The 64,520-nt window shown below is 41.2% G+C and overlaps 2 protein-coding genes across 2 annotated transcripts; both read left to right on the top strand.

The window, feature by feature from the left end:
* Window positions 1–3,867: 3,867 nt before the first annotated feature.
* Window positions 3,868–25,564, top strand: LOC308521419 (putative adhesion G protein-coupled receptor F2P; the record flags this gene model as incomplete). The annotated part of the gene is made up of 8 exons (XM_081094442.1): window positions 3,868–3,939; window positions 8,291–8,333; window positions 9,357–9,508; window positions 11,637–11,870; window positions 13,417–14,778; window positions 18,492–18,533; window positions 22,520–22,579; window positions 25,517–25,564. 8 exons carry the CDS (start codon window positions 3,868–3,870, stop codon window positions 25,562–25,564), a joined length of 2,013 nt encoding a protein of 670 aa, XP_080950568.1.
* A 13,307-nt stretch (window positions 25,565–38,871) lies between these two features.
* ADGRF4 (adhesion G protein-coupled receptor F4) lies at window positions 38,872–52,957 on the top strand (the record flags this gene model as incomplete). Its single annotated transcript, XM_081093530.1, has 8 exons — window positions 38,872–38,958; window positions 40,075–40,129; window positions 43,696–43,847; window positions 45,247–45,498; window positions 47,671–49,050; window positions 51,384–51,425; window positions 51,851–51,910; window positions 52,910–52,957. 8 exons carry the CDS (start codon window positions 38,872–38,874, stop codon window positions 52,955–52,957), a joined length of 2,076 nt encoding a protein of 691 aa, XP_080949656.1.
* Between the last annotated feature and the right edge of the window lie 11,563 nt (window positions 52,958–64,520).

The raw sequence follows: 64,520 nt of genomic DNA, 5'->3' as shown, positions 1-64,520 counted from the left end.
CAGGATATTGCAAGAATTTTAGTCCTAGCAGCAACCAGGGGAGATGAGGCCCACCCCGTCCATTAACAACATACAGTATTATCTTTCTCTCCATTTTGTCTTTCGCTAATGAGCTGTGCCAGTGGCCAGTCAACCATATGGCTTTCGGGTGAAGGAATTCGACAAAGAGGAGGAAGAAATACTTCCAATTAAATTGCGTCCAAAGATGAGAATTATTTGTTTTTAATCTGATACTTCTTGTCATGTCTATTCCACTAGCTTTGACTCCTAGGGTCTTCAGGTCACTAGGCAGCAAGAACCATCCAAGTCCCCTATACCCTGAGGGTGCTTCAGAAGCCCCATCACACTGTGACTTCCCAAAGGGGTAAGGAGACCGAGAAGTCATCCTTATTTAATTCCTAGCTGTTAGGGCATTGCTTGGAAATGAGGGGCTCCTGTTCTCTTTGCTGAATAAACATATAAATGAACACCTTGAGCACCTTTTTCAGATTTGGAAAGCAGACAACAGAGTGGAAGAATGTGTTCTAGGTTGGATGGTTGGAGAGAGCTGTTTGCAATCTGGCCGTTGTATGCTTTGCTGTTCCTTTTTACTTTTATAAGGGAGGAGGGGAGTGTAACTCAATTTTAAAAAAACAAAACTGAACACTTTGTATTTGGCACATTTTATTTGTCAAACTTTCAGTGCTGATGTAATTACCTCTTCTTCTTCTCCTTCTTCTTCTTCTTCTTCTTCTTCTTCTTCTTCTTCTTCTTCTTCTTCTTCTTCTTCTTCTTCTTCTTTTTTTGCTGTGAATCATCTGAGGTGACCATTTTTTCAAGTTGTATGTTTTTTAGAAATTAGCCTTTTCTAAAGTGAATATCTGTAATGAATGTTTTAGTTTGGGCTACGTGAAACCAACATATTCAAACGTTTATTTGAGAGGGAAGTTACACTCCAGCTAGCCCTGCATTTTGGAAAGGTGTGGGCTGCCTGGGGAAGACGGTCTGAACCATTAAAGGCCTATGGCTTTTCACATCAAAATGGGGATGAAGGCACTGGGGGCCTGTGGGGGGAGGGAGTGGTCACAGTATTTGATTTGTGCTACTATTTTGCCACCATAGGCTTTTGTTTCATATAAACTTTCTGCTTTCACAGAATTGGCTTTTGTTTCATATAAACTTTCTGCTTTCACAGAATTGGAAAAAGAGCGAATGTGAGAAAGGCTTAATGTGAACAAATCTGGAAGAAAAATGGTTCTATTTAAGTTCAGATTAAACTATGCCATTTTATTTAAAGAGCAATCAGTTTTATAAGCAAGGTACAAAGAGTCAGCTTTGGAAAAGGTTCTTTCTAGCTAAAAGAATTGAAAAAAAGGTTAAAATTTCTCTAACAATTAGAGTCACACTATTGCTGAACCTTGGAGAACTATAACATTCTAAGTTGTGGTCCCAGTTCTTCTATGAGAAGGTAGACCTGAATTGTAAAAAACGATGTTAGAAAATTCTGGGCCCTAGGTAGCAGCAAAACTATCAAAACAGGCCATTCTATACAGCCTAGTGAAGGTCATTACCACATCAAACACCAAGTGCTTATTTTGTCATACACAGACACATAATTCTAGTAATAATCCACAGCGATCAGACTACCACTCCCCAGAGGGAAAGTAGGGGAGGGAGGGGGCAAGGGGAAGAGATAACCAAAGGGCATGTATGCATGCATATAAGCCAAACCAATGGACATGGACAACAGGGGGATGAGAGCATGAGTGGGGGTGGGGGGGGGGAGGATGGGGGTTTAATGGAGGGGATGAGGACACATTTGTAATACTTTAACTAATAAAGAATTTTTAAAAAAAGCATTTTACTAAAAATTAAAACTTCAACTATAGTTACAATTTAAAACAAAATGACAATGAAATAAGCACATCATTTTTTTTCAATACAACATTTTAAGCAAACAGAATGGTTTTCATCTTGATTTGTCAACCTTAAAAATAATTCAATGCCTCCTCCTTAAAAAAATCTATTGAGTTTGGGCTGAGCAGTGCTAACTCTGAGTTTGTTGTCTTGAATCATTCCTTAAATCATTTTTAAACATTTGTTTTAGCTAAGAGGAAGGACATTCTGTATGATGAGAATTTTAATATAAACTTCATGCAATTCAGAAAAACATGGACTCATGCTCAGATTTTATGTGAAATGTGTCAACAAATTCATCATCAGGCTTTGTTTATTTTTGTTGTTGTTTTTTTTTGTCTTTGATGATTTTACCCAAATCAGTAACTGCTTTGGTGATGATCCTGCTAAGTCACATTTGATGATTTATTTGTATCCTGGAAAGTCCATCCATTGAATGACAGGTTGGAATAAAGGATGCAAACATGGCTGCAATTTACTTAAAATTGTATGGCCATTTTGGTTGCTACTAAATTCTTTAAAAGTGATGATCAACAAAGTAATCCTTTTGCTTAAAGAGCTATAGGCCTTCAGAAACCCGAACTGACAATGATCTGCAACAGATAATACAAAATATTTCAAATAATCATTAGATTTCTGTGGAATTTCAGCTAGGCAAGTATTTCAATGTAAGAAACATGATTTTAAAATACATTTTGCCTACATCTTTAAAATAATGGTATTGTTTGCTATAGTATTATGCATGGTTGGGATAAAGACTATTTTCTTTTGGCTAAAAATGGTCAAATAGCAAGTATGAACCATTGCTAAGCCATTGACCTTTATTGACATCCAAGTCTTCTGAATCCTTCCATCTAAAAGCAAAGAAACAGAGCCCTGGCCAGCATTGCTCAGTGGTTGAGGCCTCGGCCTGCACACTGGAGGGTCTTGGGTTTGATTCCACTCAAAGGTGCATACCTGGGTTACAGGTTTACCCCACCTCACCCTCAGCCTGGGGGGGGGGGGGGTGGTGTGAGGCAAACAATCCATGTGTCTCTCTGGCATTGATGTTTCTCTCTCCTCTGTCTCTCCACCTCTCCCTTCCACTCTCTCTAAAAATCAATGGAAAAAAAAAATCCTCACTCCTCTGGTGAAGGTTAAAAAATAATAATACTAAAAGCAAAGAAGCAGCAAATGCTTTTCAAAGAGGATCTCACTCAGGATGAAAAATATTAAAATAATTAAAGTGTAGAATTGAAATTTTTAGCTGATATGAGTCCTCTAGACCTAATGCAAATTGCCAGCTCTTCCCAACCACCTTCCCCCTTGCTCTCCTTTCCTCTTCCTTTATTGAATATGTTGTGTGCCCACCATGTGTACACCACTCTTCTAGGTGCCAAGGAGTCATTTTGACAGTAGTTTTGGCAGAAGGAATTTGTGACCTACCTATGAAACACAGCTCCGGGTTAGGTGGGAATGAGGATAATAGGCCAAGGCTGGTGCTTACTCTCCTTCAAAATATATTGCTAGGCTGAGTCCACACATAGGAATTCCAAATCACGTTCCACCGTAGCCACCCACATGTTTCTCAGCCCTGCCTAACCCAGAGAGTGAGCCATCTCTCCCGTTCCCCGAACCTAGGCTATTATTCATTACACCTCGGCAGGTAGCTTCCTTTGGAGAAATTCCCACATGAGGCATCGCATGCAAGCCGGCAGCAGAGGCTGGGAGTTATCTCAGCAATTGCTTGCACCTCCCAGTGCCAGCTGGCGCTCGCACACGCAGCCTCCTGGTGAAGTCAATGGATGGGAAGCCACGGGGAGGCCACCTCTGGGGCAGGGGCTTCTGAGTGGACAGCTCTAAGGACAGAGCCCCGTCTGACTGGCTGCCTGGATCTGCAGCGGCATGGAATTTGGAAAGCTTCAGATTGGAAACCTTTTTGCCTTTGTATTTATTTTTATAGGAACGGGAAGGGCAGCTGCGTTGAAGACAATGACTCACACGTTTTTGCTGTACGGCTTAGTGTTTCTTTTGCCTACAGAGTCCTGCAGGACATTATGCCAGGTAAGAGAATGGAGGTGGGGGATGGAACGGTGGGGAGCAGCAAATGGGAATCGAAAACGCAGCTCTAGGTTATCTGAGCTGAAGTGCAGGGAGAAGATGGTCGTACAATGGTTCAGCCAGATGAAATTGCAGTTGCAACTATATGTGTGCGGCACCCATTTTAGTCAAGAGCTGCAAATTATTATTTTTCCATCCACTTTTCCTATAAGTTCCTAAGATACAATGAGGCTCAAATGATTTAAGGGTGATAATCTCTCCTTTCTATATCCTTTGATGATGAAGTTTTCAGTTGCTTGTAACTAGGGCCACTTCCTCAGGGACACTTGAGAATGTAGGTGTGGTGAGGGTCACACTGACTGAGAGAGATAATTAATGGCATTTAGTGTGGGCAGATCCTAGGAATGGTCTGGCACAAAGAAGCATTGTCCCACCCCAAATGGCATCTCCTTTGAGAAACCTGGTAGTGACCACCATGGATGGGCTGCAAGGAGTAAAGAGCAACTCAGGTAGTCAATGGCTAATCAAAATCTTACTGGGATGGGGTTTGTAGCAATGTACGATCTTCACATTTTGTGAGGCAGTGAGCCTGATGGCTCTCTCTAGAATATTTTTCCTCATACTACAAGTCATTTTAATTTTCTTATTAGTTATTTGTTTAAAATAAAGTATGGAGAAAGGAGAGAGAGAGAGAGAGAGAGAGAGAGAGAGAGAGAGAGAGAGAACATAACAACATTTTGAGCTTCTTGAGAAGAGAATATTATTATTGGACCACAAGATCTGAAAGAGAGCTTTGAGATCAACTGGTGAAGCTCCACTCCCTTATTTTATCAATGCAGAAACTGAGGCCATGGTGTGGAATGTGACTTGCTTGAGGGTACATACCTACTAAGCCAAAGAGCCAAGCCCAGGACCCTTGTCTTCCGATTCTTAGTTTCTTGATCTTTCCATTTTAATATGTAATTTCTCTTTTTTAAAAAAGCAAAAGTGTGGACATTTATTATATGTTATTACAAACTCCACACAGGGGGAGGGGGCCCAAGAAGGGGTTGACCTTCATATGTACTTTCTTGAGAAGAGCCTCCTTAGGAAAGAATAACTAAAAATTCTTTCTAAGAGTTTCCAAATGATATTCACTTTCCTCCCTAAGTAGTTTGTCCTTGGATGGGAATTTTCTCCATGACTCCTCTTCCCCCAACCCTGAGCTGGTGTCTAGTTTCTGGGAGAGATTAGAGACTCCTTCAGAAAGACCTTTCCCAAGAGGCATCCCAACCCCCACAGTGAGGTACTATTTCCTCCCTTCATTTTCTCTTCCACGTTTCCCTACAGGACAGACTTGAAGAATAGTCAGAGTTTCAGAGGTTAGCTTTGTTTTCTTTATTATTGGGGATCACCTTATCAGGACTTATCCCGTCCTTTTATTCTTACTAAACAAGTTGCTGGATGCTACTCCTCTTCTGACCTGACTACTAACTCAGGCAGCTCCACAGGTTTAGCAGGTGGCAGGTTTTGAAGTGTGGTTTGTTTTTTTCCAATATCAGGTTGACAATGGTTGGTATCTGAAGCGAACATAGCTCCTAGTCAATGCTACCCAATAAATGAAATGACCAAAAGCAGTGCATGGCTGTGCTTTGACAAATTAACTAGGAGGAAGTGAATCGGGTCTTTCTCTTGAGAAGGCAGAGTTTCTAGAATTCCTTGCAAATAGCACAGTACAGCCTTGTGCCCACACATCTGATTACTATAATGTGACTTCACTGTAGTCTGTTCAATGGGTCAAGTATTATCCAGAGTTGTCCACTTTTATGTGCTTTTTTATGGCGTATTGGAGGTCATGACCATCTCAAGATGGGCTTATGGCATCTTGAGATGCTTGTACTTCCATATGCCCTCCTCTGCCTTCTCCAATGGGCATGGGTTGACTTGATGGGAAGAACAGTATTGTAGGAGTAGGAGAACCGAGTTCTAGTCCCAGTTCTAGGAGGATTGCCCTAGAGAGCCTTGTGCAAGTAACCTCATCTATCAAAGACTCACTTTCCTTATCTCTACAATAAGGGGGTTGGGCTGGTTGATCGATAAGATCTTTCAAAACTCCAAAAATATCATTTTAGTGTTCTTGTTTAGTGAAAGGCCTTTAGCTCCTCCATGTATATACAAAAGCTTTCTCTTGATTGTGAAATGAGAATTCATCTTACATCAGTATTTTGAAGGATTGTATTCCATGAATCAGAGATACCTTCTCACTTTGGACAGACCTGAAATGCTCAATTCAGATTCTCCATAAATTCTCATTTGGTAGAGAAAACATAAGAATCAGCTTTGTTTTTTGATATCATAGAGAGAAATAATGTGAAGAAGAAAGGGATATGAACTCCAAGTGTTAGTCACACAGCTAAGTCATTTTACTTTCAGTTCCTTCCCAAGGGTTGAGATCTAGGAATGCAGGTTGGAGTAATTGTACCAGGGCTCTTTCCAGGCCCTAGAGGGAAAACTTCTGGTCAAGAATCAGGAATATTTAGACTTATTCTCCAAACACACAGACATACATATACATATATGCCAGTATATTCAGACATACTAATATGTATGTATATTTATATGTACTGATCTAGCTACTTAGGGGGATGTGAAGCACAATTAACAACCCATGCTATGTTCTTAAGAAACTTATAATTTAATTTAGAAAATAATAAGTGTATATAAAAATGATTAGATAGTATTACAACAGGTCAGGTGAGTAGGTGCCAAGTATTGAATGAGTGGTATGCTAGTATGGATAATAAATTTTATAGGAGCAAGAGAGGAAGAGATGTACTATCTAGAACTAGATCGAGAAAGACTTCTTAGAGGAGGCAAACTTGAACTTCATGTAATAGCCATTCCCTAAGTCCATTTTCAGAGAATAATAATGATAGCTAAATCTTAAATACTACTTACAACATTGAAGGCCCAATTCTAGGTGCCTTTCTTACATGATCTCATTTATTCTTCATAAAAATCATCTGAGGCAAGGGTATGAAATTGTCATACTATAATTCCTTCCCTGCTTTATGGGTGAGGAAAGTGAGGCTCAGAGAGATGAACTTTCTCAGGACCTCACATGGAAGTGTTGGGATGTGAACCCAATGTTCTCTTCCCAGAGTCACCCATTGACCACAAAATGACACTGCTGCTCAGCGAAGAGTACAGTATCTACAGATGGATGAGAAAGGAAGGGCTTCTAATCAGGAGAGGTGGGAATGCTCATGGTAGGAGGAAGCCAGGTTTTGTGGGAACCACTCCCTAGAACATAAAATGACAAATACAAAATTTAGGGGAAAGTGAATATTTAATTAGAATGAGAAAAAGAATCATAACAAACGTCAAATTTAGAATAATTACTCAGCATTATTCAGGAATAAATTCAATAAAATAATATTTTTTATTAAGGTACCACCCATATTTTTGTTCCAAATTTTTGGCTGCATACTCGCATATCAATAATTTTATATATTTCTTTCTATAGAGAGGATAGATTATTCAGTCTAGCATTTATGATTAACTTTGTTATTCTAGTTTAGAAAAAATAGCTTTTAGTTTCTGGATTCATTATTAGTAATGCCATGTAAATAGGTAGAACTATTGTGAACTTTGGGGAAACCTCTAGCAAGTATCTTTCGTATATGACCTACAGGGTTTCAGGGCTCTTAGAACTTGCTTATTCTGTGATTAATTGTAAGTACTTCTACCTAGAATTAAAGCCGCTTATGTGTTGATGTTCTCATTGTAATGCACAAATGGCTGCAAACTATAGAAGTACTATTAAGTGCAGGCTAAATGTATCCCCACCTCACTTCTCCTTGTCCAGATTCCATAAATAGGTGCGACCGCTCCAGCGCTGTCCAAAATGGGGGAATATAAATGGGGAATTTGGAGAGGCAAAAAGTAATGGTCTGAGCAGATGCTGGTTAAACAGTGTTGCTTTTGACAATGTAATAAAAACATAGGAGCACGTGAGCCCATTGCTAGATCCTCTCTCAGTGCTTCAAAGGGACCCATAGAGGCAATGAATTCTGAAGCTTAACCTTTATTAACTTCCCAGTGAATCCACCTCTGCTCATGATGCTCCTGGGTAGAATGTAGCTCATCCTTACAGGAGCGGAACACGGGATCCTACTGAAGAGCCGTGGGAGAGATAGCTATCCAGGCGAAAGGGCAGATGGGGTCATGGGCCACATGTCATGGTCTCAGCTTTTGGTGGCGTCCTGGTGTCACAGCTGATGAAGATGTGGTCGTTGGCCTGTGACTAAAGTGAATCATTGGGTTGGCTTCTCACCAATTGATTTTGATGTGAATTTTGATTTTCCCTCCCTAGGCTGCCAGCAAAAGCAAGGGGAAAGTGTCTGCCAAGCCACACGGTATGTTGGTAGCAATTACTAATGAAATGAAAGTTTTACTGTCCATCTGTTATAATAGAGGGCCATCCTTGGCCCTGTCTTATGGCCTAGCAGATGGGACTCCCTGATGGTTTGCACTGGGATTTCCTTTTTATATTTCTCACATTAAAATGTACCATTGACCTCTACTTCCTTCTCTTGCCAGTACCCTCTGCTCCATCCTGATCTTGGAGTTATTTACTATAAATCCTTTGGATTGAGCCAACTCAGACTGGGGCAGTGGCTAGCAGAGGTCTGTGAGAACCCATTGATGATGGAACTGATTATAAAGTTCCAGAGTTGGGAGGTTCTTAGAGAACATTAGCTACAGGGACTTCCAAACTGTCTCCCCTTGGAGGGGACTGAGGAGGTGCTCAGGGTTTTCCTTTGAGGTGTGAGGGACCTAGGGACTGACCCATGGGCTCTTCCCTCTCACTGGGCCAGTCACACTTTTAACTATTTGTTTTTAAACATGTTTTTATTGATTTCAGAGAGAGGAAAGGAGGAGAGGAGAAACATCGATGAGAGAGAAACATTGATCAGCTGCCTTCTGCACACCCCCTACAGGGTACTGAGCCTGCAACCTGGGTATGTGCTCTGACAGAGAATGGAACCAGCAACCTCCTGGTGCATGGGATGATGCTCAACCAACCGAGCCACACCAGCCAGGCTACTTTCTACATTTGAGTTCAGGATAAGATTTTGTTGGAAATAATAGTAGTTTGTCACTGAAATATAGTGTGTCCCAAAGAAAGTATACACATACTTTGAATAATTATAAAGGCAGTGTGTTTATTAAAATACATTTCATTTTCAAAATTGAGGTAACAGCTATTATAGTGTGTATACATTTTAGGGAAATACCCTGTATATGATGGTCACTGATATACTTCAATCTTCCTCCACTTTACCAAGTCCACAGGATTTATGCACCTTCATGTGGTGACACCTCGAGCCCTGAGTCCATAGCTCTCCATCTGATGCTGATGCCTTTTATCTTCCCAGGTGCATGTGATGGGGTCTGTGTGGACAATTCTCATTGCAGTCAACTTTGCCCTCCAGATACTCCGGGAAATATGGGGTATTTATGTAGGCAAAATAAATGGCACAAGATCACTGATACCTGCCAGACTCTTACTGCCTTCAACATCTTTGAGGTAATATCTTTTTTCTCACATGCAAAGTGAAGCCTCAAATTAGCAGTGCATGTTGCACTCAGTAAGAAAGAATGACAGGGTGGTAAGTAGAGGTGCTTGCAGCTGAATACAGAACCATCTACCTGTTCTCTCTCTATATACACTGGAATGGCATTCCTAACTTTGGGCACCTAAAAGTCTGTTCTCGTGTCTCCCACACCTTCCATGGCACAAAGGCACCAGATCGCTCAGGCCAGAGCTAGAAGAGCTGTCTAGAATCATCACAGTTTACTTCTCCACTTTCACTCAGCTCTTTAATACCCCAAAGCCCAGCTACTCAATGTGTCCGTCACTGACAGGCAGCACAGGGCATCTCTGAGAACTTTCAGACACGGGGCAATTGGGCCCCATCCAGACCTGCTGAATCTGAACCTGGATTTTACCAAGATCTCCATGTGACTCCAGTGCTCAGTAAAGCACAAGAAGAGAGCCGGGCCTGGAGGAAAGGACTTTGTTGTCAAACAAAGGAACATATTTCCACATATACTTAAGTTGTTACATATTTTAAAAAGTCAAATTCTAGTAAATAAAATCAGGTCAAATGGCATTTCTTCTTCCTTTGTTTCCTTTTCTCCTCTTCTATCAGGAGCGTTACCTTTCTGAAGGTCAGCTCCTGATTCACTCAAGGGAGTCAATGCTTTGGCCTCTCTTGTGTTCTGGCAACATTCCCATCCCCTGTTTTGGGGCATGGCGGGGGGAGGCAGTGGATGCTATACCTGAAGTTCCCCTACCAGACTTCAAAAAGCTGCCCATCCCTGATTTGAAGGATCTAGGCAAAGTACACATGGAGACCCACATTCCATATGTCTTAATATTTAAATGCTTTCAATCAAGTCTACAAACCACTAAATAAAACAGATTCTGTCAGCCTCCCATTCTAGATTCCATCCTGCGCCTCATGGGTAGTAGAAGGCCAAGGCCACACATCCATAAGCCTGAACACAGGTGTCCCTTTGACACATCTCAGGCCTACAGGTGGCCTGGTCCATCCGTGGCAGCGCAGACTTAGGGAAGGCCCTGCAAATGGGCTTGCTGTTGTCATGTAGAATAATCAGGTGTCTGGAAGCAGGGACATGGATTCTGTGTAGGCCCATCCTCTAGGCCAGTGATGGCGAACCTATGACACGCGTGTCAGAGGTGACACACAAACTCATTTTTTTGGTTGATTTTTTTTTTGTTAAATGGCATTTAAATATATAAAATAAACATCAAAATATAAGTCTTTGTTTTACTATAGTTGCAAATATCAAAAAAATTTCTATATGTGACACGGCACCAGAGTTAAGTTAGGGTTTTTCAAAATGCTGACACACCGAGCTCAAAAGGTTCTCCATCACTGCTCTAGGCCATGGATTCCTTGTCCTTCTGAAGGGGAAGGCTGGAGAAAGGGTTCTTATAAAGCAAGGTTTGGCAATTTGGCAATTTTGTTCCGTAAAAAGCCAGATAGTAAATATTTTTGGCATTGTGGGTATTATGGTCTCTGTTGCAACTACTCAACTCCACTATGGTAGCCAGAAAGTAGCCCAGTGAATGAGCAAGCTGAATCCCAACAAAACTTCATTGACAAAAAAACAGACGGCAAACCTGTGGCTATCGTTTGCTACCCCTGCTTTAAAGTGTGGGACCCAGAGCCCGATCTGTGGGGAAATGCTGTTTATCACTATTTTTAGTCATTCTTCTCTCTTGGTGTTCCAGTTGATTCGTTCAAATCTAGTTAGAAAGTTCTATTTTTTTTTTTAAATATGTTTATGTCTTATGCTTTGCCCTTGGGAAGAATGAAAAGTAAGTTTAAATGGCACGAGAAATGTACCCATGTGCACAGTACATGTACACAGAAGGCGTGTGGAGGGGTGTGCTAAAGATAACAATTGCTGTTTGGATATAGTAGGTTCAGGAGTAGGCAGCTGTTCATACACCTTGGTGTTGGGCAGGTGGTTCCACAGCAGATGTGACCTTGACAATGTAAAATAGAAAAGCATTATGCAATATACAATTGTGTGATAAGGCTGTCCTACATTGTAGTAAAGGTACTTTTACATTGAAAACAAAAGTAACATGATAACAAACTTTTCTTTTTGCCATTTCTTAGGAGGATTTAAGTGCAGGTCCATCATTTGGAAGTAGTATACACATAAATGAATATTCTGGAAAGTCCGAGACCATTGCAGATAAGTTGATGCGGAAGTGTCCGCAGGATTTGTCCTGTGTTGTTAAGAACATTCAGCGCTCTCCCCGGATACCAGGAAACATCGCTGTCATCGTGCAGCTACTACACAACATATCGACAATGCTGTCGACAGAAGTGGGAGAAGCAAAGATGAAGGTGAGTGGCCTTGAACATTTGTGGGGGGTTTTGGGGGGAGGAGGGGAGAATGGGAAAGGGATGCAGGTTTAGTTGGAGCTTTTGAGGGTCTGAGGAGACCATGCCTTTCACTTCAGTATTTCCATTACCTGGTAAATGTTTAAAATAAATCCTCATTGAAGAAAAAAATGAATGAAAAAAGTGAACACATTCAGTCAACAAGCATTTAAAGAGAGCACTTACCAGGTGCTGGATTGGACATTGAAGCAAGCTTTTTGCATGTATATTTTGGCTACTGTGAATCTCCAAGAGCTGTTCCAGGTCCTGCAGAGAGGAAGACATTTATTTGTGAATCAGAACAGGTTGCTAAAATGGGGGAAAAAAAACAAAAAAAACAACTGGGTGTCCAAAAAACAGCCAGATAGGTCTGCTGCAGAAATGTGAAATGGAATTGGACATGCTTCCTTTGTGTCTGACCTTCAAAGTAGAAGATAAGAAAAAGGGGGTCCACCCTCTGGGCTCAGCTTCCAGTGTGTCATGTTCCTGTACAATGCCCTGCACACAGTTGGGGTTTAATAGATATTAATTACATAGTGGGTGCTCTGGGCAGGGCAGGCAAATTGCTAGTGTCACCCAGGTGTGAAGTGGAACAGATAATGGAAATGAACACGGTGAAGGCTGCCCATTCCTGTGAGGCAGGCATCACATGAGCAGGGGGAGGCAGCTCCCTGGTAGTTCCATCCTCCAACACAAACCTGAGCGGCATGTGAGTCACCTGGGGATCTCATTAAGGTGCTCATTCTGATTCACAGGGTTTGGAGTAGGGCCTGAGATTCTGTATCTTTAAGAGGTTCCCAGGGCATGCTTATGTTACTGGTTGAAGGACCACGCTTTATAAAAGTGAAAATTAAATATGGGACTGCATTTGACCCAGTGAATATATGCACCCTTATGTTCATAACAATGCAATTTACAATAGCTAAGATCCGGAAACAGCCCAGTGCGTCAAGGAAGATACTTAAGACATTATACCATTTATGTTATCTGTGCCCATCAGTAGATGAGTGGATAAAAAAGCTGTGGTACATTTCTACCACAGAATACCATGAAACAGTAAAAAGAAGGATCTCTTATCCTTTGAGACAGCATAGAGGAACCTGGAGAGCATTATGCTAAGTGAAATAAGCCAGTCAGAGAAAGACAAATACCACATGATCTCACTCATATGTGGAATCTAATAAACTGATGAACAAAATAGATCCAGAGACATAGAAGCATAGAACAGACTACGGAATCTCAGAGGAAAGGCAGGGGAGGGTGGGTGGGCAGATGGGTGGAGATCAACCAAAGAACTTGTATGCATATAGGCATAACCCATGGACACAGACAATAGTGTGGTGAAGGCCTAGGGTGGGGGTGGAGGTGGGCTAAAAGGGGTCAATGGGGGAAGGAAGGGGACATATGTAATACTTTCAACAGTAAAGTGTGTTTTTTTTTAAAGTGAAGCTTGAATGTCCTGGCAGATTCAGACAGTAGCTCAATACTAATACCCGTTCTTCATTGACAGAGTTACAGCATCATGGCCAACCACATTCTTGATAGCAAAAGCATCTCCAACTGGACCTTCATCCCTGAGAAAAACAGCAGCTGCGTGCTGCTGCACTCAGTCAATAGCTTTGCAAGAAAGCTACTCATCAGTAAATATCCCATTGACATACCGGATGTGTTTATTCATACTATGTGCACCTTCATATCTGGAGATAACAATGGAAAGAATTTAACTTTCTCCATGAGAGTTAATGACACCCGCAATAGTGTCACTGGGAGGGTGTTGATCAGCAGAGATGAAGCCCAGAAGGTGCGCTCTCCTTCTCAGGTCGTCAGCATTGCATTTCCAACCCTTGGAGCCATCTTAGAGGCCAGTCTTCTGGAAAAGGTCACCGTGAACGGACTTGTCCTGTCTGTCATTCTGCCCAAGGAACTTAAAAGGATCTCACTGGTTTTTGAAAAGATCAGGGATTCAGAGGACAGCAGGACACAGTGTGTTGGCTGGCACTCATTAGAGAGCAGATGGGACCAGCACGCCTGCCAAATGATTCAGGAAACCTCCCAGCAAGCTGTTTGCAAATGTAGGCCAAGCAAGTTGTTTACCTCCTTCTCCATTCTTATGTCACCACACAGCTTGCAGAGTCCCATCCTGACTTACATCACGTACATAGGCCTGGGCGTTTCCATTTGCAGCTTGATCCTTTGCTTGTCCATCGAGGCCTTGGTCTGGAGCCGAGTGACGAAGACAGAGATCTCCTATTTACGCCACTTGTGTATTGCCAACGTCGCGGCTACCTTGCTGATGGCTGATGTGTGGTTCATCGTGGCTTCCTTTCTTAGTGGTCCAAGGACACACCACAATGGCTGTGTGGCAGCGACGTTTTTTGTTCATTTCTTTTACCTTTCTGTGTTTTTCTGGATGCTCGCTAAGGCACTTCTTATCCTCTATGGAATCCTGATTGTTTTCCATACACTGCCCAAGTCAGTCCTGGTGGCATCTCTCTTTTCCGTGGGATATGGTTGCCCTTTGGTCATTGCTGTTGTTACAGTTGCTGCCACTGAGCCTGGCAAAGGCTACCTGCGGCCTGAGGCCTGCTGGCTCAACTGGGACATGACCAAGGCCCTCCTGGCCTTTGTGGTCCCAGCGCTGGCCATTGTGGTAGTAAACCTGATCACGGTGACACTGGTGATTGTCAAAACCCGGCGAGCTACCATTGGCAGTTCCATGTTCCAGGAGGTGAGAGCCATCGTGAGAATCAGTAAGAACATCGCCATCCTCACACCACTGCTGGGCCTGACCTGGGGATTCGGAATAGCCACAGTCATCGATGATAACTCCCTGTTCTTCCACATCCTCTTCTCCTTGCTTAATGCTTTCCAGGTAAGTCCAGACGCTTCTGACCAAGTCCAAAGTGAGAGAATTTGGAAAGATGTTTTGTGATCAGGAGAATGTGCCATCATATTTATTTATAAAAGGCAGTGGATTTGGAATAGCCTATTGGGTCAGGAAATACACTTTTGTTTCAGAAAGGCCTGGATTCAAATCTTGACTCTCTCATTTGCTAATGTGTAACATTCTCCTGGGATATTTGCTTAACTTTTCCAAGCCATATTTTCCCACTTGTTAAATGAGCACAATCTGCTCACTTTATAGTAGTTTTTGGAAAATGAAATAAAATAGTGAATGGGACAAGACCAAGTAACCTAACAGTAGACGGAGTTTTAACTAGTTTAGAAATGAAACAATACCACTTCCCCCCAAATCTAGGTATGTAACTGGGAGTATTTACATATGCACATTCATATTTTATTCCATTTGGAATGTTTAGTTACCACTGGAAACCATCTTAATGGTATTAAAGATAATTTCCCTTGTCCTTTCCTCTCTTACCTCACCTCTGTGAATTAAAAAATGTTCACAGTTTCATGTACATCCTTGCCAAACTTTCTATACTCACATATAAGCGTATTTTCACATAATATGAGTTAAAAAACAATGCATAGTATTTTGAAACTTACTCTACCACTTAAAAATACATCCTAGCATTTTTCCAGGTTATGTCTCTTTAATGGCTGGATATTATTCAACAGTTAATAATTCCCTTCTTGAATGAAATTTCTTTTTCATTTTTTTCTGTCACAGTGCACTAATGAGTCAAAGTTTATTTTATTGAATGCTAAATATGTAAATAACAACTAATTAAAAAGAAAGCTTTTATTTTTATAGACTTCTAAAATATTTATTTTCCTGAATGTTTCTTTATTTAAAAATAATAGATTTTATGTCAAATATTTTTTCATATTTCTCTTTCAAAATTTAAATATACATGATTTTATCTACAATAGACATTCTAATGTCTTAGAGAACAATGCTAACATTGTTGCTTTTGTGCATTTCTATAGGATATATTAATTCTACCCTACATTTTTTGTATAGCTCTTAGTAATTATCAATTCCCTTACCCATGTTTATGCAGCTCATCACTGATAGAACTGGGATAAAAACGTAGTGTTCCTAAATTTCTGTTCAGCATATCCAGTGGCTATTTGTCATGTACTTAATGAGTTCATGTCGTAGTCCTCACATTTTCCTTTCCTGTCTCCCTTGGGCCATCTTGACTGTGGTTTTCACTTTATAATAGCCTGTGAGCACTTGTATTTTTCCCTGTCATAACAGGATCAACACAGTTTGTAATTTAAATTCAGTTTATGCCTTGATACCTGGCAAGGAGAGTGGGGCCCATCTAAGTACCAATACCGATGGGCCAGTGAGAAGCTGAGAGCAGGATTTGGGTCAAGGCCAGACTCCAGGGCAGGCATGAGGCAGTGGTGCTCTGGAGCTGGCTTGTACTGGCTCAGGAGAGCTAACTACTATATTTTCAACAAATTTTCAAGGTGGTGTAAACACAGACATCATTAAATTCTGTAGAATTACAATTAAATAAATTAGATTTAAATGGAAGGCCAAACATCCTCAAAATGCATCCCTTCCTAATTGTTTTTCCTACGTTCTACTATGCTTGTGAGGTTATTGGAATCTGCTGTATCTGTCTGGTGGAAACACAAGAGAATGGATGTGCCCATCTCTTCCTGACTCCCTGGTCAGCAAAGTCATGTTGCTAGATTTAAATGAACCGTGGTGAGAGCCATGTGGATCAAGGTAACCTTGGGAGGAGAGAAGGAGAGCCACAGGTCCAGAGAGGTGGGAGACAGAAACTACTGAGAGGAAGAAGTGGGACAAGCAGAGTGTGAGGATGGCCCGAGATGAGGGGCTACTAAGGCTGATGGAGCAAGCAGAGGAGAAAGATCATAAATATCCCAGGAGATCCAGAGGTGTAGGAGAAAGGCTCTTTGAAAGCTTCCTGGTCCTAGGCTTGTGGGAGCACACCCATTAGTTTTTAAGTTCAACCACCCCCTTTACTAAGGAAGGATGATTATACATGGTGGGGGCAAACGCCGGTTTACAGCTGAGTACTTGAAACAAAGAATTTGTCCTTATATTCTCACTTATTAATTATTGTATTGTGTTCCATATGAGCAACTGTAAACCCACTTTTGCCCCACCCTGTATAGTCAGTTGCTGCATTGAATGCTACTTGGTCAAGGTACCATTTCTAGTTGGAATCTTCTCTTGTATTTACTGAGAGTAATTGTGGGCTGGGTAAGATTTGCAGACCCATATAACACTGGGTGGCTTATGAACAACAGAAATTTATTTCTCAAAGTTCTGGAAGCTGGGGGGTCCAAGATCAAGGCATAAGCAGATTCGGTGTCTTGTGAGAACCTACTTCCTGGTTTATTGATGGACAGCTAAGAGTGTCAGACAAAAGAGCAATCTAAGGAAGTACTCCAAGCTTGGAGCACTTGCTGGACTGGCTGAGTGGAGACGTATAGTTAGTATGTTTGGAGGAATGGATTAGCTGCGTGGCCATCCAGGCGCTGGCCCCTGTGAAGTCCTCCACCTCTCAGCTAAGCTTTTGCAAATCATGGCAGCAGTGGGTTTGGTATCGTTCCTGCTGATGACCACCTGGTTATAACATCTTTATTATTTTGTATTTCACCCATGTGCCTCGACAGGCCTCTGCCTGGGGAAGGGTTCACATTTGATTATGCAATCAGAGCAACTTAATAAGGATGCCTAAATCAAAGGTCATTATCTTATTTCTCTTCTCAGATGAGCAAAGAGCTGAGTATTCACACTTTTAGGAGAAATTTTGTCTAATCAATATTGCTGTCTATCACATTTTCAAAGTTGAGTCTCTGAGCTTCCCTTTCCTTATCTGCAAAATAGGATGAATACTTTTCCTTCTTCCCAGGTGGTTTTGTACCGCTACATATGAAAAAAATATTGAAACTCAAATGGACTATAACGATGGAGGAACAGCCTCCATCATAATTTTTATGGACGATGAGAGATATGAGAGCTAATTAATACCCTCTATATTATATTTGGATCACTTATTTATGAGCACCCATTATGTGCTTAGAAACTCAACCTGTTTGGGGTCTTGGTTTTTCTGATGATCCATGTACCTAATTTTTCTTTGCAAATTTTATAACAGTTTTTTGGTTGTGGATGGGGGAGGGAGGTTGAGGGTGTTAAATAAAGCTGAGCATGGATGCTTTTTATTTATTTATTCCTGTGGAAATTTCTTTCATTACTAATTACTCAGGGATTGTAAGGCTGCCATCCGTTGCCTAACATCTCCTGGCTATTGCGTGGACCATTGTATTTTGATGAGATGCACAGCTCCTGATAAATGCAAAACACTTTATTTTGCCCAAATTAAAAATAAATTCTTATAATACGCTTATATGAATTAGGGACCTTGGTCTGCTAGGCTTTCTTAGGTACCCCAAGTATCTAGAACATGGCTGGCATGTGGAAGACACTCTATTAATATTTGTTGAGTGGAAGAATCTAGGTATTGTGATCTTAAAATGTGTCACACATTAAATCATATGGTCTGCATTTTTGTTTTATTTTGTTTTTTAGTTAGTTTTATCAGTTTCAGAATAGGAATTGATAATGAATGCTGGTATTATCAACATTACTTTGTAAATTGCTCTTCTTCACTCTTCTCTCTTTCTCAGGGCTTCTTCATCTTGGTGTTTGGAACAATCCTGGATCCAAAGGTACCATTAATTCTTCTTGTTTTTTGTTTTTATTTTTGTTTTTCTGCATTAATAATACTTGGCCCTGAAATGCTCATTTGTAAAGCCGACCTATTCAGGGTCTTTCATCTCAATTATTTGTACAGACACTTGAACAGGACATCACTGCTCTTTATAATGCAAGTAATATCAGCCATCTTTCAAGCTCCTGTGGGGCTAAGCATATTATGTACATCAGCTCTAATCCTGAAAACAATATTAGGTATTTCTATTTGCAGTTTTATGGATGAGGAAACAGACTCAATGATTAAGTAGCTTGCTTTAGAAACTAACTCGTTGAAGCAGAAAGGAATTTATTAAATCTCACAGTATCATCTTTGGGAAGATATCTCTTTGGCTTGTACACATGGGGTCTACACACCAGGAATAGTCCCCGATTCATAGCATAGAACTGTTCCACCTGCAACCCATTCCCTAACTTTGCTGGACACAGAAGCAAAGCTCACCAAAACCAATGTCAGGCTTGGATGCTGAACTAGAGTTGATGCTACTGCTGTTTCAGGGATCACCTCCATCCTGCCTGCTGAGGGCCACTGGCACCTGCTTTTTGAGTTTTCAGGTCTGATTGGCTGAGCCCAGGTCACATGGCTGCATCTTAGCTGCAAGGGAGGCTGAGAAAGTGAGGTCATGTCTTCTACCTTGAAGAGCAATGGATTCAAGGAAGGGAATTCTCCTAGTACAAAGAATGTATATGAAGGGGTGGTGGAAACAAATAAAACCTAAACATATGAGCAAAACACCAAATATTTGCTTAGGCCTCTAACATCACCCTTTTTCCATTGTACTATACTATTTCTTGAAATGAGAAAAGCAAATAACTCTCATGTAGATGCAAACACCTTCACTGCAGGGTTTATTATTTACTGTTTAATTAATTAATTATATTATCAATGCTATTCTACTAACAAGTTAATATGCAAGGTTTGATAAAAAACAAAAGGCATTTCACAATGGTCCTTTCATTTTCTCATGAAGGTACCATAACCTGATATTCAGAGGTGACAGTTTGACTATTTGTCTATTAATCTTGATATTTGTTTGTATTAGTTGCTTATAATTGAGAAGTTTTTTTAACTCTCATGAACCTCAGATTCCTGAAAGGGAATGCAGAAATAATTATGCTTTCCCTGCTTTTTCTGCTAAATTATGATAAAGAACAAAAGCAATTTTGCAAGAGAAAACACATAGAAAGCACTGAAGTTATATAGTTATAGATCATATTATTGTTTATTTGTTTTTTTTTAATATATTTTTTGATTTTTTACAGAGAGGAAGGGAGAGGAATAGAGAGTTAGAAACATCAATGAGAGAGAAACATTGATCAACTGCCTCCTGCACACCCCCTCTAGGGGATGTGCCTGCAACCAAGGTACATGCCCTTGACTGGAATCGAACCTGGGACCTTTCAGTCCACAGGCCAACGCTCTATCCACTGAGCCAAACCGATTAAGGCTGTTATGTTTTTTAATTAATCTAAAGCCAAAACTAGTATTTGTAGCCAGAGCATCAGTAACATTATTAGTGGGCCTATATTAGGTGTTATGAAGTGTGCTAAAACCTCTAAGACATGGGCATGTCCATCAAAAGCAAAGCTTAATATCTTTAAAATTATAATGTAAAAGGTAAATACTGAAAGGTGTTATATTTAATTGACAAAAAGTTATACAGTAGTCCCCCCATATTAATGGAGAATACTTTCCAAGATCCCCAGGGGATTTGTGAAACCATGGATAATATGTATTCCTATTTATAGTCTGTTTTTCTCCTATATGCACACATTTATTTTAATTTATGATAAAGTTTAATTTATAAATTAGGCACAGTAAGAGATTAACAATAACTAATAATAAAATAGAACAATTATAACAATATACTATAACAAAAATTATTTTCTTTCTTTCTTTCTTTCTTTCTTTCTTTCTTTCTTTCTTTCTTTCTTTTTTTCTTTCTTTCTTTCTTTTTTTAAATATGGGTCTGTTTGACCCCAAAGTGCATACTTTTAATCTCCATACATTCTACTTATTGAACACAAATTATTTTATTTTTCCTTATAACTATGAAAGGGAGACAGGAAACTGATTACAGATCACAGGGTACCTGTGTTAATCTTCCAGCTCTGGAGACAGGAAGTCTGAGATCAAGGTGTTGACAGGTTTGGTTTCTCTTGAGGACTCTCTCCTTGGTTTGCAGAGAGCTGCCTTCTTGCTATGTCTCCACATGGTCTTTCCTCTGGCACACATCCCTGGTGTGACTTCTTCTTATAAGGACACTGTCCTACTGGATTTGGTCCCTACCCTTATGACCTCATTTAATCTTTTTATGTTATTTTAACTACCTTATTACAGTATACTCACCTTTTCACTTAAAGGAAACACTTTATGGCTCTCTTTGGCATATCTGAATCACCAGCATCACTGCTCTTGCCTCTTGGGGCTATTATTAAGTAAAATAATACTGCTTACTTGAACACAAGCACTGTGATACTGTGACAGTCAATCTGATGATCGACATGATTAAGTGACTAACTGGTAGATAGTGTACACAGCACAGAAACACTGGACAAAGGAGTGATTCACATCCCAGGCAGATGGAGTAGAATGGCAGGAGACTTCATTACACTACTCAAAACAGCACACAATTTAAAAGGAATAAATTGTTTATTTCTGGAATTTTTCATTTAATATTTTTGGACCTTGGTTGACTGTGGGTAACTGAAACTATGGAAAGCAAAACCACAGGTAAGAGGCCACTACTGTGTATACCAGTAGCCTTTACACTTTTGGAATCAGTAAAAACCAGGAAGCACATATCCCCAGTGCTTGCTATTAATTTACAAGGTGTGTATTATACACACTATGAAACATAGAATTGAAAAAAGATAAGAGAAAAGAAATACTAGAGCAGTGGTTCTCAACCTTCTGACCCTTTAAATAAAGTTCCTCATGTTGTGACCCAACCATAAAATTATTTTCGTTGCTACTTCATAACTGTAGTGTTGCTACTGTTATGAATCGTAATGTAAATATCTGATAATGCAGGATGGTCTTAGGCGACCCCTGTGAAAGGGTCGTTCGACTGTCAAAGGGGTCACGACCCACAGGTGGGGAACCGCTGTACTAGAGGCTCCAGTATGTCTTTACTAGTACGTACTGCAGTGGACTTTGAGTACATGGACTCCCAGCCCAGGCAATGCTTCTACATCTTTGGAGCCGTGTGTGACAAAAACACTACATTTTCAGGGCAGGGTGAAGTCAGTCTGAGCTAGAGGGCTTTGGTATACATAAACTGTGAAGACAAAACTTCTACCAGGCCTTGGACGGTGAGAAACACTTTATATAGCAAAAGGAGAGAGGGAGTAGAAATAACAAGACAGTGCCTTGTGCAGTAGGAGAGAGTTAGGGAAAAGGACAGGATGATCTGAAGTCAGGGGACTCAACTCCCGCTGGCTCTGTCTCTTAATAGTTGACTGACTGCATGCTACATGATCTTGGAGTACTCATTTCCCCAGTTGTTATTTATTATTATTTTCTTTGTTCCACAGGTCTTTGTTATGTTGTGTAGAATTCCTTCCTTTTTTCCCCTTTAAACCATGGTTAGGGCCTCTAAAAAAGGAAGTTTAAATAATTGAAAAAATGTGGGAAATGTTCAACTCTTCAAGTACTCCCCCCAAAATACTCCCAAAGTTAAGAATCCTCAAACTGGTGGGCAACTGGTGTATTTCTTAGCCATTGAGTTCATGTTCAAGGCCCTGATTATAAACCTCCTATATTAGCTCCACTTTGCTAATGTCTCCCACCTTTTCCCAGACCACTTCACCAAGTTACTAATCCCTCCATATTCCTCCAGCAGGACCTGGTAACACACTCCCCTGCTACAATATTAGCCAGGTCCCAAAACATTGACTTCTTATCATCTTTTAATTCTTAATTTTTTAATCAACTATCCAGATAAGAGAAGCCTTAAAGAATCGAGTAACTTCTGCAAAATGGATCTCCAGAATATCAGAGGTAAAGCCTTCATGTTCATTTTCTCACCTAAAGGTTTGACAAGATAACAAGGCTGGAGTTTCTGGCATATGAGGGTTGCTAAAACTATCCTTTAATGCTCTGTGGTAGGAAGTTTTCACAAGTGCCCAGTGAAGCTATTCAAATTCTTTCTGGAGTCCTGGGACCACATCCAAAGAAATAAAACTAGACTTAAATGCATCCAGAGGAGCGTGACAACGCATCAGGGCCAGGAGGGGCGAGCTGTACACCACACAGCAGGAGAGCAAGGGCTGAAACAGATAAACGAGAGAAGATTAAAGTCTCAGGTTCCCATGACAGCCCACTTGTTCTCTATGACTCTAACTGGTTGAACCACATCCAAAGTGTGAAAATTCAGGGAAACAAATTCTGATCCTCCACAAAGAAGTATCTAATAGCTTGGTTATCAAGAGGGGTCACCAGCCATAGTTATTGGACTTGAAAAGGAAGGTTAGGGGCCTGTTCAGTCATTGGATGGTATATATGCCCTTTCACTTATCATTACTTCCTATAATTTAATAACCATGTAGTATTGGTATGAAAGGTGCAACCTGGGAAAAACTGAAAAAAATTTAATGGCAGCAAAAGAGGGGCTTCAGGGTTGGCCCAGGAACAACCCCAGAAACAAGAGAAGAGGCCATCTGGAGTTTCCCACGCCAACATCTGGTGGGATCCACGTGGGCCAGCATGGGCTGGTGTTGGAGGAGAGTTTCAGGCAGAGGGGTGATGGGCCATTCTAGGGGTTGGGCACCCTGGGACCCTGGCTAACAGCATTGCCCACTCCCTATAATCCTTGCCTTTTCATTCCCTCTCCTTTGCTTTCCTTAGCCCTCTTTTTTTTTTCTTCCCTTTATTTTTCTATCCTTTTTTACCTTACTCTCACCAAAGCTTTGACCTTATTTCCAGCCCTTGGTCTTTATACCCAGGAGATTGCTGACCCCTCTACATTCCTTTCTTCTAAAAAATAAACAACAACAACAAAAAATAAAATAATGACACCTACCCCTCCAACCTCCCACCAACCTCACCATGTTTTTTTGAGAATAAAGCAGTGGTTCTAAAGCAACAGTCTTCTAAAATAATAAATAAATACATACATACATACATACATACATACCCAGGCCAGGTGGCTAATTTTGTTGGAGTGTCATCCCATGCATCTAAAGGTTGCAGGTTCAATTCCCAGTCAGGGCACATACCCGGTCAGAGCATGTGAGAAAACTGATTAATGTTTCTTGAATCAATGTTTCTCTGTTTCTCTCTCTCTCTCTTCCTCCCCTCCTTACTCTAAATGTATCCTCTGGTGAGGATTAAAATAATAATATTAACAACAACAATAATAAAGCAAAGGTACTCAACCTCAGCCAAACATCAGAATCAATCAGGATGCTTCAAATAATGTTGCCTGGGTCCCAATCCTGGAGGTTCTCGTTAACTTAGTCTGCAGTGTGGCTTGGGTTTTGGGTGATTTTCGTAGTCAAGGTTGAGAGGCACTCATCCAAGCCTTCCTGAAGTGTCTTAGCATCGTAAAGATGTTCACACCAGTACACCCCCTATAAACATTCCCTACTACCTCACTCTGGTCTGCTACCATGCTCTCAGGAGAGAGGCATGGCTCTTCCAATCCCTTCCCATTTAGCACAGCTCCTATCCTTATGTGTTTTTAGTATTGATCCATTCAGGGATTTTCTGTTCTTCAATGGTTTGGAAAAATATTATTAAATAGTATTATATATATATATTGCTTTCAGAGAGGAAGGGAGAAGGAGAGAGAATCATTGATCAGCTGCTTCCTGCACGCCCCACACCAGGGATCCAGCCTGCAACCCAGGCATGTTCCCTGACTGGGAATGGAACCATAACCCCCTGGTTCAGAGGTCAATGCTCAACCACTGAGCCACTCCAGCTGAGCAAAAATAGTTGTGTTATTTTTTTTTTCCCATAAATATATATCAGGATCATATCAGAACCTTATTATCAGTTTTTTTGTTTTATTGTCTGAGCCAGTGGTTTTCAATGCTGGTTGAACCTGAGAAATACCTAGAGAGTTTTTTTAAAATACCACTGTCCTGACCCCACCCACAGAGAATTTAACCAGAAAGTCTCAGGGGTAGGGCCTAGTCTTTTCTTTTTTTTTTTTTTTTTTTTAAGTTCTCTAGTGATTCTAAGTGCTGCCAGGGTTAAGAACCACCGGTCTACATACTAGGTAAATTTATCCTAACCTCTCACAGCCCTTCCCTCTCTCTGCCCACTAATTTTCTGTTATTGGAAGTCAGTTTCATCAGCCTTGCTCAGAGCAAGTAGGCTTGCCATCTATCTGTTTTCTCCTCTCCTGCTTTTCAGGCCTCTGACCCCTAGGTGGCAGTCCTCTACAGTCCGGGTTGAACTTCTTGTGAGACCTGCCTGGAGTGTCGGTCCAGGTTCCCAACCCAGGCTAATCAATGTGCTTGTCTGGGTTCATTTAATATTTGATGTGATGAATTAGTCTATGCTCATGTGGTAATAATTCTACCATTCAATTAATGTATTGCCTATCCTAGGCAACATATGCCTCAAACACAGGGTATTTTAGACTCAGGCCTGTAACTTAGAAGATTTCAGCAGGTCAGCTAAGAAGAAAAGATTTAGGGACTAGGAAATATGTTCGTGTTGATCTCTCCTTCTAGTCCACTCAACTGCCTTCTCTCCTTTCCCTCCTAAACTAGAGGCTCCTTCTAGAGAAGGAGCCAGGCAGGCCAAGGAGGGGGTATCTCTCCCGCCAGCCTGTCCCTGTGTTGTCAGCAGTTTGAATACAAAGAGAGGGAGAAAGTGAAATGTTAAATAAATTGCTGTAGGTTACAGTTCTCCATGTGCTTTAGATAATTGTGATCATTGAAAACAGAGCAATAATAACTGAAATTATACTTCTGTCTTCAACAGAACCTTTCTTCTGATTTCTCTTGTCGCCACACCAAAGGGCCAAGCTAACAAACCAGGCCACACTCCTAACTTGGGAGGTGAGTGCAAAGCAAGTGGGGTCCTATATACATGCTACACATAAGACATTTCTTTGGGGGGGGGGAAATTGCAATTTGATTAATTCTGATTAGAAATTATTTTTGTGTTGCTTGAAAGGATTCTCCTTATGCAATCTATTCTCATCTAGCTAATGTCAGAGGTACATTCACACTTCTGGTTCTCGCACTACCGAAATTTTGGTTGTTCCTGTGAAACCACTGGGCCTGTCAGAGAATGCTCTTGAATCAGCATGGGTATATTTAAGAGGAGAGTGGGAAGAGGTGCCAGCTCTTCACAGCTGCTCTCCCCTCACTCCCCTTTTCTAGTTCCCTAGCCCCAGGACATCTTCTGTGACATCAATAATATCCCCATGTTTCTCACTGAGGGAAATCCTTTCCCTCGTGCTAAACAATCAAGGAATTATGATATACACTGTCTATGTGAGGTCTCAAGGATAATGTAGAAGCGCATTTACATTTGAGGATAGTGTCTGAGAGATATACAGAGACACAGAGAAAAACACAGTAAGAAAGGGAACCATGGGGGGAGGAAAGAGTTGGGGAAGAGAAATAGAGATACTTACCAAGAGGCATGACGACTCACTGTTGGAAGAGAGCCATCTACATACACAGAAATGTGCAAAGGGTCTTCCAATCGCTGTGTCCACGGCCCTGTAGATCTAGAGAGAGAAGATCAAACAGGGAGACAGAGACACCCACACCGGGACACCCACATTCACAATCAGGGAGAGAGAGGCACTCAGATGTATCTAGAGAGAGCCCACCACTCCCACCCCAACACATCCGGGTTCCAGCAGTCTCTGTGGCTGAGACCTTCTTCAACAGCCCAGGGCCTTTTACAATGAAAGGGATATTTCCTGGGAAGAAAGGAAGTGATCCAGCTTAAAGAAAGACAAGGTTTTTAACTCAGCACTTGTAGGCAGTAGAACAAGCCTGTTCCCTGGATTCCAGAGGGACTTAAAGGGAAGAGCCTCTCCATCCACCAAGGAGACTCTACCCAAAGGGGGCTTATCATTCCAGAAAGAGTGAACCCACAGTACAGTTGGTGTGGGGCTTTAGGGTCTTGCTGCTTGTACATTAAAGCCGTGATTCTCTATTCTTGACAAGGTCATACATTCCACGAATGGCAGAACCCCCAGGAGAAGTGTGTTTATTCCTGTCGTCTGGCCCCTGGGGAGTATGAAGACAGCTTGTGGTGCTGATTGAGGAGGGCGTGACTACGGAAAGGATGGAAGGCCCCTCTGTCTACTTCTGTTCTGCTAATCGCTTCTCTCTCATCAACTGTCAACACATATATGCCATTCTGGGCATCTACAGGGAACAGAAAGACAAAGTGGGCCACAACAGGGCCTTAATCTTGTCGAGGCCTCTGGAAAAGCACTCTGGCTCATTTTGACAAAGGTGTCCTGGGATGTCACCTGGCTGAATTCTGTGGGTTGCTGAGGGAGGGGCCCTCACCAACAGTTGGGCTGACTCTAAGTAGGTCATTGCTGGCTCTCTGTACCAAAGGAATCCTATTGCCAGCATATTCCACTCCTCCAAATTTAAATGGTTGCATGGTCAACCTGGCTTGGGCTTCAATGCAACTTTTTTTTTTGGCTGTGAACCAAGTGAAACAGGTAGAGCTTTTGAACCAGAAAGATGCTCATTTTAAGTTAAGGAGACTGAAGCCTAGAACAATGGGTCACAGCTAATCAAGGCTTGAGCCAAAGGCAAAAACCCAAGTCTGCAGGCTTCTAGTCCTGGGCTTTCTTCAAAGGCAAGGCACTGCTGAAGGACACTGTCTACTCTGACAATATAATTAACCCTCACCAACAGCATGCTTTGTTTTGTTTTGTTTTAAACCTGGGATGAGAAAGGGGAAATATCATGTTTCAAGTAGAGAGCTGCTCATTTTCTTATCTTTGTATGTAAACAAATTCATCATTCAAAGCTCATTTTCTTATCTTTGTATGTAAACAAATTCATCATTCAAAGCAGGTCCCGCCTAATAGGAGATCAGTATTACAGATAGAAGCCCTTTTTTATTAAAAAAAAAAAAAAAAAATGAAAGAAAGAAAGAATGCTCCTTTATAAAATGAGTACACAGGTTGATGAATCAGAAGAAAAACTAGTGGATAAAGAAAAGGGGTCACTGGATCGCCCCTAATTATCTCACCAGAAGCCTGCATTAATGATGTTACATTACAAATGGAAACGCAAGACTCACTTTGTGAATGAGTGGGATCTCTCTCTCTTTCTCTCTCTTACAAAAAATTTCCTCTAAGTAGGAAAGTTTGAGAAAGTTAAATTGTAATAAAGAAGTCCATCAGAAGGTAGAAAAAAATACACCAATCTGGAGAAGGAGTCATCTTTCAAGTGGCATTGCTCATGTCGGGACGACAATTGTCCCTGTCTCCAATGAAGGCAGAAACGACATTCCCAGTATTTCTGTGGGGTCTCTTCAAGGAAAGGGTGTGGGGACGGGCACAGTGTGGGTTCTCGATGCACAGATTTCAGTGCATAGAAATGTCCTTTACCCAGAGTGGATACATGGACGTGAGGAGGGAACTCTCATGAAGCCAAATAGCTATAAGAATGTGAATCTGGAACTTTAGAAAGGACTGGGTCCAATTGTCCCATTTTACAGATTAGAACTCTAAGCATGAGAGGGTGGGGGAAAGGGAGAAAGAGAGAGAGAGGACATTCATCCGCATTGTGCATTGAGCAGTCACATCTAGCATGAAAGCACACTCTACTCCAATGTACTCACACCTTGCAATAGGATGGCAGGGAAAACATTCTACCTAGGGATTATTATTAACCAAGACAGGCCCATGGATGCTAAGAGAGAAACTCCGGAATTATTTGGAAATCCTTTGAGCAAGCTGTGCACTCTCCCCTGCAGCCTACCACCCAGTCTGCTCCATCCTGAAAGATGTCAATAAACTTGCATAGACCAGCTTGGCTGTGGATGACCCTGGGTGAAAACGCAATGTCCTGTTCACACCTCACCAAGGAAGTGACTGGTCAGGTGGCTCAAGGAAAAATTGGTGCTAACAGTGTCTAAGACAGAGGCATAGTGAGAACTCATTGGCAGGTATTTAAATTTCTTGGACTTTAATTTTCTTACCTATACATTGAGGAAACTAGAGCCTACCTCATAGGGTTGTTGTAAAGATTAGATGAACATTTGGAGGTAAAGAATAGAATAGCACTTGGAAAATAGCAGTTGGCCATTAAAATGTGAGCAGTTTTCATGAGAGTACCTGTGAATTCATGCACACACACAAGCACACGCAAGTAAGCACACAGCTATAACCATGAGTTTGACTGAAGACACTCCCATAGGAGTTAGTCCAGTGACTTCTAAATAAAAGTTAAGTATTTGATTCAGCCAATAAAGTCTGCTGAGCTTGCCATTGACTGACCCTTTCATCCAATGTTACCACGGTCATAAGATATAGTTCCTTGCCCAGGAACGAGTATACATAATGGTTCTACTCAGGGCACCCTGCATCTGAGTTCTGCTTCACTCTGTGCCTTCTCTGTGAAAGCTCTCTTGATTCGTCCGACCAGAGTGCTGGCTCTCCCCTCCTGGTTTCCTGTAATATTTATAATCTGTGCCATTCACTTCATGTTTAGTATTTATTGTGCTACACTGTTTACTTTCAGTATTTTTTGTGTGCATGTATTTTCTAGATACCCCTGTAGACCTTTGGGGACAGGATTACTGACCTTTGTGATTTACCATGTTACTCGTTTTTGTATGTCCAAATGCAGACCAAGGCACCGTGCCCATAGAATATGTTCAATAAAGTCCTTTGATTACACAACCAAAGGTTTGATGATACTGACTTTTCCAATTCCCACATGGCCTGGTACTTGACTGGCAACCTCAATGAAACTGACCTATTTCCACAAGCGTCACCTCCCTGATCTTCCTTACTATAAAAGATAGAACCACAATGCCTTTCACTTCCCCTGGCAATATTTAAATGGAGACTTGCATTGAATTTTGGAGTCAAGAAGATATGTAAGTAGAAGACACTAGAATAGAGATGTATGGGACTATTGGGTGATATGAAGGACAATACAAACTGGCTACCTGTCTGAAGTCAGGTTATGTGATGTTTTCCGACTTTTCCTTCTGGTCTGAAGTCCCCATGGCCATGGCCCCAGGGAGAAGCTCAGTAAGAACTACTTGTCCCAGTCACTAAAAAATAAAACAAAAATCTATTTGATGCTAAGGTAGGGATTATTACTGATCAATTGCCTAGGCTTTTTTCCCCAAGTTCAATATCAGTACAGGCAAAAACATGATAGCCTTTAAACATTATCAACAACAGTGGCAGAACCTTGCATTGTATCCCCCAGTTCTAATTACACCCGTGCCGTGGATGCAAACAGAGTCTGATCATCTGAGATAAAGGTGAGAAATTAAAGGACAAACAAGTGACTCATTCTAATGGCTCTGCTTCAGACAAGAGAAACCTGTAATTTCTCTTAGGCGTGCTTGACGGACCCAGGTGGAGTGAATCACAGACTTACACAAGACTTGAAACCACGGCCAGTTCTACAGTTCTCATGTTGGCCTCTCACAGCAGACAGCAGGTTTGCATGGGGGCTCCTGGATTTCCCCTTCAAAACATGGAGAAGCAGGACCGCAGCCCCTGAAGGGGGGCCGGGGGAGGGGCCGAGGCAGGTGCACGTGATGGTGGGGCCCGGAGGTGGGAAGCTCAGCGCCAACCTTCCTGCTGGGCCGCTGGATCTCCTGGATGCCGTGAGTACACCTGCCATGCCAGCACCTTTCTCCTGGAGACGGGATTGTCTTTGCTGGTATTCCAGAATGGGGAGGAGGTGTGATTCGGGATGGTATTTTCTGAAATGCTTGATTATGTAGGGATCTTTCCTAACATTATATAGAAATTGACTAGCTCAAGGTTAGAGTATTTTCTGTCTCCTTTACATTTGTTTTCCTTTAAAAAGCCATTTGTAGCTCAGTCTGGGCAGCTCAATTGGTGTTAGGGCATCATCCCGATTGGATCCCCAGTTAGGGCACATACAAGAATCAGCCAACGAAAGCATAAATAAATGGAACAATAAGAAAATCTCTCTCTCTCTCTCTCTCTCTCTCTCTCTCTCTCTCTCTTTCTCTCTCTCAAATCAGTGAATACAAAAATTAAATAAATTTAAAAAATAAAAAGTAATTTGTTAGGCTCTAATTGCTCAGTCCTAGCAGTGAAAGTGCAAAACACCTTGTCAGGCAATTAAAATGTCTGTTCTCCGATTGTCCCCTTGCTTGACGAATTGGATAATCAAACTAGCTTGCAATTCCCTTCCTTTAGGCTGAATATAAAGCTAGATTTTTAATTTTTAAATTTTTATTTTTTAATAAATCTTTAAATCTAAAAACAATAAAGTAATACTTTCTTGTTGAAAGTATTACTTATATCCTAGATTTTTTTTAAGTAAAGCATTCTCTAGTAGCTTGTTTTTCCAGTGGGGCAGATGAAGCTGTCTTTATATCAACTTACAAGGAAACATTTCCTACAGTTAAAAGTTGCTAAAAGGCAACCTCCCCATTTCGAGTGGCCACTAGTGTGACACTTGATGATTTATGTCTCTTATACTCTGAGGTCAATTGTGGGAATGCAAATACGTTGCATCACAGGGTGCGATTTTTTTAGTGTCAGCACTCCAGTGAGCTTTGTTCATGGAGCAGAGCAATTGCTCAGTATATCAATTTCTTTAAAATCATCTCAGCAGCAACATAGTTGCTGAAACGCTGAATGCCTTTGAACTCTGAAATCATGTGATTCTTCAAACTTGTCAGAATTTAAATCTGAAGTGCAATTCTCAGGAAAGATCCTGAGCTATAAAGAGATTGGCTGGAAGCCATCTAAAATCACCCAGGATGCGAAGTTTCTGGTTCTAATAGATCAATGGTTCTCAACCTGTGAGTCGCGAACCCTTTGTGGGTCGAATGACCCTTTCACAGGGGTTGCCTAAGACCATCGGAAAACACATATATAATTACATATTGTTTTTGTGATTAATCACGATGCTTTAATTATGTTCAACTTGTAACAATGAAAATACATCCTGCATATCAGATATTTACATTATGATTCATAACAGTAGCAAAATTACAGTTATGAGGTAGCAACGAAAATAATTTTATGGTTGGGGTCACCACAACATGAGGAACTGTATTAAAGGGTCGCGGCATTAGGAAGGTTGAGAACCACTGTAATAGATCACTTACATCTTCCTTTCCGCCAAGGCTCTTTATGAACCAGCTCCTCTATGGCCAGGGAGGAGTGACTGCCTGCATTCTGCTATTGAGGCCAACAAATGTGCCAGCAACTTGCTTGGCCATCTGGCTATAGAATCAGAGTTCTAATTACACTAGTGGCATGGATGGGACATACAGTTATGAAATTAGGCTGCAGGGAACCAGGCACATACATCCCCCCCCCCCACACACACACACCCCCAGATGTGGGTCACCTCTTTCTCCAGTTAACCCTTTCAGAACTGGTCCTTTCCATCCATGGGACTGGCCAAGAAGTAAGAGGTGAGCTGCTGCCTGGAAGGTTAGCAAACAATGGGGAATATGCCCTCCCTGTCACCTTGGGGTGAAGTTCCATTGGGAAAGTGTCCACTTTGTTTACAGGAATTCCCATATAACTCCCCTCCGGGTGTTGTTCTGCATGAAGAGATTTGAGAGATCAGACCTTGGGAGGTCCTGCTCCCTCCCTGACCGCAGTTACAGTTCCCAGGCTGTGCCCTTTTACATTTTTATTTTTTGAGAGTCCTGATGCCAGCTCTCACTCAGCGTGTTCAGACAGGTGGGGTGCCTCCGGCTGCGTGAGTCATCTCCTACAACTCCATCCGAAAGAAGCTCCAAGACCCACGCGGACTAAGTGTATTTTTGAATTCCAACTCATTCAGAAACTCAGCTCTAAGTACAAGGAAGATGGGGCCAATAAGAGCTGCTTGCACTGCATGCTCGTGGCAGACGTCACTCATCAGGCCTGACGTTGTTGCTTGCTGTCCCTAGGTGGGACCTCACAATACTTTTTTAATATAAGGTCTAGACAAAAGGAGATCCATAGTAGGCTGGGAGCATTTCAACTTAAAGTACCACATTCCAAAATTATTTAGAGTTGCAAATATGTGTGCCTGCCCCTCTGAGATAGAACAGTTGCCCTGTGATTTTAAAACAAACACTTTAGCCTTAGCTGGTTTGGCTCAGCGGGCAGAGCGCTGGACTGTGGACTGAAGGGTCCCGGGTTCGATTCCAGTCAAGGGCACATGCCCAAGTTGTGGGCTCAACTCCCAGTAGGGAGCGTGCAGGAGGCAGCCAATTGATGATTCTCTCTCATCATTGATGTGTCTATCTCCCTTTCCCTCTCCCTTCCTCTCTGAAATCAACAAAAATATATTTTAAAAAATAAAAATAAAACCAACACTTTAGAAGCTGCCATCACTCCCTGTGAGAGACATTCGTTCATTCTTTCGCTTGTCCACAAATGTGTCTCTCATGTACCTTATGCTCTGCAAGGTGCTGAGGACAGAAAAACTGCCCACTGTATTCACGTCTTGACAAATGGTATCATGATTTATTTTTATGTTTTATTTTTTGCCTATTCCGCTAGATGCAGCCCAATTCCTCTTAGGCTCTGGGGCTAAGGTAGTAAAGTCTTGCGCTCTGTGGACCTCTTGTCATTACGGCTTAGGGTCACAGCAGTGGTGTGGGAGGCGCCCGTTGCTGGAATTCCCTGGGAGGAAGATCCTGAGACACATTTCTTCTGGGGCTATTGTATGTAGTTATATTTTCCTTTAAGTCTCTGAGGCCAGCGAACGCTATTTTCTCTCTGTTAGATCAGGGAGCCTGGCTTCCATTCAGTAGCTTAGAATGCTGTTTATTATCAAGTAAGAGACAGAAGTGGGTGGTTGTGGATAATCATGCCTTGATAAGGACACGAGAGAGAGACGGGTAGTGGAAGCAGGAAGGAGGAATTCGGGACATTCTTTTCATAGGTCCCGAGAAGCTGTCAGCCCAGGTTGCTTGTTGCTTTTATGGCTGAAATGTCATCTTTCAGACACTTTGGGAACAGGATGTGGAGTTGCCTTTGTCACGTGACTAGCCTAGAAGCCGGAGGAAACTTCTTTGTGAAGGTCAGATACCTCATTATATAGGAAACTACCACAGGGAGTCTCAGGCAGGAGTTCTTTGGCATCTTGTTTTCTCTCCCTCATTTTTATTCTCTTTTCTGAGTCTGTCTTCCCTTCCCTGGTGATCATTCCAAACTTCTGATTGCCAAGCCACTTCGTGCCTGCCTTCCCTCACCTCTCCACTCTGAGCATCACATTTCAGAATAATTATGACTCGTTTCACAGATTAAAGATGATCTATCCGTCTGTCCACAGCCTCCTTCTTTCAGGATTGACCAAAGCCCACACTCTTACTCAGTAGTGGGCAACTGTGGGTCCAGTGTGAGTAGCTTAAGAGCTCACAGGGAACTGGCATGTGGTAGGTTCCCTGTAAATGCAAGTGGAGTCTGAGCCTGGATAGGTTAATGTGTTATACTCCAAGATAACACTGTCCTCAAATAGCAGCCTTAAATTCCCCAAAGTACTTTTGATGATCAAGTAAATTTGGCAAAACCTGAGTCAGTCTTCTTACTGGAATTGCCCTCAGAGTCTTTGCTATGTGTAGGTGTGGGTGAAGGAGTGGCAGTGACACACTGTTTCCCAAACTGATCTGACCTTGTAACCCCTCAGGCTTTTGTGAGACCAGTGCTCCAGAGAAACCCACTTCAGGACACAATATGTTGGCCAAATGCAATAGACACAAACTCTGTATCTTTTTCCTACTAAGAGTAAAGCAGGTAAACTTACTGAATTCATAGAATATTTAAGTCAGTGGGTACCAGTGTCCTCGTTAAGTTTTTCTTCCATTTTTTTAAATTTAAGTTTGGTGGGTGCTACAAATTGTTGGCAAACAACTGGTGGGTCCTGGGCAGAAACATGCATATTATAGCACTGTCCTGTCAGGATTACTATTTACTGTTTTTATTTTCCCCCATTGGGTACGAGGTTCTGGATTGATTGGTTGATTGATGGATTGTTAATATCCCAAGTTTATTTTTATGACTGTACATATGGGGGTCCATAAAAATGTGAAACCTTAAGAGCTTGATTTAAATAGCCAGTGATAGTTCGCCAAACAGTATTAAGCCCAAGGAATTTGTCGAAATAGGGATTTCACAAAGACGCAGAGTTTTTGCTAAATCAGTGATGGTGAACCTTTTGAGCTTGGCATGTCTGCATTTGAAAAACCCTAACTAAACTCTGGTGCCATGTCACATATAGACATTTTTTTGATCTTTGCAACCATGTAAAACAAAGATTAATATTTTTGATATTTATTTTATATATTTAAATGCCATTTAACAAAGAAAATCAACCAAAAAAATGAGTTCGTGTGTCACCTCTGACACGCGTGTCAGAGGTTCGCCATCACTGTGCTAAGTTGAACACACTGTAGAACCAGAGGTTAATGGATGGCATAAAGGTCATCTGAGCTAAAGTACATGGAGAACTCTGGACTCTCCATGTAGGGAAGGACATCGCAGTGACGCCAGCCACTCTTCAGCAGGAACGAACAAACAAGCAGGAGAGTTTGCCTCAGTGAGGTTCACCTCTGAACGCGTCTTCTGATGGCATGCCCATGTTTTGCTGATATTCTTCTGGACAATCCACACTCCTCTTGTCACAGTTAATTGAATATATTTAGATTCTGTGTCCTTGTTCTTTTCTTTCCCTCATTATTTCAAGAGATATGTTCTACATGCAGGCACTGTCCTAGGTATTGGAGAGGTACCTTATTTGTACCTGCAGATAGTTTTCAGTTGGGACTTAGGCAAAACTCAAAGTTCACTTGAACTGCTAATTCTTTTTTTTTTTAAATATATTTTATTGATTTTTCACAGAGAGAAAGGGAGAGAGATAGAGAGCCAGAAACATCAATGAGAGAGAAACATCGATCAGCTGCCTCCTGCACATCCCCCACTGGGGATGTGCCCGCAACCCAGGTACATGCCCTTGACCGGAATCGAACCTGGGACCTTTCAGTCCGCAAGCTGACGCTCTGTCCACTGAGCCAAACCGGTTTCGGCGAACTGCTAATTCTTTATCAGCGATAAATCTAAGAACGTGTGCTTCCTTCATTCTGTTCTATAAAATATCCACCTGTGATTTTGGATTATCCTGGCTTCTTTTTAATTTTTAAAACGTTTCCATCCTCAGAGTCTTATGCTCTGCTTGCTGTCTGCTCTGAAGAGCACTCCGGCTTTTGGCCTCGGCCATTATTCAATTCTGATGGGTGGGCTCCCATTCAACTCTATCTGGTAGGAAAAGAAATAACCCAATGGGGCCTAACTTGAAAACATCTACCCATCCGGCCCATGCTTGCCAATTAAACTGGGCAAAAATAAGAATGTTATAATGCCTCTTGGGTAACATCATAAACATTTTCCACCCCTCCCACACACATTTATAATAACTGAAGGAAATTTACCATGTACTTATCATACCAAATGGTATGTGGGTTACCTACAGTAGACTATAGCAACATGAATGAGCAAGTAGCAAGTTCATTAACTGAAACCCCCAAATAGCCAAATGTGCTCAGTTCAAAGTTTGTGTTTCTTATGGTCATGCTTATGATTTATTTTGCATATACTTGGTATATTTCTGCTAGTATACGTTGCCGCAACCTTTTGCAGCGGGAGTTCAGGATCTGAAGAAGGGGTCGATGCACAAATGAAAATACTATACAAGAAATATGAATTTAGAAGGCATGGGGGGGCCAGGTGGAGACTTCTTTCTTGGAGAGGCACACTGGAACCTGGCCTTATCTGCTTTTTATTCAGTTTTAGATACACATCTTGCCCTCAGTAAAGCACGAGAAACAGGTAGCAGACAGACTGTCTCTAAGGTCAATAAAGATCAGTAAAGATCAGTAAGGTCCAGTAAACATTTACTTTGAGGCTATTAGGTCAGGAAATTGCTTCCAGCCACTGCTATCTCAACACAGCCCTGCTAAGTCCAAGGTCCATCAGCCTTCTGCATTCTTTGGTGCACTCTTATGATAGTACTGAGAAAGCAGTGGCTTCCCGCATACGTTTTTAGTTTATGTGAATATATAAAATGTATTATTATTTCCTAATGTTCTACAAAGAGTATAATGATCTACATAAAATGCCATGACCATTGGCTCCTTTACTTGAATCCTTTCAGGATTTGCACACCTGGAGGCTCTAGCACTGCTTGAGGAAACATTTTTGGACTCCCTAATTCACACAACATCCCATCACATCTTAAGCCAAATGCCTGACTTCTTTTTTTTTAATATATTTTATTGATTTTTTACAGAGAGGAAGGGAGAGGGATAGAGAGTTAGAAACATCGATGAGAGAGAAGCATCAATCAGCTGCCTCCTGCACACCCGCTAATGGGGATGTGCCCGCAACCAAGGTACATGCCCTTGACCGGAATCAAACGTGGGACCCTTCAGTCTCCAGGCCGACGCTCTATCCAGTGAGCCAAACCGGCTAGGGCAAATGCCTGACTTCTTTCTAGCAAGATTAGCTTATGCAAAGTTCCTACGCTGAACACTTAGAGTAAAAGTGGCCCTCCTCTGCAGCCTTAGATAGAAAACACTATTGCTTATAAATGCCTGCTGTTGGCTCCCCTTCCTCCATTTAACTGCATTTCAAACCATCATCTCCAGATAGAAGAGAATTGCATTTATCTTCAGCCTCAGTCCTTTTATGTGGTCCTGAATGTAGGTATCTTTTCTCCCTGATACATGTACCCAGGCAAGGAAATTTCAACATCATTGTAAAGAATAGCAAAGAGAAAGGATCAAAGTGAACAATTTTCAACTGGATAATGAAATAAATCTATTTTTTCAGTTATATATGGATACCCATATATACATATACACATATTTGTCTGTATACACTGAGTCACAATATAAGATCTGTTTCTTATTGTGTCATATTAAAAATTTGTGCAACCTATAGGTATACAGGTGAAACACATGGATACATTTAAGCCAACCTATACTGGTTCTTCAGGTACTTCTTTATGTGATCATCAGTTAAAAATTCATCTAAATAATATTTACATTGCAAATTGCTTAGTGTGCTCATCCACCAATGAGCACTATATAAATGAGAACTTCTTTCCACCTACACTATAAGATCAAGAATTCTGCATACATATCCCAACACCCATATAGATCTATTACCACACTTTGCCGGTCATTCTGCCATGTTCACTTTCCTCTGCCCAGACTGGATCTACAAGACATTGGTATAAATCAAAATACTTTCCCCTGTTCAATGGTTAGAAACTCAAAGATGATTTTAAACTCAAAGACAATTTGGAAACTTCCCTATAAGTGACCGTGTCTCATCATCTCACTTGAAGGCTCACTAGAGTCATGAAAACCCATCTCAGTTTTGACTCCACCCAGGAAAAGTTTGACTGCAGATCAGTGATTTCATCTGCTGCCTGGCCACAGATGGCCTAGAGAGATCAAAGTAAGTTCATCTCCATTTGACCATAAAGGGACTTTTCTTTCCTGAAGGCTAGGTGTCTGCCAAACCTTGTTCACTAGGTACAATATATAGATAATCTCTCTTCCCACCATCGGTTTGACTTTTCTTTGTTCCCCACTGGACACCCTTTAAGAATAAAGAGATTAACATTCTTCTCCACCCAAACCACCTGGTTGAACTCTTGGCTCCACCATCTTTCATCTGAGTGACTTTGGCTCATAGTTGCTCAAGTCATTGTGCCTTAGTTTCTCCATTGATAACATGAAACCAGTAATACTATCTTGTACCGCATGATTACATGAGTTTATTGCAGCGAAAGTGCTTAGAACAGTGATTAGCAAATAAAAGTTCTTGAACATTTTATTATTAAAGAAAGTTGTGGATTAAATAAGAAATGCTGCTTTGGTGAACATATATTTTTCCTGGTATTTCCATCATTCTTGCTACTGTTTGTAGACAAGTCAATAGTTAACAGACAGTCTGCTTTTTCCTGAGGTAGGTTGTTTGGTATAAATATCTCAAGTACCCAATGGCGTCACTCACTGGTTGGTTTTTCTGTGAAGTATTGTGCTAGTTATCACTTTCAGCCGGCTGCACCTTCTTTCTCTATTGCAGGTGAAGATCCCAATGTGTGAAAATGAAGTCCCAGTCAACCATGATCTGCTGTTTAATGTTATTTCTGACCACAGAATGTTCTCAGTATAGAGCCAAGATCCACATAAAAGTAAGTAGAATGTTCTCACAATAGGTCCAAAAGCCCCTTGAGAAAACTGGCAGTTCGTCTAGATGGCTAGTTTTATGACAAACAACATGTCATGTTAAAGACATTTTCAAATGGCTGCCATTTTACTCTTGCCAATAGTAGTTTTCCAGAGACAGGAAGAAAGAAAATTTGAGAGGTGGCTGGGACTTGCAACAGTATAGTTGCAAGGTGTAGCAGGGTACAACAACATAGTAGAAAAATCACTTTGAAACCACAGAGAATATAGAGAGGCAGCAATTGAAAGGAGGAAGTACAGTCATGATCTTCTTAATGATGGGGATATGTTCTGAGAAATGCATCATTAGGTGATTTAGGTCATTGTGCGAACTCCATACAGTGCACTTACACAAACCTACATGGTATAGTGTATTACACACCTAGGCTACATGGTGTATCACAGTCGGACACATGGTCTGTCATTGACCAAAGCATCATTAGGTAGGACATGACTGCACTATCCTGGCCGTTAGGTAGTTGACAGATTTAGATTCAGACCTTAACTTTGTTTGATTCTTATTAGTTACACAAGTTGCTTCACTTTTCTGAGTTTTAATTTACTTATCTATAACATGAAGGGTATTATTTTTTCTTTTAGATAAACTTGATCGTTCTTTATAGCTATAAAAGATGTTGTGATTCCATTAGTACAACCAAATGCTTACTTCTAGTATCAGTTCATTTCTCTTTTTCTCAATATATGCTGAAGTACATAAGCTGCATTTCACAGTTACAGTTAAGATAGGCAGAGAACAGCTTAGTGCTGGAATTGTCCTCTGCGTGGTCTCTCTGAACACTTAGACTTTCCAAAAGATGGACGCAATCCACTAACCTGACCTTCAGAGCCCAGGTGACCAGTGACAAGGTTCTAGTCCTTCTTGGAGGGTAGTGTGTTCTCTGTCCATGCTCACACCCATGTTTCCTTCAGCAAGTTCCTGCGGTATCAGCACATGAACCCGCTGCATTTTTCTTCCTAGTCCTGAACACATTTTCTCTTCACATCCACATGGAGCCTCTAAGTTGAGATGAGAGAGGAGAATTCCACAGTAAAGAGGACCTTTGGGAATTTGTGTTTTACAGGATGGAGATAAACGTCAATATCCTGAAGAGAAACCCAAGACTGGAAGGATACAAGGTATGTGGCTAAAGAAGACATGGCATGTCCCAGACCACAAGTGCTCCAATAAAATATAAAAATCTCCAGGACTCCAATGACATGAATGATGACTATCAGATCTTTTGTGATAGTCCCATAATTCCCAGAGGCTTTGTTCATTCTTCTTTTTTTTAAGTATATTTTCTCTATATTTTTCAGATTAGGTAATATCTATTTTTTAATTCACGGGTTCTTTCCTCTGTCCTCTTCCCTCCTGTTCTTTTTTTATTTTATTTATTTTTTATTGTCTAAAGTTTTACATATGTCTTCTTTTTCCCCAATTGACCCCTCCCCAGCCATTCCAACCCAGGTAAGCCCCCACTTTCCCAGTGTCTATGTCCATTGGTTATGCTAATATGCATTCATACAAGTCCTTTGGTTGCTCTCTAACCCCAACCCCCTCCCCTGCCATTTGTCTCTGGATCCATTCTTGTTCATCAAATTATGTTGGTCATTATATCCCACATATGAGTGAGATCATGTGATACTTATCTTTCTCCAACTGGCTTATTTCACTTAACATAATGCTTTCCAGTTCCATCCATGCTGTGCTGTTGCAAATGGTAAAAGTGTCATTGGAGTCCTGGAAGCAGTGAACACTAGCCACACATACTTGATGACATTTTCAAGAAACATCTCAGGAATGGACAACAGTGGTGAGGGAGGAAAGGGTGCAAAGCTGGGGTGGAAGAATATGGAACATGCTTCAATATCACTGTAGCTTACAGCCTAGTTTATAAGACATGTTGACCGTCCCCTAAAAACTAGATGCAAATTGAGTGAGAATGATCAGGGGTTGGTGGTGGTGCTGGGAGTGCTGCCTGAACAATAGAGACAAGAGCCTGAAAAATATGGCCTTCACCATTAGTGTGACCCAGTAGTACCATAGAGCCTGGGAAATGTGGTTGATGTTTACTTTTCTAGATTTTCCAAAGTGGCTACATAAATAATAGATGCTCATAAACATGATGGACAAATAAGTAAACAAATGATCTCATCTATACAAACAGAATATATATATATATATATATATATATATATATATATATATATATATAAAATAAGTTCTCAATGTTTACCAATAGTGATAGATTTTCTTACAATTATACCATTATCCATGGCATAGTCAATGAATAAAGTTGGCAAATATTCACAGATTCTAGAATAGTAGATAAGTGTTCATTTAAAAACCCACAAGGAAAATCCATTTGAAATAACAAGCTAACAAGAGGCAGAAGAGGGGAAAGGACATTATTCATTCATGTCTTCATCCAAAGATATTTTTGTATTGCTTCAATGTACGTAATGCTTTGGTGCTGAGAAGTATGTTGAAGTGATGTCAGATAGATATTGTATTGGTGAAACTGGTCACTCTTGAGAAGAGAAAGACAAACTATGTAAGTAGTTATTAGTCATAAAATAGTGAAATCTTGTGATTCTCACCCAAATAATAAGAATAAACTGGATTCTGCACATTCATGACAAATATTTTTGGTGGCAGATAAATCTCTACTTAGATATGGAATTAAAAAAGGAAAGAGGAGAAAATTGGAGATACTTTATTGAGCATTTATAGCCGAAGTGCTGCACAAGATGCTGTCTCTCATTTAGTGTTTGTAACAACACCGTGGTATCATCTCCAAATTATATAAACTGAGAGCCACTCAATTTAAATAACTGCCAAATTGATACACTGGGTAAACCCACTTGTTTCCTTTCTCTGTGAATGGAGTCATCCACAGAGCTATCCAAGACATAAATGTGGGTGTATTCTTATCTCACAGCCAAATCACCACGTCATATTGATGTCAACACCTTAATAGCTCTCAGCCTCATTTACTTCTCTCCATTTCCCTGCCACTCTCCTAGGAATACTTCAACAGCTTCATTCCTGGCCTCTCTGCCTCAAGTCAATTCACTCTACTCATGGGCCAAAATAAGCCTGCCACCAGGTTTTGTAAATAAAGTTTTATTGGAACCCAGCCATGCCCATTCACTTACATATTACCTTTGACTGCTTTCACGCTACAAAGGCAGAGTTGAGTAGTTGTCACAGAAACTGTATAGCCCACAGTGTTGAAACTATTTACTCTGTGATGAGTATAGTCATATTTGGCAAATAAAAACATAGGATTCCTGGTTAAATTTAAATTTCAGAAAAACAATGAATAAGAATGCATGGACCATATATACCCTAAAACAGTATTCATTGTTTATCTGATCATCTTCAGTCAGTCCTCATTATTTGTGGATTGTGTATTTGCAAATTCTCCTACTCTTTTGAAAGGTATTTGTAATCTCAAAATCAACACTCACAGTTCTTTCTCCATCATTCACAGAACAGCAAAAAAATTGAGTTGGCTGGGTGCATGTTCCCAGCTGAGGTTGAACAAGTGGTGCTCTGCCTTCTTGTTCCAGCTCTCTTAGCACACACAGTGTTCTTTGGGCGGCCTATGTAGTGCCCGGTATTTTGCTTTTTTGTTGGCAATCTTGCTGTTTAGTATGGCCCCCAAGGATAGGGTGAAGTGCTGTCTAGTGTTCCTAACCGAGCTGTGATGTACCTTCTGGAGAAAACACCTGTGTTCGATAACCTTTGTTTATATGCTATCATGAGTTATAGCACTATTGTCCATGAGTTCAATGTCAATAAATCAACTATTGATTATATAAGGTGACTTTAAATAAAAACACACATAAAACAAACATAGATTGATACTGATCTGTTGAACATTTTGTGAGCAGAAGCTCCTAGAAACCTTCTATTCCCCTAGGAACGATGGCTCAGTATTTGCTGATTCAGTGTTTATGGCAGCGACTTCATAGGAAATAACTACTGCAAATAATGAGAATCGACTGTATCTGAAAATAAAATTAACATTTATGTGAGCATCCTGTGTTTTATTTGACATTTATATGATCCTTTACAGAAAAGTGTGCAGATTCCTGCTTTATGCTACTGTTAATTTTTTTTCAAAACCAAATTTAATCTTGTTTTCTGGTAATGCCCATGTTAGCACAGCATACAAGGTCCTTCAGGACCTAACCACTGCTACTCTCCCCCTCCTCATCTCTGGCCCTCTCCCCTCAGATGCTCTGAGCTAGCCTTTCTGAAAGACCTGTGATTCCTCCTTTCCACCCACTGCCTAGAGACATCAGCTTTACAACCTGCCTGGCAGGTCTGTCTTGTTGCTGAGGACCCAGGTCAATATCACCTCCTTTGGAAGCAACATAAAATCCCCAGTATGAGCCCTAACCGGTTTGGCTCAGTGGATACAGCATCAGCCTGCAGACTCAGGGGTCCCAGGTTCGATTCCGGTCAGGGGCATGTACCTTGGTTGTGGGCACATCCCCAGTAGGGAATGTGCAGGAGACAGCTGATCAATGTCTCTCTCTCATCGATGTTTCTAACTCTCTATTCCTCTTCCTTCCTCTCTGTAAAAAATCAATAAAATATATTTTTAAAAATCCCCAGTATGATTTTGATGCCCCCATCGAAGTTTGGGACTGCTAATTAGATCTCTCTCTCTCTCTCTTTTCTTTTTCAGAGAAATGTCATGGTCCTTGCATCACTTCATCCAACTGCAGCCAGCCCTGTGCTCAGCCCTTTCGTGGAGAAATAGGATTTACATGCAATCAAAACAAGTGGCAAAAATCAACTGAAACATGTACAAGCCTTTCTGTGGAAATGCTCTTCCAGGTGATGCATTTGGATATTATTGGCAACAGGAGCCAATCCCTCAGGAGGTGGCAGAGGCATTTTTAACATGTTCTATTGAGCATAAGTCTCAGGTTTGGACTTAGGACAATCTATAGAACAGGTTATATTTGTCTCTTCTTCTTCCTTACCCAAACTCAAGTTCTCTCCTCATTCCCCACTCTCTCTCCCTTTCAGAATCCTTTCCTAAAAACAGATCTGAAACTCATTTATGTAATAGTAAATGCTTGGAGGATAACGTTTTAGCTCTATTTTTTAAATATTTTTATTGATTTCAGAGAGGAAAGGAGAGGGAGAGAGAGATAGAAACATCAATGAAGAAAGAGAATCATTGATTGGCTGCCTCCTGCATGCCCCTCCCACTCCCCACTGGGGATGGAGTCCACAGGGGGACATGTGACCTGACCCGGAATCAAAACCTGACCTCCTAGTTTATAGGTCTATACTAAAGCACTGAGCCATGCTAGTTGGGATAAAGTTTTAGCTCTAAAGGTGGATTTGCTTGTCTCTGGGCTACCTAATTAATCAACTAAATGTGTATAGAAACAAATTCATTTTCATTTTTTTCTAATACTTTCAATCACTTGACCAAAAGAAAGGAGAAATGAGTGACCCAAAGGGAATAGCAATGCAGTGAAAACAAAAAAAAATATGAGTTAGAATGAAAATATCCTGTTTTATATTCTTTCACTTAAGCACCATGTACACCTACCTTCTCTCTAATCCCAGAGAAGCACATGGATCTCTGCCTTTCGTAAAACTTCAACAGTGACTCTGCAAGGGCCATGGAGGCTCTGTCACTTAGCATAGGTAGGGTCCTTGCAACCCTAGTGGCATTCCAAAGGGAATTAAATGAAGTATATTATTGCTTTGGCTTATCCAAAGTCACATTCTGGGAGACTCTGGGGAAACATATGAGAAAATAAGCAAATAATTTATTCTAATGAGTGAACTCAGCTTTTTGAAATTGCAATTCCATTGTGTTCCGTGTTTGACTGGCCAATCTCCAACACTATCCTCAAAATTCCTCGTAATGTGGCACCTCTTAAAAACATAATAATTACTGGACCAATGTTTTCTAGAATTTCTCCACATCTCTGGAGAAAACTGTTTCCGTCCTGAGTTAAAGTCTCCGTCCTCAAAAGCAAATTCCAATAGGAAGAGAGATCTCTGCAGGGACTTTGATACAATCCCCTGCCTGTGTGAGACCCCACCTTAACCTCTCTGTAACCCTCAGCATCTGAACCACATTTTAGGACCCCTTGCTTCTCGTCTATTTTCTTCATGTTGATCCTTTGTGCCTTTATCTCATTTAGTCTGATGCGTGTTAGGTTATTCATTTTTACTAAAACATCATTTTTTTAACAAAACAACAACACAGGACTTAAACAGTGCATCACGCCTTTCGGTGGCAGCGCCTTCCATACCTCTGCGCATTCTTGACTTTCGCGCTCCAGAGCCCAGGGAGAGCGTGGCGCAGGTAATCCGCAGGAGCTGCCCGCGGGACTACGCCTGCATCATCGACGTGGTGAAATCCGCAGAAGCCACGTCTGGAAATATCGCCTTTATTGTGGAGTTGCTAAAAAACATCTCTACAGACTTGTCTGATAATGTTACCAAAGAGAAAATGAAGGTGGGTATTCTTTGTTAGAAACCGACCATTATCTCCCCCCAAAGCTTGCCCTTTAATAACAGTTTCTTTTTTTTTTTAAATATTTTTAATTAAATCTTTATTGTTCAGATTATTACATTTGTTCCTCTCTTTTCCCCCCATAACTCCCCTCCTCCCAGTTCCCGCCCCTTTCTCCGCCCTCACTCCCCACCCACTGTCCTCATCCATAGGTGCACGATTTTTGTCCAGTCTCTTCCCGCATCCCCCACACCCTTTTCCCCCCCAAGAATAGTCAGTCCATTCCCTTTCTATGTCCCTGATTCTATTATGATCACCAGATTATTTATTCACTTGATTCTTAGATTCACTTGTTGATAGATGCATATTTGTTGTTCATAATTTGTATCTTTACCTTTTTCTTCTTCTTCCTCTTCTTAAAGGATACCTTTCAGCATTTCATATAATACTGGTTTGGTGGTGATGAACTCCTTTAGCTTTTCCTTATCTGTGAAGCTCTTTATCTGACCTTCAGTTCTGAATGATAGCTTTGCTGGATAAAGTAATCTTGGTTGTAGGTTCTTGGTATTCATCACTTTGAATATTTCTTGCCACTCCCTCCTGGCCTGCAAAGTTTCTGTTGAGAAATCAGCTGACAGTTGTATGGGTATTCCCTTGTAGGTAACTGGGTTTCTTTCTCTTGCTGCTTTTAGGATTCTCTCTTTGTCTTTTGCTCATGGCATTTTAATTATGATGTGTCTTGGTGTGGTCCTCTTGGATTCCTTTTGTTTGGGGTTCTCTGCACTTCCTGGACTTGTAAGTCTATTTCTTTCACCAGGTGGGGGAAGTTTTCTGTCATTATTTCTTCAAATAGGTTTTCAATATCTTGCTCTCTCCCATCTTCTGGCACCCCTATAATTCTGATGTTGGTACATTTGAAGCTGTCCCAGAGGCTTCTTACACTATCTTCGTATTTTCGGATTCTTTTTTCATTTTGCTTTTCCAGTTGGGTGTTTTTTGCTTCTTCGCATTTCGAATCTTTGACCTGATTCTTGCGCTCCTCTGGTCTGCTGTTGGGTGTCTGTACAATATTCTTTATTTCAGTCAGTGTATGCTTAATTTCTAGTTGGTTCTTTATCACAACATCAAGGGTCTCATTAGATTTCTTGAGGATCTCACTACATTTATCGGCGGTCTCACCAGTCTTTTCGAGGGCCTTACTAAGTTTATCGGCAGCTTCTAGGCAGTTCTTGAGAGACCTTAAAAGTGTGGTTTTGAGCTCTATATCTTCCATTTCTGACATTTGCGTCCTGTTTCTTTGTCTCCACATTTTTTTATCTTTTCTTGGTGCACCCCCTAGTGGTCTTTGTGCGCAGTCTTGTTGTAGTTAAGCCTTGATTGTTGGCAATACCAGGGGTGATTTGACCTCCAGGCTAACTGGCTATCTAACAGTTTCAAAATATATTTTGCAGGGGAAAAACTATAACCACCACAGAAAATATAACAATAACAGAAATTTCACTTCCGTGTTTCACATTGATTCATTCGGGTTTATGGAAGTTGTCAAAACGTTAGAACATTTTTTACATGTGTTTGTGGTATAGGAGTAATATTTGCAGAAAAAAATATTACATAGTGATGGCAGTGAGCAAGATCGTGTCTACTCTAGCATTTCCAACATTTCAAATTATTTCTGGAGAACATAATTGTTCTGAGAAATGTTAACGGAGCTTCCATTTCTAACAGGGAGATGCAGCAGGTGTAAGGTCTCTGAATTCAAGTTAAGCAGGTTTCCTTCTTTAGACCTTTTAATGTGTGAATGAACTTTGACACCCTTTATAAGAGTGAGGGAGATAGGAATATGGTATTTCTCAAAATTAAATTATTATAGAATCTATCCCCAATCTCCTGCATTAAACAATCATTACTATTGTATGGGAAACGGGTTATACAGACTGCAGTTTGGGAAATGCTGCCCTGGGCACATAAAAAAGCAGATAAACTTTATCTGTGATTCATTTTATTTTTAGCATTCATTTACTTGTCTTCCCTGCAGGCTTATCAGCATGAGATTCAATAAACAGGAAATTTCACGAGAAATATGCCAAATAAGATCAGAAATTTCAGATTTTAGAAACCGACCTTGTAAAATACTGTGTGAATCCTTGGTATCATATCCACTTTTCTCCATTGCAGAGCTACAGCGAAGTGGCCAACCACATCCTTGACACAGCAGCCATTTCAAACTGGGCTTTCATTCCTGACAGGAACGCCAGCTCAGATTTGCTGCAGTCGGTGAATTCCTTTGCCCGGCAACTCCACCTCCGCAATGCATCTGAGAACATTGTGGACGAGCCCTTCATTCAGACGAAAGGGTTTCACATCAGCCACAACACCGCGGAGGAAAGTTTCAGATTCTCTGGGAACACGAACAATACAGCAGAGGGGATCTTAGGAATGGTAGAAATTCCCCAGCACGAGCTGTGGAAGCTGCGAGCAAATGCCTCCCAAGCCATCACCATAGCGTTTCCCACCTTGGGGGCCGTTCTGAAAGAAGACCACTTGCCAAATGCGAGTCTTCCCAGGCCGGTAAATGGTCTGGTTCTTTCGGTGATTTTACCAGACCGATTACAGCAAATCTTCCTCACGTTTGAGAAGATCAATAAATCCCGGAGTGCGAGGGCTCAGTGTGTTGGCTGGCATTCCAGGAAAAGGAGATGGGATGAGAAGGCGTGTGAGAAAACATTGGATATCAAGAACAGAGTGAAATGCCGGTGTAACTACACCAATGCAGTGATGTCGTTTTCCATTCTAATGTCCCCCATATCTATAGATGACAAAATCCTGGACTACATCACCTGCATTGGCCTCAGTGTCTCCATCCTAAGCTTGGTTCTTTGCCTGCTCATTGAAGCTACAGTGTGGTCCCGGGTTGTTGTGACAGAGATATCATACATGCGCCATGTGTGCATCGTGAACATAGCCGTGTCGCTCCTGACTGCTAATGTGTGGTTCATCATATCCTCCAACTTTAGCAAAAAGGCCCAGGACCACAACTGGTGTATTGCAATGACATTTTTTAGCCACTTTTTCTACCTCTCTCTGTTTTTCTGGATGCTCTTCAAAGCACTGCTCATCATCTATGGAATATTAGTCGTTTTTCATAGGATGATGAAATCCCGCATGATGGCCATTGGCTTTGTCATTGGCTATGGGTTCCCACTGATCATCGCGGGCACCACAGTTGCTATCACCATGCCAGAGAAAGGCTACATGAGACATGATGCCTGTTGGCTTAACTGGGACAATACCAAAGCCCTTTTAGCATTCGCCATCCCAGCCTTGGTCATAGTGGCTGTGAATCTTCTTGTGGTTTTGGTTGTTGCGGTCAACACTCAGAGGCCCTTTATTGGCAGTTCCAAGTCTCAAGATGTGGCCATAATTAGGAGGATCAGTAAAAACGTTGCCATCCTCACCCCACTGCTGGGACTGACCTGGGGTTTTGGAGTAGCCACTCTCATCAAAGGCAATTCCTTGATATTCCACATAATCTTTGCCCTGCTCAATGCTTTCCAGGTAAGTTCCAAGAGGGAGACTTACTTTATTAATTAATGTTATCAATTAATAGTTCACTTATAAAATATTATTTTATAATTTTTTATTCCAACAAAAAATAGCTATGCTTTAAAAATATAGAACACAAAATATTTCTTCCATTTCCCTTCATATCTTAGATCAGTGGTTCTCAACCTGTGGGTCACAACGCCTTTGGCAGTCAAATGACCCTTTCACAGGGGTTGCCTAAGACCATCCTGCATATCAGATAATTACATTACGATTCATAACAGTAGCAACATTACAGTTATGAAGTAACAACGAAAATAATTTTATGGTTGGGTCACAACATGAGAAACTGTATTTATAGGGCCAGAAGGTTGAGAACCACTGTGAGACATTTAGTTGTGGCATCTCTCACCCTGTTGATTATCAAGTTGCATTGAACCAATCAAGCTGGTTGGATGAAAATTTACTTCCTTCTCTCCTCACTGATCCACCTGGCTCCCTCCTAAAGTTTCCGTGGCAGAAGAAGTTGACCTGCACTTATGGAGGACTAGTAGGTCAGGGATGTGTGTGAGGCTACACTCATGTGTCATGCCTCCTAACAAGCACAATTTTTATCCTTTCTCAAGTATTTTGAGAACTCAGTGAAATGAATCATTTTCCATGATTGTGCCGTTCTCTTTGAGTGTTAACCAGTCAGGGGTTCCCATGCCTCTATCCCCTGTGATGTAATTGTAGGTTGCCATTCATAGAACGAAATCCTGCCACATGTGACCTGATCCCAGGAAAGTCACTTCTCTCTACGTTCCACCTGTAAGATAAAAAGATGGATCTAATATGATCTCTACTGTCTTTTATTCCTTAACACACTTGATTGGCACGATGATCCCTCTAAGAGCTGCTTTACTTCATCTTGGCTGCTAAGCTTACACATGTGGGAAACTGTCATTAGCTAGGCTGCTTTCCATACCTATGGGTAACAGAAAATCTGGCAAGTTTATATTCTTAATTATGTTTTTAATCAGAAGTTGGCAAACTATGGCCTGTTGCCTGTTGTAAATAGTATTATTGGAACACAGCCATACTCAATCATTTACATTTCGCCCATGGCTGTTTTGGAGCTACAATGGCAAAGCTGAGGTGGTGGTAACAGAGACTGTATACCCTCAAGGCCTAACATATTTATTATCTGTTTGTTTTAAGCAAAAAGAAAAAAAAAATGACTAGTATTTAAATAATAACTGCATAATAAAGCAGCAAAGTGTTCCTATTAACATGTCATCGCTACTATATTTAGAAATTTGGTATTTAAAATATAAAGCAAGCTTTAAAGACATGCCAACTCAGATGAATTATATATCTTACTCATAAGTCTTTAATAACTATAGAGACTATTTATTTCACTCGTTCCCTTGCATTACTTTAAAGAAAAACCTTTGACTTAAGTGTTGTTTTGTTGTTGTGTTGTTTGTTTGCTTGTTTTTTGAAATCAAAATTTCTTACACTCACATTATATCTCCCCAAGTCTGGAGGAGAGAGGATTTCCACCAGTTACTCTGGTGACTAATGACCTCATCTATTTTTACTTTGCAACTTAATTAAACCTCAGAATGTTCTGTGGTTTGGTTCAGATCATTTATTTGTCTCCTTTCTTGATAGAAAGAAAAATACTAAGACACACACTTGTGACTCACATTCTACAATTTCAGTCTTCTGATCAGTGTTTCTTCACCATGAAAAACCCAGATTCCCTCCACTCTCATGGCGAGATCCAGATTTTTCTTGGACATCAACTCCCAACATTTAAAAAGATTGGCTTCCAATGATTGTGACTTTATAGGTGACCAAGTGTTTAAACTTGAGGAGACTTTGACCTTATTGGTTTCTGTAGTTTTTCTTTTATCCAGAAACTTCTTCCACCAGCCCAGAGAATTTGGTGTGAAAATAGTCTAGAATACAAGTTTCATCTCCTCAAGATACCTTCTGTTATTGTGACTTTGAGTTGCAAGATCCCATGTCATGTCTCACTGTCATCATGAGTAAGAACAGCTCACTTAATATTTGGAAAGAAAGTAAACAGATTTAATAAGGTTGAAAACTCTATCCTACATCTATAGCCATTTAATAAATGTCAATCATCATCATGCACAGAGATAAAGGTGATCCTCTTTCTTTGAGGTGCACTCAAGAAAATACACATCAATGCATTTTCCTCTGAACCAGTGGTAAGTGAAGTTTTGAATGTCTGATAAGAGTCCTAGAAGGTATCTAAAAGAGTGGTAGTAACATAACAGCTGATATGTTGCCTGCAAAACTTTCCCTCATACTTCTGTTGAATTTTGCCACAGGGGTTCTTCATCTTGCTGTTTGGAACCATTATGGATCACAAGGTAACTTGAATTTGTTTCACTCATTGTAAATGATTTTCGTGTGGCTGAGGGAAGCAGGAGGAAGAAGCAGGTTTGATTAGAGAGCATGGTTCAGGGGAGTTGAGTTAGGGGGTGGGGTTCAGGGCATCAGCTGTGAGCGGGAAAGGAAAGAACTCTATTCTCTCATTCCCAGCACATCATCAAGTCAACAGGAGGCTCTATGTGAGTACAGTTGATGAAAGCAATTAAAACCATACCTACAATTTAAATCTTAATAGTAAATCTCATTACACCACACCTTAACAATTACCTAAGCATTATTATTTGCCAACCACTGTGCTAAGCCATCTGATGCTGCTTCTGCCAGTGTGACTGGTCTCCCAGTTGCAGGACATGAACTAGGCATTGGTGATATTGTCATTTCTTCACTGTCATTGCTTCTTCAGATAAGAGATGCTTTGAGGATGAAGATGTCATCACTGAAGGGGCCAACAAGAGTAGCAGAGGTAAGCCTCTCCATTTTGGTCTCAATACTGGAGGGTCGGTGTCCTCCTGCAGAGAAAAATATTATAGGTCAGTATTCATGATTTTTCAGCAAAGAAAATCATTAGGCCTACCTTCATTCATTCATTTTTTCACTCAACAAATATTGCAGTATCCTGCTAAAGCTTAAGTGAAGCAGAATATACTCAAGACAATTTTCCACATTGGATGTATTTCAACCTGACATTTGGACCACTAAGTTGGGAAAACATGGACCCAGTATCATAAATTTATAAAATGCTAGTGGGTGGAAATGAGAAATAAGTCAGCTTACTCATTTCATAGGTAAGGAAACCAAGGCTCAGAGTACTTGAGACTTGCCCAAGGCCACCCAGCAAACCCTGGAAATTAACATTCTGCTTGCTCAGGACTCTTTTAGTAAACCATACTCCCTTGGATTGATGTGTCTGTGTTCTTATAGATCTTGGAGATGACTTTTGTCCAAGCCATCTGTCTTTTAAGATACCAACTACAATTGCTACCATTGCTATATTAATTAGAAAGAAGTCATTCATTCCACTAACAGTTTCTCAACAAGAACTGCTTCCTTAAAAACAAACAAATAAACAAGTTTCTGAACACATTAGGAACCAGCATTAATGGTTATCTAGTATTGAGTATAACTTTTAACATAGTTCACCAATTCTATGATAGACATTCTCTTCACCTTTTAACGTTTCTGAAATTGGAATGTATATTATAATTAGTGGCATGTTATAGTTTAATTGGCAATTTCTTTTTTTTTTCTTGGTGGAACATAAAAATAATGATGTAGCTTCCCAAGTTAGAGTCAGTGAAAAATGGTAACTTAACACTGCGTCATGTAGGCCCTTCTCTGCGTGTCTTCATTTTTACATGTTTATGTCTAGGCAGGCACACATATACACATACATATACATATGTGTGCATTTGTGCCAATGCAATTACTCATTGGTATCACTGTTATTATTGTTCCTATTTAGAATGCATCATTCAGCCCAACCAATGGATCTAAGTTAATGAATCGTTGAAGATGAGATGTGAGTATTAAAAACTCAAGGAGAAACTTCACCTGCAAGTTGTGACAGACCACTCAGGGCCCCTTGTGAGCACGCTCTTCCCCACTCAGTGATGCTGGAGCGAGGTGGGAAGAGAAGAGATGGACGCACCCTTCAGAGAACAGAGACGTCTTGGTCGACCAGCACATGAATGAGAATATGTGCATCTTCTTTAAAACCTACAGAACCAAGTCAAAGCACACGTGTTTCTGTCCTCAATGAGAGGATGCTGCCGTCACACCTGCACTGATACAGGATACACCCTTGCTGTCCACAGCGCGCACACACCTAATTCCATCTTGGCAGTGAGTGGTGACCCTTACAATAGACCGGTTGTCCGGAAGGAAGACTTTGTTGATTAAAATCACAAAGCAGCAAGCCTGTCTCTTCATAATGAAGTTAGGGCCAGAACCATTCCTAAGGGGGCGTGGGTGGAGTTGCAGCAAACTAGCTGTCTACTCACAGCCAACCTATGAGACATTTCTACACAAGGGAAGACAAACATTAGGCATCCATGAAGGAAGAACAAGTCACAAAATGGCAGGCTAAAGCCTGAGCAGTAATAGGGGAATGTGGGCAGGAATGATCAGTCTTGGTAAGGTTTCGTCTTGGAGAGTTTATGGCCTTTCTTCATGGATGTTGAGGGATCTCAGGTTTTGTTTTTAAGAACCACCTGGCAACAGGCACATCCTCTTTTTTAAAAAAAATATATTTTATTGACTTTTTTACACAGAGAGGAAAGGAGAGGGATAGAGAGCTAGAAACATCGATGAGAGAGAAACATCAATCAGCTGCCTCCTGCACAACCCTCACTGGGGATGTGCCCGCAACCAAGCCACATGCCCCTGACCAGAATCGAACCCGGGGCCCTTCAGTCCGCAGACCGATGCTCCATCAACTGAGCCAAACTGGTCAGGGCACATCCTCTTTTACATTCCTTTCTGTTCTGAGTCATGGCCCATATATTCAGCAATGGGGCAAGGCAAAGGCAAATCTTAGGGAACTAAAGAACCCTAAAGGGACTTCCTCTGTTACAGCTTCTAAAAACATGATGTGCTGGTGTCCAGAGAGAGGGAGGGAGAGTAAGAAGGACTTTGTTACACACATTGACTGGCATATGTGGGTGCCAGGAAACCAGAGGGAAACACTGGCATATTATTCTTAATTAAGCATCTTTACATTTGGGTTTTTATCTGAGCACTTTAAAAGGGAGGAGGGAGGATTTAGTAGAACTTCACAAAGTTTAACTCTCCCCACCTCTGCCCATTTTCTAGCCTCTAGGGTTTCTCCATGGTGGAATATTATTATCACATTTATTGATTAGCCATTCACTGAGAGTTAGTTCAGAGGATCTTTTAAAGTTGACCTTTCCATTAAGGTCCCAGTTTGAGCTGGTAGGGAGTTCATTAGACTGTCTCAGCTGGAGGCCCTTCCTCCTGGGCAGCGTATATCCAGCCATTCTAGAGAAGAGGAGCATGGTTGCAGTCTTACACCCAGCTAACGGTGGTAGTAAAAGTTGGAAAAAAAAACAGTAGAAGCCAAGACCAGGAACTACACTACTTAGTAGAACTGGGGATGTGCACAAGACTTAGACCCATATTAGGAGGAAGTGTAGGAAAGAGGTAGGAATGCACTAACAACTCTCCCCAAAGAAATCCACATAATTTTTCAACATCTATTTTTGAACCTATGAGGTGGGGGATGAATTAAAGATTCCATTCTTTCAGCATATTCTCCTCTCATGGCCCAGGGCCTAATGAATTGTAATTTGAACTATGCTTTCATATCTGGATGCATGTGATATCAGTAGGGTTCAGGAACAACGCTGGCACCGTGGCAAACCATGCTGGGGCCCAACAAGCATTAGAGGACAGGGACAGAAAATTCATACTAAGTGATTCTTCCAAGTCCAGAATGGAGAGCTGGCAGCATGAGGGAGGTCTTTCAGCAGAAATGAGAGACTGGGGCTTATCCACGGTGTTTAGAGTGGAGTTACAGCTCAGTGATATGGGGTGTATGGTAAGCTCAAGGCAGAATCGCAGTCCAGGACAAGGCTAAACCACAGGAAAAAGGTCACATTTCAGTCCTTAATTCAGAATAAAAAAATGAAAGATTGGTGGGGTTCTCAGAAGGTGAGCAGAATTCCGGTGGCAAGAAATGGGGAGGGAGGTCAGAATTGAACTAGCAGAGAATTGAGCCCCCTGAACATGAGTGGAAGCTCTTCATATCCCAGTGACCTCAGGTGAGATTGCTCTTAGAAGCATGGTTGGGATAGGAGGTCCCAGGGTCAGGGATGGACTGCAGAGGCGTGAAAACCAGGGTTTGCTTCAGGTGTAGATTCTAATTGGGGGGCCCCATCCTGGGAGGTGACTGGATGGCATTTTTATGATGAGGCGACAGCCACTTGGAACCCTCAGCCATTTATATAAAGGGTAGTTCTTTAATGTGACCTTAACACAGCCAGTTTCACCCCGTGTGATTTCAGGGTCAAGGTTCTGTTCCTCTAAAATCTCTTCCACATATTTGCTTAAGCCTGAAATTCACCTAAAAGATTACAGAACTCTTCATTCCACTGTGAGAAATGAGACATTGGACAAATAATCTGGAGAGAAGCAATGCTGTTTTCTGTGTAAAGTTGTAAGTTCAGAGCTGCAGAGTTATTTCAGAGACCAAGCTTAGGTAATAGAGAAGGGCAAGTAGGCACTGAGCACTGAGTTTAAGGTTGAGGGAGAAGCATGGAGAATGCCTAATGCACAGACCAGTAAAGCTGGGAGACTAGCCTGTCTACTGTGTGAGCTCAGGGGATTGCAGAATACCCTTGTGCCTCCATCTACTCCTCTGTAAAATAAGTCTAGTGATAGTACACGCATAGCCCAGGATGGTTTCTGGAGTCAGTGAGTTAATACGTTAAAAACTGGTAGAGTCGTGCCTGGTTCAAATTAAGTCATCAATAAACACCAGCCATATTCTTTCTGTTAACTAGAGCTTCCACCGTTTTGCCTAGGTTTCCCCATTTCTCACGGATGCTCCCTGCCCTGGACTGAGAGTTGAGTTTCAGGAGAAGGGTTGGCATGAGAAGAGACAGGTCGGCTTCCTTGGGAAACTTCTCTTCTTGCCTGGAGCAACACCTAAAATCTCAGCGTGTTAATGTTTGCTGAGGAAACATTGCGGCTAACATTTGGTGACTGGTCTTTAAGGAAGCTATCTACTGACCAACCTTTTGACCTACCTTTGACCTGAAAGAGTCTGGCTTCTTGGTCAACCTTGGCAAGATTAAGACTCAATATGCAAGCTGTTTTATAAACTCTGGAAAAGTCTGGGACTATCGAGGCCCTGCAGAACTTGATCAACTTTTGTTGCTGAGGCCTACTCTCTGCCTCCCTGGGCTCAGCCATCCACCACTCTGAATAGATTCTGCGCATGTTGAGGGAGTGGGTTAGATCTGGTTTCAGGGATAGGGTTGAGGGGGGAGTGGAAGGTGAGGTGGCAAGAGAAACATTGAATCTACTTTGGAGAAAATGAAATCATGCAGCTTTCTTAAAGATAGGGAACAGAAGAAAAATAAGAGGACTTTTTAACTTGTTTATTATTGTAGTCTATTTTAGACCTTGAGTAAAATTAATTCAGCTCTTAGAACATTAGTTTTCTCATTTGTGAAACAAGAAAAATATTATTTTAGGTATTATTATTATTGTGTTTGTGTGTGTGTGTCTGTTTAAACCACTGTACATAAAAGAGTCTGGTTATTATTTTAGAAATAAAAATGGAAAGATTTACCTTTCACAAGATGTTCATGTGTGAGTTCATTCAAGGTGGACATCCCCTTTGGTACCACGACATTCTTGGGTATCAACCCTGTTATCAATCCACCTGAACTCATTGACCAGACCACAGGAGGTCCAGGAATGCAGTCCTACTGTGTACTGCTAAAGTGAGAACCTGGAAATACTTGGCAAATGGCACTACTGTTTTTCAAAGATGCTCAGTGAAATTTCTATCACCAGTTTTTTATTAAACAGCACGCCATTCAGCGGGGCTGAAAATGGCCGTGTGGGTGTGGGTAGAGCACTTTAATCAAACAGAAGTCCCAAAACCATTTAGTCACCCCTTTTCACAAAACACACACAAAACAAGTATGTAACTCTTTGCAGGGCTACTTTCAAAACTGTTAGTACTGATAGTTGATAAACAAGACAGGGATTGGTTTCAAATAGTAATTATTCAAGTGATAAAATTTTCCAGTCAATTAAAAATTATGCCCCTTTTCATAAAATTAAAATAAATTGTTCATAGTGAGAGAAATCAATCTAATTTCCAGATTTATAAAGTTTCCCGAGCATTAATTTATTGACCCACATTTTCTTCCTGACTATAAAACAATTTTTATTTCTTTCAATCCAAAGATCTAGCAATTCCAAAGCATCATTCAATTCCAAGCCAAATCATTGCCTTTAGTTCAGTAGATCTATTTGGTGCTATAATAAGGTTAAATTAATTTTCCCTTAAATTGATTACATTTAGTCCCCATTCTTTTTTCACATTTTCCTATGCTCCTCATCTTTTCAGCGCATATTAAGGAGAATATGGTGCTACATTTAATCACTTCTGCAATATCAGGACATATACATTTCCAAAAATTACCATGTGATGCAAAATTGGCAAAAACAACAACATAGAATTTATGGGATCAATTGGATTAGAGATATTACATGCCAGGCATGAGCCTTAAGCAGAAATATCTTAGCCCTTAGGAACTCAGCTTAAAGATAAATTTTCTTATAGGAATCTTTCCTCTTGGTAATTCTCATATTGGATACAACTCAGTGACTCAGTGGTTGTACTCCCACTGAGAAATCCATTTTTCACCTGCATTATATGGCCAGGTGATATTTATCATCTCTTTCCACCCTCCCACAACCAATTCATTCCATTAAGAGGCGTGGATGAAAGTTTGCATTACAAACAGAAGGGGTGGCTTTTATTTGGTGTTTGGTTTCCCAAACCAGCTCTCCAAGAGGTAACAATCTGCTCGGGGAGTGGAAAATTGGTTTCCAAAGAGATATGGGATCCTTGGGGTGGCATTACTAAATGAGGCAATGGAGAAAAAAAACTCATGTCCTGCCCCTTTCCCACAACTTCCTCTGGGAGGCTGTCTGGTAAGATTTAAGATCCTTCAGGGAAGTCAGAGGGAGAAACAGTCATCTGTCAACCCAGGAGAGGGGCTTCAGAAGAGACCATCCCTGTGACACCTTGATCTCAGATTTCCAGCCTCCAAAGTAGTGAGAATAAACTTCTGTTGTTAAGCCACCAAGTCTGTGATGTTTTGTTATGGCAGCCATTACAAACTAATACCTATGCCAAGAGATTTTTTTTTTTTTAAAGATGACATTTTTAAAAAAATGTATTTATTGCCTAAAGTTTTACATATGTCTCCTTTTCCCCTGCTTGAACCCCGGCCCCCCTCCCCCAGCCCCACAAGCCATTCCCACACTGGGCAAGCCCCCACTGCCCCAGTGTCTGTGTCCATTGGTTACGCTAGTATGCATTCATATAAGTCCTTTGGTTGCTCTCTAACCCTCCCCCGCCATGACATTTTTAAAAGAACATTCTAAAATTCACAGCAAATCTGAGAAGGTACAGAGATTTCTCATAAACGCCCTGCCTCCACACATGCACAGCCTCCCCCATTAGCAACATCCCCACCAGAGTGGGACATTTGCTGCAATTGATGAACCTACATTGACACATCACGATCACCCAAAGTCCATAGTTTACATTAGGATTCACTCGGTGTTGTACATTCTACAGGTTTGGACAAATGTACAATGGCATGTATCATCATAGTATTGTACACAGTCTGAAATAATAATATAACATTATACCAATAATAGGGTAAATCTAAACCAAATATTCATGGAAGCTGACTCTTTGCAGAGTATCAGAGCAGCTTGTAGAGTAGATATAGGCAAATAAGATGTGATGTCATTCTACAAAGAGGTTGCTGTGAACATGGGTCACCCATTTCTATTCTCCAGTCAGCCTTCTTAAAGAAGCCATTTGTAGTGGCTGTTGTAATACACAGCTGTGACTCTCTTTTCAGGACCAGGACACGCACTCCTCCAGCTGCCAAGAATGTGCTCGCTGATGGCTCACAGTCAAATCCCTCCCAAAGAGTTGCCCTCCAAGGCCTGAAGGAAGCTGCCTCTCCCCAGGTCATGCCAGAGTCCGCATGCATCTAAAGACTGCATGGTGCTCTATGTAGGCCCAGCTGCTTTGTCCACATTTGGAACATTTTTGAAGGACCACCTAAGCTCCTGAACTTACTGCGGGATCGACGGAGGCCTATGTTGCAAATGCATCACAGTTCAATCCTCCTCTACCCTCTCCAGTTTCTCTCTGTCCCTCACAGGTGTCCCCAGGAATATTCCCCAATAAACTTCTTGCAGGCAAACCTCCATCTCAGTCTGTTTTCTAGGGTATGTGACCAATGATACGGCTATTGTTATTGATAAACCAGTGTTGCTCTTTGTTCAGAATAAGTTAAGTGATTGACAGTCTGAATGTTCTGCATGGTGGACTGAGGGAATGTTGGTGAAAATTTTCTAACGCTTAATGATGTGTTGTGCACTGTGGAAGTAAGTCTCATATATATATGAGCCAAAGTAATCTGGTATCTAAATATTTCAAGTTACTCAACCATTATTAGAGACTTGTCAATCAATTACCTTGCAGGCTGCTAAGACTTTGTGAAGAGAAAGCATACCCCTTGACCTTAAGTTTTGCCACACAAGCTGATTACCCTTTGAGACGTGATTTTTACTTGAGGGGTGAGCAACCAGTTTCTGAAGGAGCACATAGACCCGTGGGAAAGCAATCTTGGTTTTTAGAGTGGCTTTATAGTAAAGAAAAAACAAATGGTTATAGAGTAAAGGAAAACAAGGAAAATCTCGGGCTCTAGAAACTGCTATGAACTCTGAGAGCACCTGAGTGCTACTAGTCACGTGACCTAAGGAAAGTAATAACCATTCTGTCCATTCACTTCCTTCCTTGCCCCTGTAGATCAAGAGGAAAGAAGTTGGCTGCAATTCCGAATCTCTAACGGTTTGACCTACTATTGGCAGAAGCTTACAAAGCAGAACTCAGAGGGCTGCTTCGGCCATTCCTCTTTCTCACGACATCTGTATGTGAAAACACTTTTGCAGAGTGTGATCTGGGCTGGACGGTATGCCTGGGATCTACAAGGACAGACACCTTTTGTCCTTCTGGCTTAAGGCTTTTGGTTTCTTTCCTCTCTAGTCTTGCCTTTTAAAGTCCAAAATGAAATAAAAGAAACATGCTTCAAATATAAGCAAATACGTCTTTTTAGATCTTGGAGCAATGGCCTAAGGTACAGGCTCCGGGTTTCCTACCTAAGCTATTACTCTGGTCAGTGCAGTCACCTTTGACCCATGCTCCGCTTTAGCCCTCGCATCCCAGTCTTTGTTGCTATGATACTTATCAGCTCAGCTCTTCCTACTTCTGAGCCAATTGCAATCATTTTGAAAAGCACACTAAGAACTTCATATGCACCCAGGATTAGGGCATGGGATTTGCGGCCATCAATCTAGTTTAGGTGTGCTGAGGGTGAGACCCGAGTCCTGGGTGTCTTTAGCTGGTTGCTATTTCCTTTATCGCCTATATTGGTAGGGTCAGGCTTACTGAACATCTGTTGTGCTGCAACTAGTACTCTGTTCTCAGGTCCACCTTACAGGACCAGAGTCCTGACTCCCCCTCTGGACAGTTTCATCCTCAGAAGCCATCCCATGTCCTGGCTAGAGCCCTGTTCCATTGATCAGCCCCTTGGGATGGATTGTCACTGTTTATTCGTATTTAGGCTGCCGACACTGTGCCATATACTAAACCCCTTAGACAGTGCTCCTGGCCCAGGTCAAGCGCCAGGTATCTAGCCCAGCCTTGCTTCTTCTCCTCCCCCATTGACTTCTGCTGAGCTCTCAGAATACTTCAGAAAGGGCTTCTTACTTTGAACCCGCATCTTTACCATCACACATCCTACTGTTGCTATCCAGCCCTACCACTGATGGGAGCACAGTAGAGGTCTCAAAAATCACAAGTTCTATACCCAGCCAGTGTAGCTCAGTGGTTGAGCACCGCCTTATGAACTAGGTCACTGTTCAATTCTCAGTCAGGGCACATGCCCAGGTTTCAGGTTCAATCCCCAGTGAGGGGTTTGCAGGGATTGGCCAATCAATGATTCTTTCTCATCATTCATATTTCTGTATCTCCCTCTTCCTTCCTCTCTGAAATCAATAAAAATATATCCATACTAATAAAAGGGTAATATGCTAATTAGACCAGATGTCTTCTAGACGACCTTCTGAATGTCCTTCCTGACAAAGCTGGGCCTGGGAGAAGCCACCTGCCCATGGTCCTGGGTGCCTGCACCTGCAGCTACGGCCTGGGAGAGGGAGAAAAGCCACCCACCCTGTGATCCCAAGTGCCTGCAGCTGCGGCCCAGAAGCTGCCCACCCACGGTCCCCTGCGGCTGCAGCCGGCCCAGGCAAAGCTGGCCCAGGTCCTGGGTGCCTGTGGCTGGCTAGAGGGAGAAAATCCTGGGTCCTGGGTGCGGGGCCGAGGCAGAGGTGTTTAGGGGTGATCAGGTCAGCAGGGGAGTAGTTAGGGGCGATCAGGCCGGCAGGGGAGCAGTTAGTGGTGGTCAGGGAGGCAGGCAGAGGGGATAGGGATGATCAGGCAGGCAGGCAGGTGAACGGTTAGGAGCCAGTGCTCACAGATTGCGAGAGGCATGTCTGACTGCCAGTTGACCAGCAATCGGACATCCCATGAGGGGTCCTGGATTGGAGAGAGTGCAGGCAGGGCTAAGGTACACCCCAACCCCCACACAAATTTCATGCACCGGGCCTCTAGTATATATATAAAAAATAACAAGTTCTTTCCAAAGAGTTTCGTTAAACAGAAAAAAAATATATTATCTTATCTCTTAATCAGTGTATATAGCAAAGGTCTTCAATACGTAATGGACCTTAAACTTGATCTTAAACTTCAGGATCAGCCCTGCCTGGGGCTTTAGGACCGATTTTGAACTTAGTAAAGAGGAATTATAAAAAAACCTTATTTGGTGTGAGCTAGATAATTCAATAGCTAATTATATTTTTTTTTTTTGATCATGTGCCTCAGCTGTAGCAGCTGGCTTCCACTTTTCCCCTGGAGTCTCCACCTTTCCATATTACACCAACCTTCTCTGATTTTAGGTCCACACAGCCTGGGTCTGCACCTTGCTCCAATCCCTCTATTTTCTCTGGGACTGATTCCCCAGACACTCCCTGATCTTAGCCAGTATCTGCTCCCAGATGCCTTGTACCACATTCTGCCAACTTACTCAGAAAACCTTCTTATCTTCTGGGACTTACTCTTACCCAATTCTTGCTTGAACTGCCATCTGTTTTTCTATCTCAATATTTACAAATACATTTATTGATTTAATATTTGTTGAGCACCTACCCTGAACTTATAATTATCAAAATACACACACACACACACACACACACACATACAACAACAACTAGTCCCTGTCTTCAAGGAGCTTACAGTTTGCCCAAAGAGATAAATGATTAAATGGGAAATATTAGTAGCTGATAACTATAAACAATATTATCTAAGTAAGCCCATTTTATCCTTACAGGAAGCCTATGAGGGAGATATTATTATCTCCATTTTACAGACATAAAAGTGAGGTTAAGACATTAAGTAGCTTGGGCCAGATCACATAGACAGGAAATTTTGGTTTAGAACACAGGCTAGCCTGACTTTGCTATACTATTAATCCTCTCCTTGTATAATGATGGGTTGAAATACATTTCTTCCATTGACACACATCAAAAAAAAAAGCCTGCGAATTTTGGTTGAAATTGATCTTAACTTTACAGAGAATTAATAGTTTTGCCAGATTGTGTCTTCTAATTCATTAACATAGTTGATCCTCCCATGTTAGTCTTTTGATCCATGATTCTTTAAATTCCTGACATGTTTTTTTTTAGTTTTCTGTGTAGGAGTCTTGCATCTTTTTCATTAGATTTATTCTTATGGCATTTTAAAAAATATTTGGGGTATTATTTTTTTTTTTTTTAAATATATTTTTATTGATTTTTTACAGAGAGGAAGGGAGAGAGATAGAGAGTTAGAAACATCGATGAGAGAGAAACATCGATCAGCTGCCTCCTGCACATCTCCCACTGGGGATGTGCCCGCAACCCAGGTACATGCCCTTGACCGGAATCGAACCTGGGACCTTTCAGTCCGCAGGCCGACGCTCTATCCACTGAGCCAAACCGGTTTCGGCGGGGGTATTATTTTTTTAAATATTAATTTCTAATTGTTTATTGATGTTATCTAGAAGTAAAATATAATCTTTGTGTATTACACCTACATCCAGCAACATTGCTGTATTTATGTATATTTCTAATAGCTCATCTGTAGATTTTTTTTCTGTGTATACATACTAGTTATATGCAAATGAAGACAGCCTGTTCTTTGCTAATTCTTGCATCTTTTATTTCTTTCTTGTACTACTGTTCTTTTCTAAATATGTTGTAATTGATTTCAGAGAGAAAGTAAGTGGGAGAGAGAGAGATAGAAACATCAATGATGAAAGAGAATCATTGATTGGCTGCCTCCTGCACACCTCACACTGGGAGCGAGCCTGCAACCCAGGCATGTGCCCTGACGGGAAATTGAACTATGACCTCCTGGTTCATAGGTTGATGATCAACCACTAAGCCATGTTGACTGGGCTTGCTTTACTATTTTTATGTCATTTCATTATCTGAATAAATTAAGGCTAATTAAGGTGTCATAGGATACATTTTTCTCTGAGTAACTTCACAAGTTTCTGTTGTCTTTACCATACTGAGGCTTATTCAGCAGTGGCCCTTACGTAGCCAGAGTTAGGAGTGGCTGGCACCCAGGGTTGCTATGAGTTGAATCTGTGTAGCTGTGTGAGAGCTTCTCTCTATGACTCATCTATTAGTAAGGGTTTCATCCTATTCTACATAATGCACAGAAGACTTGTTAGCACTGTTTGTATTTACTTTTGCGCACAGACAACACCTCAGAAGTGAGAGAGAAAGAGAGAGGAAGGGAGAGAGACTGCATTTGTTAAAAAGCTGTCCCAAGCTTTGTCCTATGTTGCAGCCATAAAACATTCAGAACCTCTTTAATATGCTCTTATACTGATATGTGATCTATAAATTCCCTGTAGGGGCTGGAGAATCAAGTCATGGTTAACTTCAGTTAAATCTAATGCTTGTTTTATTACTATACTGGAGAGGCCTGTGTTACAGGGGGCTCACAAGGTAGCACCTAGCCCCCAACTCAGAGAGCACACCATAATTAATCTCAGTATATACAGTATTCCCCCTTATCCATGGCTTTGCTTTCTATAGTTTCAGTTACCCATGATTAACTATGATCTGAAAATATTAAACAAAAAATTCCAGAAATAACCAATTCATAAGTTTTAAAG

Source organism: Myotis nattereri (assembly GCF_964212035.1).
Source record: "Myotis nattereri genome assembly, chromosome: 6".
Lineage (NCBI taxonomy): Eukaryota > Metazoa > Chordata > Mammalia > Chiroptera > Vespertilionidae > Myotis > Myotis nattereri.
This window is presented reverse-complemented; position numbering and strand designations above follow the sequence as displayed.